This window comes from Cyrtonyx montezumae, unplaced genomic scaffold (assembly GCF_038088225.1).
Source record: "Cyrtonyx montezumae isolate F1298 unplaced genomic scaffold, pur_monq_1.0 scaffold_30, whole genome shotgun sequence".
Classification (NCBI taxonomy): domain Eukaryota; kingdom Metazoa; phylum Chordata; class Aves; order Galliformes; family Odontophoridae; genus Cyrtonyx; species Cyrtonyx montezumae.
This window is the reverse complement of record NW_027072035.1, coordinates 8,673,894-8,745,982: the sequence shown is the minus strand read 5'-3', so window position 1 is coordinate 8,745,982 and position 72,089 is coordinate 8,673,894. Positions and strand designations below refer to the sequence as shown.

At 39.4% G+C, this 72,089-nt stretch overlaps 1 protein-coding gene across 2 annotated transcripts; it reads right to left on the bottom strand.

Annotated features, from left to right (window-relative positions):
* Positions 1-23,757: 23,757 nt before the first annotated feature.
* Positions 23,758-38,346, bottom strand: SLC25A46 (solute carrier family 25 member 46). Of its 2 annotated transcripts, none has more exons than XM_065744238.1 (8): positions 38,076-38,346; positions 36,407-36,449; positions 33,478-33,535; positions 32,056-32,133; positions 31,316-31,416; positions 28,295-28,351; positions 27,835-27,892; positions 23,758-24,376 (listed from the first exon to the last, which is right to left on the bottom strand). In XM_065744238.1, exons 1-8 carry the CDS (start codon positions 38,326-38,328, stop codon positions 23,798-23,800), a joined length of 1,227 nt encoding a protein of 408 aa, XP_065600310.1. In that variant the 5' UTR covers positions 38,329-38,346; the 3' UTR covers positions 23,758-23,797. The 2 variants fall into 2 exon arrangements, with proteins under 2 accessions (XP_065600310.1, XP_065600311.1); XM_065744239.1 differs by lacking the exon at positions 38,076-38,346 and adding an exon at positions 37,808-37,919.
* Between the last annotated feature and the right edge of the window lie 33,743 nt (positions 38,347-72,089).

The window sequence follows — 72,089 nt, the reverse complement described above, 5'->3', positions numbered from 1 at the left end:
CTGCCACTGGAAAATAAGACATCAGGACTACGGACAAGATTTCGCCACAGGTTTGGAGGCTAGAAGATGTCCTAATACCATCTAAAAATGTTAGCTACCTCAGGGAGCTTGGGCAGCCGCAGCCAGAAAAAGAACAAAACCTAGGAATTTCTCAACTCATGGCATCAAGGGAGTGAGCAAGGTCCCCTGAGGATTAAGACCTTCAAAGGTAATGGGAGGTCCTATAACAAGTTGGCAATATGCTAGTCCCGGAAAAAATATACAAAGAGTAATGGCATTAGTGGACACAAGAGACATCTGTAGGCTACGGTGACCCATCAAAGCTTCCTGGTGCTTGTACCATTAAAGGAGGATATGAGGGAAAAATGATCCCTATAGTGCAGCCATGGTTTAAATTGGTTGTTGGACATCTACATCCTCAGGAGCACAACGTATCTACAGCACTAATAAAGGAATATATATTGGGTATAGATACACTGTGGGGACTGAATCTCCAAACTAATAATGAAGAGTTCATGTTACAAATTAGTGTCCAGATATTACAGTTGATTCTGTGGGGCTCTGAAAAGCACAAGCCCATTCAGGTGCCCCAGCTGTGCCGGATGATTGGTATGGTACAATATAGACTCTCAGGAGGTCAGGAAGAAATCACGTGAATTATAGAAGGAAAAGATAGGGATCAAAAGTCCAGTGCATTGGCCCAGTAATTTTCCCCCAGGAAGGCCTTTAATGTAGTCCTCCATGACATTCTTGTCTCCAGATTTGAAATAAATGGATTTGATGGGTGAACTATTTGAGGGACGTGGAACCCAGAGAGATTGTTCTCAGAGAGTAGGGGTCAATGTCTCAGCGACAAGTGAATGGCCTTGCACTTGGGTTGCTGCAATCCCCATTACTAATACATGTTGGGTGATGAAAACATAGTCCTGATGAAATGGACATGGGGATACTGGTGGATAGCAAGCTGTGTATGAGCCAGTAATGTGCCCTTGCAGCCCAGAAAATGAAACTATTTTTGGGCTGCATCAGTAGAAGAGTGGCCAGCAGGTCAAGGGTGGTGTCTTGCCTGTGTACTCTGAGCTGGTGAAACCTCACCTGGAAGACTGCGTCCAGATGTGGAGTCCTCAGTACAGGAGAGACATGGACCTGTTGGAGTGCCTCCAGAGGTAGGCCACAAAAATGATCCAAGGGATGGAGCACACCCCTACAAGGACAGGCTGAGAAACCTGAGGCTGTTCGGCCTGGGTACAAGAAGGCTCTAGGGAGACCTGATAGCAGCCTTTCAAGTATCTAAAGGGAAGCTGTGAGAAAGAAGGGGACAGACTTTTCTAACAGGGTCTGTTTTGACAGGACACGGAGAAATGTTTTCAAGTTAAAAGACAGGACATCTAAACTGGATATGCGGAAGAAGTTTTTTACAGTAAAGGTAATGAAGCACTAGAACAGGAGGTCCAGAGAGGTGGTGGATGTCCCATTCCTGGGAACATTCAAGGTCAGGCTGGATATATTTCTATGCAAACTGATCGATCTGTAGATGTTCCTGTCTGTTGCAGAGGAGTTGGACCAGATGACTTTTAAAGGTTCCTTCCAACCCTAAGGATTCTATGATTATGTGATTCTATAATGCTGAACAGTTCTATAATATGAGCACTGAGTAACAATCCTTTTTTCCACATGAGAAACACTATATCCAGAAATAAATATTAATCTGTGAAAACCTAAGACATCTTGAAAAAAAAGTGAGAACTAGAAAGGCCTATTTCTTTCAGAGCTGAAGTAGCTTGAGACTCATTCTGTGAGCCACCATCAGTCAGCTCTGCTGACCCTTTGTCAGCATAACTGCTAAGGGATGTTAAAAACTCAACAGTGTCTGTATATCTGAATTTATCAGATTGAAAAAATGCTATAATTGTATTCTCCTTCACTATCCTATTCTCTTAGTGAAATTAATTATGTGGTAACTCAATATCAGTATGCATACAGTCATGTACTGACTCATTTCTATTCATCACCAGAATTTGAAAAACAGTGTGTCATTCCTGTTTTAGGATAAGGTCACCGGAGTTAATGTTAGCATTAAGTTTAAGTCTAGACTTGTTTGTTATTTTCTGTTTGCAGTTAAAACCTATCATTATACAGCATGGCTTTTCCACTCAGCTTTGCATCTGAGATTTGTTCAGAGACTTCAAAAGTGAAAGTCCTTCAGCGATGTTTGTACACATGTACTTTAAACTCTGATTCTCAGTTCTTTGCCATAACCATTTTGCTTAAACTACCAAACTTATCTTTTTGTTTTGATATTTAGGAAAAGGTTAAGGAACCACTGAACAGGTAAAATGATTTTATGATCTCTTGAAGAGAATTTGATAATGAGACAATTTCCTGAGAAAAGACCTATGACACATTCATACTTATTGTCAGTGAATCATGTTATAGAGCAAAAATCATTGTCCACAGAACTAGACAACAGTGCTCCAGTAAATGTCTAAATATGATGAAAAAGTTCAATATACTCAGTCATGACAACATGGCTAGCTGATGACATTTGTGGGAAAGGTTCAGGAGGGTAGTTTGCCGGAATAGCAGCTGGCCTGCTAAGTACACATCTGGACACAGTAAGCCACCAGTTAAGTTCAAGCAGATTATAGCAGATAAGAAAAAGGCACTAGTAGACATAGGTAGACCGGGGCCTGGCATGAGGCACTTGTTGTTTCACAGTAGTCTACTGTGGAAACTAGATAAAAAATTGAACAACTTCAATATGTTCAAATTAGCTCATAATAAATGAAAGAAAGAAAATGTGCTTTCCAGGAAAAGACTATTTTTACACTCAAAGCATAGTATTTCTGAAAGGAAACCTGTAAGAAATATTCCTAAAAGGAGCCTGAAAAATAAAGTATAACTTATCAAACTATGATGCTTTACTTTTTTTGTTTTGCCATGTGCAAATTTTATTTACTGCTGTAGACATCCAAGGTGCAGATGTTCACTTAACCTAATCCCTGTTTTTGTCCCAGGCGCGGTATTCCTCGCCCAGATTTGTGCTTGTATCCCACAGTTCCAAGTCCTGATACATTTACTCAGGATAGCAGTGTCAGTCTGGTAATAACTACAGCTTGATTATGTATTGAAGCATGGCCTTCATAAAACAAACAAACAAAAACAAAACAAAAGAGAGAGAGAGAGAGATGGAAGGAAAGAGAAATGCTTGAAATATTAAAAACTATGGAGAATAGTGTTAGTAATAATAAAAAGTAGATTTTTCATCATTTAGTTTATGCTTCTTACAAAATAATCTAACAAATGGAGACATTCTAAAAATGCTCTGCAGTAGAACACTGTTCAAGGATAAGAAATACACAAAAATATCTCAAGACAGACTTCATTCTATGGCTGGTTATGAAAAGTCTCACAAGAATTACTATAACTGCATGAAGACCTTCTCTATCCTCACCAACCATCTTCCAGAACAGATCCCAAATGCAGTGAATCTTGCTGTTCCTCCAGTAAACACAAAGTGCTTAGTGCCAGTTGTGTGCCAATCTTCTTTATCAAGCCTATGACCTCTGTGAATTGCAGTGATTCTTAGTAGTTTACAGGATGGACACAGAGTACAGTGCTTATTTCAGTAAAGCTGTGGAAAGACCGTAACACATTTTTATTCAAAGTCATGAGCTCAGCAAGGCACATGCTTGTATGTCTTCATCCTGCTTGGCGCAGCATGGACAGGGAAAACCTCGATGTAACATATTTCAAAACATTTGGACTGGTAGATAAGTTTAGATGACAGAACAGTAACATTTAAACAAAGTAGCCCTTAAAATTCCATCCTGCCAAGTGGTGAAATTGTTTTATCCCTTGTTCTTTCCCTTGTAGAATGTGTCAACACGAAGAATCCAGTATTAGACCTTGGCAGCCTCTCTCTCTACATATTTATCAACTAATTACTAATTCATATGCATATGTATGTTAGTATATGTGTGCTCCTTTGGTAAGTAGGTTTTTCATTAGAGAAACTTACAAGGTGATACGGCAATAAAGTCATGAACAAATTACAAGTTGACTTTCAGTGAAAAATACTATTTATCTAAAGAAAAACACATTAACTGCACTGGTCTGTTTCAAGGCAGTTTTGTATATTTATTTCATTTAGAAAATTCCTGATCTTTAACTTTGCTTTTGTCAGCAGATACTTGGCGAGGTAACTTTCAGCGTTTCTTATTCTTGAACAGTGCTCTACTGTGGAACATTTTTAGGATGTCTCCCTTCATTAGGTTATTTTGTCGGAAGCATAAACCAAATGATGATAAATCTACTTTTTGTTATTACTAACAGTGCTACCTGTACTTAGCAGTGCTCTTATGGGATCAGTGCTGTGTCCAGTCCTGTTCAACATCTTCATCAATGACCTTGATGAGGGGATAGAGTCCACCCTCAGCAAGTTTGCTGGCGATACAAAGCTGGGAGGAATGGCTGACACGCCGGAAGGCTGTGCTGCCATTCAGTGAGACATGGACATGCTGGAGAGTTGGGTTGAGGGGAACTGGACGAGATTTAACAAGAGCAAGTGTGGAGTCTTGCACCTAGGGAGGAATAACCTCATGCACGAGTACAGGCTGGGGGATGACCTGCTGGAGAGGAGCTCTGAGAAGAGGCCTTACCTGGAGTACTGTGTCCAGTTCTGGGCTCCCCAGTACAAAAAAGGCAGTGACCTCCTGAGAAGATTCCATCAGAGGGACACAAAGATGACAAAAGGTGTGGAACATCCCTTTTATGAGGAGAGGCTGATAGACCTGGGTCTGTTCAGCCTTGAGAAAAGAAGACTCAGAGGGGATCTGATCCAAGTCTATAAATATCTAAGGAGCAGGAGGCAAAGGGACAGGGCCGGACTCTTCTTGGTGGTGTGTGGTGATAGGACAAGTGGTAATGGCCACAAACTGATGCATAGGAATTCTGCACAAATATGTGTGGAAACTTCTTCACAGTGAAGGTGACAAAGCACTGGCACAGCTGCACAAAGAGGTGGTGGAATCTCCTTCTCTGGAGACGTTCAAGACCCACCTGGACGCCTACCTGTGCAACCTGGGCTAGGGAGATGATTTGGCAAGGGGTTGGACTAGCTAATCTCTGGAGGTCCCTTCCAACCCCTACAATTCTGTGATTGTGTAATATTCAGATAATACCTTTAAATCAGAAAATAGTAACTATTCTATCTTATGGAGTAGAAATATCCTGGAATCAGGAATGCTGCTTTTATCTGCAGAAGAAATAAGAGAAACAAGAGAAACAAAATGGATAATGGGAAGCCAAACTGAGGTAGAAGCATGAGTTTCTTGATAGGTTTCAGAGAGCTTCTGTAGTATTACAGTTTTGTAATCAAATTGAGTTTCCAAAGTATAAGTTTAAAAATAAGTAACTGTGTATTCCCTACATTATGATCACGTTGTAAAATGTTGTACTCTGCTGTGCTGATAATTATTATAAATGTAAAGACATGCAGCTGTATGTAGACATAAAGGTACATGAATAAATTCTGTGATGAAATTTAATTTGAAGTACAGCTGTGCTGAGTGGACGTTATGAAAGGAAAGGTAAATTTGGTGAATGAAGGTTTCATGTATGTTTGCTTGTAAATTAATAGTGAAAAGGGGTAGATATGTGTTTATTACATTTAAAAAAAAAATGAAAAGCAAAAATACGCTTGGTAAACTGGGCAAAGCTAATGGGCAATTATTGATGTATACCTGAGATATATACGATTGGAGAATCAGAGGACTGCAATAAATAGATCTCAACAAATGTACCAGCAAAGCTAGGTTTTGAATGATCATCTTTTGTCAGCTAGTAATACTTGGGTTATAGAAATAAAGACAACAATAACTTACTGAATAGGAAATGCTTGGGCCACATGGTGAAAGGTATAACCAGTTTTGAAGGCTTTGTTTTCTGTCAACATCAGGTTAAGAACATTAAAAGGACTTTTATGTTGGCACGTCTGATTAGCCAACCTAATTTATCTAGAAGTAAATAGACAAAATAATACAAAAGAGCTTGAAGTAAGTTTGGGTAAAGTAAATCCAGATCATTTTTTTCACAATTAAGCAAGCATTTATATGAAGCTTATAGTTACATCTGCTCAAGAACTAGACTATTGTTCACCACTAAGTACCAAAACTACTAAGTTCCCTGATGAGTACACACACAGGAGACATGATTGCATGCAATCGTCACTTTTCTGCAGCATGTTTCGCTGACACAAAGAGGGAATCTTTAATGGATTACTTTGCACAGTTAAAGTAAACTTACAGGAGCTTAATTACTTCTCGCACATGCAAGCAGAATGTGAGGCAAATGTATTTTCTGAAACTGAAAGATGTTCTGTTTGAATTTTGTACTTCAGACTGAATCTGGAACCTTAAGAATGTTTACAGGCCTTGGGCTTTGATCCCTCACTGGCTTGATATCTGCAAGCTATGATATTACACAAAAAGCAGTGTCACAGTTCATATCTTTCTTTGGAGAAAGAGGGCACAAACCACGATGGCTGGCTTTCTCAGTGTTTACTACGGTTGGGCTCAATTTTATTTTCCTTACTTCACTTCAGTAGTGGAAGATACCACTATGGAGCTGAACTTGAAGGTAAGCTTATTCTTATGTTCTGAAATTGTGTGGCTTTTTGTTTTTATTCTGTAGAGCAACTTGGTGCAGCTCTACATTTGGTACAATCTAGTTAATTTTTGTTGAAGTTGTAAAAATGGAGTAGTATGTCTAATACTGAAGGTAAAATGTTTTTGTGAAACCCATGAGTTTTATGATTTTTTTCTCTACAGTGAGCTTTCTTATCCAGAGCAGATCTGACACCAAGTGTTGAGAGCAATGGTTGAGTGAAATGCTTTTTTTGATGAATGCAATCAAACTGAACTTGGAGCAAAAAAAAATATTGTCTGGCATTTCTCTGTGAGAAAGAATACAGGTTAGGTCAGTGATATAGAATGAATGTTACAGTAAAGCTGTCAGACTGTCTTCCTGCTGAAAGGCAGTTCTGCTGGATTTTGAACTGCTAAGTACTGTAATGCATGCTGACTAGTTCATTAAGAAATTTCACTGTTTATCTAAAATGATGATCCAAACTTTACTATTATTTTTAATAAATGGGAAAAACGCAGTACTGGACAGCATGGAACAAAACAGCATTGAAATTTTGGTAGTAGCCAGCTCTGAGGTCTTAGAGAAATCTCCTCGTGAAAAGAGTGCTGTGTGTGTTATGCCATCTAGTTGTATCTCTCTGTAGTGACACACCTGTAACCAGCAGAGAAAGATCTAGATTTTTAAAGTAGGGTGACTTAATCTTTCACAATTATCTTACTTGTTACTGTAAGTCAGATTTATTTAATGAAGAAGCATATTAACATGCTAGCAAAGAAGAAAAAAAATCAGTAGTTTTTAAGCAATCTGGTGGAATGTTCTCAGACTTTCAGCTGTTGGTTCTTAGATAAGTTTTTTTCAAGTGTGAATCATATAATGCCATGTGCATCAGTGAGCTGTCCAGAAATCGACAATTAATTAATTAACTTTGGTAAACTATTGTTCCCTATCCAATAAATAAGGATCTGAGGCAGACATTAACTGAGCTTTTAAATGAGTAACCCCAAATGAAAATATCCTTCAATAGCTGGAAGCTATAAACAGTTGATTACATCTTAACCTTAGTAGGGCAACAAGTTTACTTGCTTTCTGAATACTCCAGACTCATTTCTTCGCAATTCCACCTTTCCGGCTCACAACTGTGTAAAGGATGGTGAACTTAATCTAAAGTTCTGACCTGTTTGTAGCTTTGTTTTCTATTGAAATGAGATATTGACCTGTCAGTAAAGATAACGTAGGATTTGATAATTTATTAGGATTTGTGTGCTATGGAGTTTTGAAATCCAGAAACTGCACAAAATAATTTAAGAGAAGCCTATGGTTTTTTCTTCACATCCCTGTAAAGGTAACTGAATTCATGCTTGTTTATTTGATCTTTGTAATGCAGATATTTGTGCTGTGACTGTGACGAGCAGATTTAAGGGCCTAAGCTTACTCAAACTAAACACTATCAAAACTACATGGTTTCTGCAGCACTCTGCAGAAAGAAGAAATATGGAAATGTGTTCTACAGCAGACTCAATGCAAATCCACAGGTACCATACAACAGCATTTTTAACAGTGTAATTAACCACAGGCTTTGCAGTTTTGCTAGTGATGAGCAAAAGCTTGCACACCATGCTTTTAAAAATCTGCACCAGCAGAGATGACCACATCTCTGACCATAGAGCTGTTTCACAGCAGCTATGACTGTGTTGTTGCTAGGAAATGTTGCCCATGTAGTCCATATTGCATTAACCTGAACAGATGGAAATCAGAAGGTGCCAATCTGGATTATACTATGTGTGTGATAAGGCAGCTTGGACAAGGTTGGCAGTGTGTGGTCTTTAAACTAGCATTAGGCCTGGTGTTACTGTGTTACAAGATAGTTTGTCTTTTTTTCTGTGGCCTGACTCTGGAAGTTTGAACCTTCAGTTTAGTCAGCATGGTGATGTAGCAGTCAAAGTTGATAGCTTGTCCATGTTCTGAGAAATCCAGGAGGATCATCCCTTTCCTAAACCAAAAGACAGTGAACATCACTTTTACCGCCTGAGGGCTGCTTCTTGAAACTTCATCAATGGAGAATTCACATTGCCACTCCATGGTTGCCACATTGCCACTCCATTGACTCTGGCTCATGGTGGTGACACAACATCTCATTACTGGTAATGGTACAATTCATGGAACTGTCATCTTCTGCCTCATATTGATTAATAGGTGCAGACAAACTTACATATGGTGCTCTTTCTGTTTCTGTGTGAGCATTTGTGGGACCTACTTGGCACAAACTTTGTGATACTGCAGCATTGCAACCATTGTTTCCAACACATTGAAGCCTATATTCAACTCTGTACACAGTACCCTGGTTGTAATCTATTAATTTGTGCAGATATGCTGACGGAGGTGCTCTTCATTTTGTGGTGTGACAGCTGTGCATTCCTATCCAGAGCATGGCTGCTCTTTCCTGTCATTGTCATCACTGCTGAAACGCACCACCCACTGCCTCACTGTGCTCACATTGACTGTCAGGTTTCTGTAAATGTTTAGCAAGTGTCCATGAATGTCAGTGGGTGCCTTTGTGTGTGTGTGTGTGTGTGTGTGTGTGTGTTTGTGTGTGTGTGTGTCTAGGAATTAAATGACACACCCATGTTAGATGTCATTTTGTCAGGCTGCCCCTCTGCTGTCATCTGTCACATAGCAACAAATATTGGTGGGAAGGCTCAGCATCTACTACCAGACCACCAACATCCACGTTCGGTGTTGAGGGTCAACATAATAAAATAGAAGGCATTGGAGCAACCCTCATGCCTTGAGATGAATGTATTTTTATTCTCTTTATATAAACATGCTACCCTACTAAACTGCTCCACTAGAAATACTGTAATATGACTGTAATTTTTTTTCTTGTTGAATGAGTAGCTAACAACAACAAAAACTTATAGCTTGTCTGATCTCCAGAATTTCTTCATACTCAAAACTGTCTATCTCAAAACTTCATTTGTTTTGCTATGACTTCTATATTGTCTTCATAGGGATTTCGTTTTCTGAATTGGCTATGATAATTGAAGTCAGGAGTTCCAACTAATTGATTTTTCTGTAATGAAACAATTCTTTGATTACAGAGCAGAGGGTTGTAGAAACCATAGTAGGAATGATGTTATAAGCATTGTAGTTTTTAAAATTCTCCCTGTTTTAACTGAAATAATTAACTTTGTACGAGAAGACTTTCACAGAAAATAGGAAATGTAGGTCTTCACTTTTTAGGGGGAAGATAACCTTGTTGTGAGGATGCTGAAGCATTAAAACAGGTTACCCAGAAAGACTGCCCAGTCTCTGTCCCTGGGGCTTTTCAAGACTCTGCTGAGTTGAGTTCTGAGTGATCTGATTTGGTGTCAGTGTTGACACTGTTTGGATTGGGAGGCTGGATTAAAAGACCTTCAGGCGCCCCCAGGAAGCTGAATTATTTCATGAATCTTTTCAGTATTGAAAAGTATCAGTATACTTATCAGTATATATATCTTTAGAAATTAAAGTATTTTTGCTAAAGACAGGTTTGTACCATTTAAGTTGAAAAGTATGTGGTGTGATTTAAGATGAATGAGAATGACTAAGCACCTTTCTTGAATTCTCTGTTCTGCTAGAAACTCTCATGGTGAATTAGTCAAGTAGGATCTGAGAATTAGTAATTATTAGAAGAGCAATAATTGGTCTTTTTTCCTGGGACATGTTGAGGACAAATTAAAAAATGAAGAAGATTATGGCATTTGGCTGCGTGGAGGAAAAGGACCTAAGGGTGTTGGTTGGCAGCTGCCTGAACATGAGCCAACGGCATGCCCAAAGTCCAATAGGGGTCCAGTGACATCCTGGCTTGTATCAGAAACAGTGCAGCCAGCAGGACTGTGGAGTTGACAGTCCTTCTCCACACAGCACTGATGAGGCTTCACCTCAAATACTGTGTTTAGTTTTGGGCTCTCACTACAAAAAGTGCATTGAGGCTTTGGAGCATGCCCAGAGAAGGCTATTTCTGCTGTTGAAGAGTTCAGAACATGAGTCTTATGTGCTGTGGCTGAGGGAACTGGCATTGCTTAGTCAGGGACCTTCTTGCTCTCTGCAGTTACTTGAAAGGATGTTGTAGCAAGGGTAGGGTTCATTTCTTCCAGGTATCAGTGATAGGACAAGACTGATAATGTCAAGTTGTGTCAGGGAAAAATTTGGAAAAATTTCTTCTCTGAAAGAGTGGTCAGGCACTGGAACAGGTTGCCCATGGAAGTTGTGGAGACCCCACTCCTAAAGGTCTTCAAAAAACATGTGGGATATACAGTTGCCATGATAGTAATGAGTTGATGGTTGGACTAGTGATCTTCAAGGTCTTTTCCCACCTTAATGACTCTACAATAAATGCAGTTTGAGACTTGCCAATTAGGTGTTCAGGGTTAAATTACAGCTGTAGGTATGTTCTGTGTATATATACTTTACACAGCATATATAGAATCACCAAGACTGCCAAGTCATCTAGTCCAAACATAGGCTTACCACCAATATTTTCCCACTAAACTATGTCTCTGAAGTATAACATTTAAGTGTTTCTTGAACACCTCCAGGGACACTGACTCAACCACCTCCCTGGGCAGCCCAATCCAGCACCTGACCACTGTTTCAGAGAAGGAATTTTCCTGAATATCCAATGTGAACCTCTCCTGGAGCAACTTGTGGCCATTCCCTCTTGTCCTGTCATTAGTTATCTGGGAAACTTACCTGATGCTGAGCTGGTTACAGTATGTTTGCTCAGGCTGGCCTGTTTCCACCAAACTGACATATTTATTATTTTCCTCAGAGCTGTATGCTCTTCTGTGGAGAAACTTGGAGAGAAAGAAAAACACTCTTCTTTTTGATCTTGTCACTTCAGAATGACTACTAAAAGTGCAGTGATAGCACTGGGATGGAAAAGAGAACCTACTCCCCGCCTTAATTTCTTTTTTGTCTGTGTCCTTCTCTGCTTCCTTCTTGTGGTGGTTTATAGTATGAGGGTTCTTGTATGCATGATCAGATTTTTTAATTTGTTTGTTTTACTGTATGACTCTGACTATCAATCTTGCTTTTCTAACAGTGCAGCTTTCCTCTTGCTGTTCAGGCAACTGTGTTCCTCTGTCACTTAATAAATGAGGTGGTTGTTTGTACTACCTTCAGAAACATTATAAAGTACACTAACAAACTGAAGTGTCTGTGTCCTAAAACTATGAACTAAGTAACTTTTGAATAATTTGACTTTTTTTTTGCATGTGTTTTTGCATACTTTCCAATATTTCTTCCTTCCCTGAATGTAAAGGGATTACCTAGAAACATGGAGGATAGTTTTATATTTACCATGAGACTGTTAGAAAGCTAAATAATAACCAGCTCCTAGATGCATTTGCTAATCTTTCCAGTTGGCGTTCTCTGACCTGCAGGCATTCTCACTGCCTAATGCAATGAAGTTTTTGTATGTTTTCAACAATTATAAAAATGGTGAATGCTTTCCCTGTTTTACTTATAGGCTGATATGTTAATTATACTGATAACTCCCAGGAGGAACCTGAAGCATCTTAGATGCCTGTGCCTGGGTTGTTTTCAGGATTCTAAATCCGTATTTTAGTTAGGTGGCAGTGTTAAGCTATTTACATACACTTCTTGCTTAGCTGCTCCAAGCAAACCACTTGATTTGATGCCAACAAATTGACTAGTTGTTTATGATGAAAAAAAAAACCACAAAAAACAGGCAGCTTTTGTTTTTTGCTATTTCTCTTTACTGGGAAAGAAGGCTTGTGAAATAAATAGAACAGAATTAGAACTCTTGGAATGATTAAGGGATCAAGAAGTAGCCTGAAAACTCATAAGATATAGTTAGTGTAGAGACTTAAAGCATAATTGACAGAATGGCCAACTGATTCTTTTTCAATCTTCTGACAACTGCTGAATTTATCAGAACCGTGTATTCTGCTTTATGCACTTTAATGCTGTTTATTGAGGATTTAAAATACATTGTTTTTCCTGATAAAAGATGACTTGCTCAAGACAGCAAATAAACCACCACCACATAGAAAAACAAAACCCTGAAGTTACTGTTAGTGTGCATAATTAGCTCCTAGCATTCTAAACTGGAAGTTGGCAATTCATAAGCTGATGTTCTCTTTCTCTTCTGATAAAGGGTGTGTTCTCATGAAGACTTCCTACGTGCTGAACTGAGGCACTTACATCTACAGCCAGGGAACTGTTAAAAAGTTCCAAATGATAATATAAACTGAATAGTCTGTAGAAGAAGACAAGCACATTCTAAGCTAAGTTTGAAGCTCTGTAGGATGGATGTTGAATTTACTCAGGGTGGCCACATCAGCTTGCCATTATTACTAAAATACAGGAAAACCTAGGATCCATCAACTCCATATTTATTCTGACTTTCTGGTATGCAAGTGTTCCCTCCCATCATCCCCTTCTAGAGGGCACTCTGGAAACATAGGAGAAGTCTAGATTCTTCAACCTGGGGAAAAGCATAGAATTAGTGATAGGACTAGAGGGAATGGTCTCAAGTTGTGTCAGGGTAGGTTCAGGTTGGATATTGCCAAATACTTCTCTGAAAGAGTGGTCAGGTGCTGGGTTGGGCAGCCCAGGGAGGTGGTGGAATCACCACACATGGAACATTGAGATATTGAAATTAAGGGACGTGGTTTAGTGGGGAAAATATTGGTGGTAGGAAGATAGTTGGACTGGATGACCTTGGAGGTAGTTTCCAACCTCAGTGATTCTATGATTCCTGGACCAATTTTGTTTGACGTTGCAATAAAAAACAGAAGTATTCTGTGGGATGTTCATGAATGTAAAATTACAAGGAACCTGTTTGGTTTATGACAAAAAAAGAATGGCATATATGTTTATGATAGGTGACATTCATACTAAATACACATACAATGTAATAGATACACCGACCATAGCTACCTTGACTACATCACAGGAGTTGTTTTAAAACAACCTTAAACTTCTCTTTACCAAGCAGTAATATTTAAGAAAAGCCACAGTAATAACAATATATATATATGTTAAAGCAAAACACTGGAGGAAGACCCAACAAACGACTTTCTAAAATGGCTTAGAAAACACTATTACAAGATAACTTTGCTCTTCAGCCTTTTTTGTTTTTGAATTTTTATCTACTGAATTTTACTTAAGTCTTATCTATCTTGTTCTGTTGATAGCTTAAGGTTCAAAAGGAACTTTTGTACTTTTGTCGTATTTCAGTTCTCTTCATTGAATTAACATCAAGGACTGAAAACACCTTGGAACATCAGTCAGAAATTTTCCCAACATCTTTAACAGGCTGTTACTTTCACATGTATGAGACAGCAGTCTGTGGTACAAAATGCAACTATCGTATCTTCTAGCAGTTGTGAAACTTAGCAGTGCATTAAATAAACTGATAGTTACAAATCATCACTCTGAAAAAACGGGAGTCATGTCAGGTTTCAGCATCATTGGACATATGTTTGTTGTAGAATATGATCCCATCCTCTTAGTAGCTGTGATGGGTAAGTTGAACAACCTTTTTAAGGTAGCTGAGGGACAATCCTTAAGAGACTTGTACATGTTTTGGTTTGTGGTGAAGAGAATACTGAGATGATAAAGAACACAATTGTGAAGCACTTCAGGCTTGAAGAAATACAGACATGAAGTAAAAGCAGTTGCAGGCAAGAACCAAAAAGCACATAGGGGTCTAAAGTCAGTTGGAAGAATTGACTTGATCTGTTCATCTAAAACACATTAAAATTCCCAATGTTTTTCACTATGTGGAACTTAATAAATGATTGAAATACTCTTGTCTAATCGTTGAAGGTGACTGCAACTTTGCATTTAGATAGTGGTAGCAGAGTCATCATGGACATCTTTGTGGACATGGCCATATTTCCCGTAAGCCACCAGCCAGCACACAAGAGGAACTGGAAATGATATACATATGTGAATAAACTGTGAGCAAATCAGGGCCTTTCAATGGAAGCCAGTAAGAGAAAGTACTGTTAAAATACTTACCCCAAAGTTCTTGTAAATCACCTACATGTGAATGATAATTAGTTCTTGATCTTAAAATATTTGTGAATAATTTGCTAAACATATGATTATTATTCCATTGTGTATATAAATAAAACCTCAAATATCTAGTCTTTTTAAGTGCTGAATTTCTACCTTGTTTCACTCAAGTTATAATATTCCAATGAAAAAAAAAAACTCCGCCTCTCAATCCCTCCCCTCCAAAAAACCCCACAGCAGCAGTGAGCTGAACAGTACTGACCAAGCCACATTTTCATTCAATAATGCATAAGAGAGATGATATGGGGGCAAAATGTAGAATTGGATATGTCAAAGGGAACCGTTGCTTACAATGGGAATTTTATGCGTACATTATCTGGACAAGTATTTTCAGATGTGAATTTTGACTGCAGATGCACCTGAGACTGCACAAGTATGGACACACTGAGTATTTTTACATTTTCTTAGTGGCAAAAATACACATTTTAGTACTTGTAAACTGTAAAAGTTACTTGTAAACTGTAAATAGTTAGCTGCATTTGTGCCAGCAAAATTTTGAAGTGCCTCAGTTTCTATCTGGAATGTATTCAGAAAAATGTTGTCAAATCCTTTTGTTTAAGCATTGTTAGGTTTTATTTTTATATTTTTAAACTGTTATAGGAAACTGCTATCTCATTACAACTTGTGTATGCTGTGTTATTTCTATGTGGCTGAGTTTTAGACTTCTCAACTTAAAGAAGAAAAATGCTAAAGATTATCAGATAATAGGTGTGTGAGAACCAAATATATGAAAGCTTTATTTATTCCTTTTGGATTGCACACTGCATGTTATTAAAGCTGGTTTTGGTCTGTGTTAACAGATGCAATGTAGCCACTCTTACCAAATATTAAACTACACTGCCCAATAGTGACATCATTCAAAACTGACAGGATTGTTTTAAAGAGCAGGATAATTTCTGTGCTTGCTTTAGTTAATGCAAACCAACTTTCTCTTGTGCTAACAATGCATGTCTGTTTTATGTAGTTATGTATACTCATTTTCTCGGGTTACATGGACTCAATTGTAGATAAATGATATAGCAAAGGTTTGTAGCAAATGTGTAATCTGAGTTTCTAACTGGAGCTCTTGAAGGAAGCTCTTGAAGCAGGCAGATATAAATATACAACCCAAGAAGAGGAGCCTATGGAGTTACTTAGAGGGGAAGAAAAACCCACAATAGACTGCACAACCTTAAAGCAAAAGGCTTTCTGAGCAGCACATTCAAAAATACTAAGATTCAGAAAATAAACACTGAAATAAAGAAAAGGGCAGGAGTTCAACCTGTCTTTCAGATCTAATTTATCTTTTCCCTTCTGTTAACGTGAATTCCAGAATTGCATAGTCTCCTGGCTCATTCAGCGTCACTGTTCACATAATGGATGAGAAAACTGTTGAAAGCTGTCCATTGCTCTTAGCAAAACTACTGCTTCCGAGGATTGCAACTTTCTGCCAGTCTTCTAGTGAGGTTTTGGAAGCAATAGCATGTGTAGAATTGAATCAGTCACCCATGTAAAGTTTTTGCTTAGCAGCAAACAAGCTCTCTTTGGGGGCGGAGTCATTTTCCACCCATCATATATAACTAGTTTACCTTCTTAGCATACACCTTGGTTTCTTCCCTTCAGCGAGAGGGACCTTCTCTCCCGTGTCCTGCTCTGCAGACAGGAGCTTCCACAAGGAGTGCAGTGAAGCAAATGGGGAGGACACAGGTGGCAGAAATAGAACATATGTCTCTACACTATACTGGGAATATACAGATATAGATGCCTAAGTCCAACTATGTTTAGCTACAACAACTGAAAAGCAAAAGTGAAATGAGTAACTGCAGTTCTGTAGCTAGTCATTACCTTGCCAAGTCGTCTAAAGAAAGGTGAATAAACAGGCTGTGTGAAGGAAATAGTCAACAGGGAACAGCTGTTGGGCAGGATGAAACTTTGTTGTTCTCTTCAGCTCTGGTGAGTCAAATCAAAGGCTCAGGTTTGTCTGTTAAGATTTATGAATACAGGGCTACACATGGAAATAATGAGGAGGAGAGGCTAAGAGACCTGGGACTGCTTGGCCTGGAGAAGAAAATAGTGAGGAGGGATCTTATAAATACCTAAAGGGCAGGAGTCAAGCAGATAGGGTCAGGATCTTTCCACTGGTGCTCAGTGACAGAACAATGGGCAATAGGCACAAACTAGAAATTTCCATGTTCCATCTCAACATCAGAAAAATCTTCTCTACTTTGAGGGTGACGGAGTGCTGGCACAGACTGCCCAGAAAGGCTGTGGAGTCTCCTATTCTGGCTATGTTCAAAACCCATCTGGATGCCTTCCTGTAAGGCCTGCTGAAGGGAAAGTGCTGTAGGAAAATAACAGGTTACCTGCGAGGTGGTATTCCTTGTGGCACCAGAAAAATCACCCAGTGTGGAAACACGTTGTGGAGTGCAACTCATTGCTCAGCTATTGCTCCCTGTGCTAATGAGGAAGGACCAATACAAATCTTTCTTTTGTTTCCTCTGACAGTGCATCCTTCCCACATGAGTGCTGGAACTCAGCTTTCCAGCTAGCTGTTGACTCTACTCATGTTTCTAGAGCAAAATGTGGTTTGCTCCCCTGGGCTGTTCCTACAACAGGGATTTTCATTCATCCTACAGCTGCTAGTCATGGCTGTAAGTACCACAGGCTGTAAGGAAAGGCAAAACCCAAGTATGTATCACTCCACAACTGTTCAGTGCTGGAAAATAGACCTGTTTTGGATGCAGATAAGTGATCTTGGGGTTATGGTCAAGTGACAGCAGTCCCTGACTCCCAGAACAGGCAGGGGCTTATAATAAGGAGATGGATGGCTTTAAGAAACTGAACTCCCAACTACACTCCGAGGCTGCTGGTGTTCTGCAAACAGTAGCCACATAAAATGGCATTTAAGCAGAAAGAAAATTAAATTATCTCCCACAGTGTGGCAGTGCAAGGCAGCACTCTCAAATTCCTTTTGGATGCCAATGTCAAGACTATCTAGCAGACATGAAAGGAAGTTATAACTACAACCAGCAGCAATCTGCCCCCTCAGATAACTGCTTCAAACAGCTGAAAGCACAAATATCATGTAAATGATGACCTCAAGACAACCATATGGAAATCCATCCTTGTTCTTCATTCTGCTGTGAAGGTCACCACTCTCAACTCTTCCTACATAACACTGTGAAGTTTGAAGCCAGCCCTGACACCAATTCAAACGGTGTGTAAGGGACCAAAGAGGATGGACATGAGATGCAATTTGAGGAGACAGACAGATAAACATGACATCCCTAAAAAGTAACCGAGTTGTCAGTTCACCCACTCTGGAAGTGAGATTGAAATACACCTTTTCACTTTATAATTAAGGAAAAATGCAAAAATGACTAACCAGAGAAATCAGCACTGGAACTGTGCACTTCAAATCTAGCTGCCTATTTTAAATCATCTCATGTTGAATAATGCTGAAGGTAGCAGTGCAATTCCTCTCCCTATTCATCAGCACTGAACATGCATTCAAATCAAGATCATAAAGCAGACCCACAGTCTCCTAAAGTAGTCACTAATTTCCCAGAAAGAGACTGTTTTTCTCCAACAGGCAATCTGAGCATATTTATCAGTGCAAGGATGTTGGATAGGATTTTTGACACCCAGTTCAACTGGCAGGTTTTGTACAGACCTCTGCTGCACTGTTAAGTTAATCCTATACAAGTTAATCCTAAAATTTATGATCATAGCTGCACTTCAGTGACATTTTGGGGCATAATTCAGGACAAATATATAAGCAGCATCAGGAAAGAGTGGATACGAGAACACTGCCTCCTACATATTTCAGCTGGTGTTTTCTGAAGTTTCTTGGCAGGATTCATGTTTGACTTTTAAAAGCAGTGTATTCAGTAACTCAATTGTGTGAAGCAAAACATTTTATGCACTCTATCTTGCATTTGAACATTCTTAGAAGCTCCTAAAATAAAGCTTAGCTTGACCATGGTAAAGCAACATTGAATACTTATATATTTAAGAAACTCTGCTGATCAAAAGTCTTCCCAGTCAAGATTATATATCTATTCATGAACTTAATACAACAAAAACTTTACTAAAGATACATGAGCACTGAATTGACTGTTTTGTCTAGAAAGGAAGGTTTAAAAGAAATAAAAGCTTTCAGTTACACATATCATGCTCACAGTAACGCTCAGGATGTCAAAAAGCCCATGATCTTTGCTGCAACAAAAACCTAGTGATGGGAAGAGCTTTTCAGTGGACACAAATAAGCACCAGAAGTGCCACCAAGGGAAGCTGAGAATGTGGTGGTATTGACCCATACGTATCAGTTTTCCAAACATTACTATTTTCCCCAAGTCCACATGAGTGTGGAGAGATCTTAATATGAGAGTTAAACCACTCTGTGATAGAAGCACAAAGGCTTGTAAGGTAAGAATATATAAAAATACTATTTCATGATTTTCATGACAGGTGCTTACCCACCGTTATTCCTCAGAAAACTTCTCACTAATGCAACAATAAAGAGTGTGAAGGTGACCAAACAGCACAACATTCTTTTTCACAGTCATCCTGCTATGTTGCCAAATTTTTGCAAGAACTATACATTTCATATTATTCAATTTTACCATTGGTAATTTGTTACTAGCTACGTGACAAATCAACCACTGCGGCTAAATCACTTTTAAACCTAATTACAACCACTCATTTAAGGATTATACAGAAATAGAACTGCCAAAAAAATTAGCAGTGTAGCAGCATTACAACATCGCTCTGCTTAGCCTAATAACCTAATACGATTACATTATTGTAAACATCCTGCTAATTCTCCAGCAGTGGCTGAGCCTGGACAAAGTGCTCTGCTAATTGTCAGATATTGCTTCCGGTACTTGAAGAGTATCCAGCTGTATGCAAGGTGCTCTGCCAGATCGCCAGCAGGAAAAAGAGAAAAAAAAAACAGAAGACAAAATACTGCCCAGCAAAGCCAAGAAGACAGGTCATCTATGACCACACAGCAAGCAGCTGTAAGTCAAGAGACTCTGGACTAAGTACAAAGTCATCAAAAGATGTCCTCACAGGAAAGTCATGTAGACCTGAGAAAGCAACTGGAGACCAAGAAAACATTTAGCGTTCTGATCCCCTGACACCATGTGATAGTTGTTGGAAGGTGCAGACATACAAAAAGATAAAATAACTCTAACCCTAACCCCCCCCGCCCCCAGCCCCTTCACCTCATTTTGCATACAAGAAGTTATACCATATGTAAGGCTCTCCAGAAGTTCTGCCTGTGTTTATATTTTTTCACGGGTTTAGACTGATTACCTGTATGGATCATAAAATACATCTGTGGTCTGAATGAACACTGAAGGTATCATACAGACTTTGAATAGCACTGAATAGAGCTAGTACAAGTCAGGAGCCAACAACCAAAGCAACTGTGCATACGGGTTCTTCTGAAACATATCCTGAGGCACTTAATTCAGTACAGAACACAACCTGATTGAAAATTCCTATTGCATATATAAATTCAGGATCAAAAAACTTCAGTTAATTATACTCACTATTGCAGCGAAGCAGATTACTGCTTTTCTTGTCTGGATGGACACCAGAATCAACAGTCAGAAACATCAGTTTTAAGAACTGTAGTCCAAAAAACCACACTTGAGCAAAGATGAAAAGAAAAAAAATACCTGCCCAACATATCCTTTAGACCAGGACTCACTGTAATGAAAAATTTACTACTGAAATAGGAGCAAGACTTTGAACTTGAGATAACAGTTAAAAAACCCCTTCTAATTTTATTACACTAGCAGGCACAGGTCATCTTCCCTGCATTTCTCTCCCAAGGAGAGAATACTGATAACATCTCACCCAGATCAAATTGCCAGAAACAGTATAATGAATCCAATTAAGATTCTGAATTAAAAACAAACAAACAAAAAAAAAAAAAAAAAAAAACCCAGTAACTGCAGTATTAAGCATACATATTGTTGTACTGTATTATTTACATTCCCCGAGAGGTTGTCTTAGTTAAAAAAAAAAAGAAGATGCAGATCTCTGTTTCGTACTGAAAAAGTTCAAGTAACTGGCTTATCATCAGGTCAAAAAGGCATGTGAGGCTTAGATGCTTTGTGATTCTAACTTAAAACATAAAGGTATATAAACTTTAGTTTCATTAGTTCAGTGAAACAGCAAATATTTTCTGTCTTTAATAAGCATTTCTAGGCAATTTCTACATATAATTTTCAACACTTCTTTCCCACCCTCAAATTTTGTTCACCATCTGACAAACTGCTTGTGGAGTCAACTGCTTTCTGATGACAGTAAAGATTGTCTGAAAGTACAAAGTTCTACCTACCTCTTTAAAACCAGATCTGCTTTTAAAACAGATGACACCAGTTTTTTATTAAACAGAGATCTTGCATTCTTCTACCCTTGCTACAGGTTTGTATTTTATCTTTTAAAGCAAACCAGAGAAGTGGTTTACCGAGTTTGTTACCACCACCCTTTTCTCATACACTGCCATTATGTGCTGCTCTCCAGACTTTCATCAAAAGCCATCTAGCCCACAAAATTAGTATGTGAGCTCTCCTTTTCAGAGCTTGTTATAAAGATATGTTTTGCTGCTAGCCTCTAATTATACCAACAAAAGAATAACCATAAATACACATAACCAAGATATTTTATATTAATGCAAAGACAAGACTGATTTATGTCATCTTGTAGTAGCTGAAAGACTGCATACAGCTTAAGGATTAGCTCAGAACAAGCAGCAATAAGAGCAGTAGCTCAAATACTTTCCTTGTACTTACATTAAGCTGCTGCTAGATCCAGAAGAGCTAAAAGAAGCAAATAATTTTAAAGTCCTAAATTCCACACAGATCCATAAAATACATTCCACATCTCAAGTATTACAAATTGGACCCAGAGTTGGATCAGCTCATATGCAAAGCAAATTTCTGAAAGTAATGAATCTGAAATCTTCATGAAGAATACAGTACTTTTCCATGACCTGAAGTACTTCCATCAACATTGCTCCCGTATAGCAGGGAGCTGGAACTGGATGATCTTAAAGGTCCGTTCCAACCCAAACCACTCTATGATTAGACCTGAAAGCTCTGTTCTAACAGGGCCACAAGTCAGGTCTGATTTGAAAGCCAGTCTGTGAAACAACACAGGCAGATGATCACGATGGTTTTCCAGGTGGTGTAACCTCTGAAAGTTTCCTGCCTTTTCTATCATCAGTTACCTTACATCAACACTTGCTCCTTACAATGTATATGAAGGTAAGAAGGCAATAATTCTCCTCTAAGTGGGAACACTGAGTCATACTTCAGAAACATTCACTGACTTGAAATCAGCACTTAAAGAAAAACTATAAAAAAAGTAACTGAGATTGTATTAGTAAGAAGAGAATGCATTAGTACAAAGAGAATGCAGTTTTTCATATTCCAGAAACCTGAACTCACTTTCTACTGCAATTGTATTTTATAGTTTTCAGTGACACACTGTGCTAAAGACACTGACTGATTACACATCTGAGATAAACAACTCTGTCTGCTCTCTAAAACCTGATTTAAGATGCAAACGAAAACAGAAATACATTTACAATACCATAATGAAAAGTTTAAAAAAGATGAAAACAAAATATACCATACAAACCAGTATTCCTTTGGCTGCCTCTCCAGTGAGTTACTTCAAAATATTTACAGTGAATTCTCACTTTATTTGATTACTTCCATTCTATACACTAGATTTCCAATTAAAAATACTTCAAAATGAAACCAATTCCCAATTTCATGACACTTTCCACTTCAGCACTTAAGCATTCAAATGACATGAAAGTTACTTCAATAATAAGGTAGACTTGCAATTGATTTCAAGTCAGAGCTTATGAATGGCAATACCTTTTCATTATTTAGTCATGACTACTTTCCATAATGATAAATACTATGCAATGTTTAAAGATTATATTTGAATACTGTAAGCTGATGTTCATTTAAAGACTTGCCACAAGGAAGAGTGAAGAAGGTAATAACCTTTCATGTAATTTAAAAGTGACTCTCCACATGCTTGCTGTAGTTGCTAAAACCATCCCCTCATCCCTCCCTCCCCAAAGTCTTCATCGTATTATATGATGAAACCAAGGAGTAATTTATTTACAATGGTAAAAACTAATTTCCAGTCTTGATTTACTGGGGAAAAATGTTACATTTCAGTAGTTACTTGCACATGAACAAACTTAGATCTGCTTCACAGAAATATCTAATCCATCAGAGATCTTAAGTAAAGGTCATCAGTGCCAAAACTTTAAGTAGGTAATTTTGTATATTCTTCAATCTAACAAAAACAACTCTAAAAACACACAGTCTTATACACTTTCAATGTATTTTTAACATTGACACTTAATACATTTGCAAGCTTATTCTACTGTTAGACAAAGTAGCAGAATGAAACTTAAGTTACAAGTGGAAAGTTGACAAAGAACGGCTCTTACACATGCACACACTGGCTTCTGATTTGCTTTATTCACACACTTCAGATACTTAAGCTTCGTGAACAAACTGTAAGCTACACATTACATTCTGTGAAATTTTATCCCCAAAGAAGGTTTTGTTATTTCTATATGAAGCAAAAGATGAATCTTCTGCAACACGGCAGCAAAACAAGATGTCTACATACCTGTAATTGCAGTGATTTGCTTAAGTTACTTTTGCAGTTCTATTTTACTCATAGGTCCGTTAAAAGTGAAGCTGAAAACACTTTAAAAAGACCAGTAAAGTCATCTCTCACTTTGAAGTTCTTACAACTTAAGAAAAAAAATCCTTTAAACTGCCTAGCAGTCCATATTATCAGGTGTGATGTTTATAGAGCAGAGATTATAAACTCATTTATTCCTCACTTCAGTTAACTGGTAAGAAGGAAAGTAAATCCTCATTCCAGCCATATCTGAAATCTGATCCCCTTGTGTCTGACTGCATATTATATTTAATTGGTTTATCATTTTCAATTTAAATTGGACTTTTAAAGAGTATAACTGTATAACTGTATTGTGTCCACAGTGCCAAATCCACACCTGAACAGATTAAGAGGCATTTTGAAGCAGTGTTGAATAAATAATTTTGGTGAGTTGTAAAACAGCCACATGCAAGGTATACTGTACTACAACAGCTCCAAATCCCTTGTAAAAGCCTGGCATTCCTTCTTCACGTTTTATAGTATTAATGCAGTCTCTCATCCCCTCATACTGAGTATTGATCGGAAGCACTTCATAGCCAAGGTCTGTGTTGTCAATTATTGTGCGTGTCCCTTGAATGTGAAGGCGGTGTAAAACTGTTTCCAGTGGGTAAAGCACGACATCAGCACAAAGGCTGGCAGCAAAGCTAGCAATAAGTTCTGGAAAATACGCATCCAGCATGGTCTGCACAGAAGTGGAGCTCCCCGTTGGAAGGCTGTGGGAACTCTCTCTTTTCAGAAAAAGCAAAACAAGCTTCTGGACAACGGAACTGATGACGTAGTGAAGAACTCCATGTAGAGCAGTTGGAAAAATCAAGACCATTAGAGGAAGGAGGCGCTTGCTGTGGGGTACTCCCATGCCTACAACTCTGCCGATTCCTTCTTTCACACAGTCCAGAATGCCAGGATTATCTCGAATGATTTCACTCTACAAGCACAATGGGTTAGTTAAAACTTGTGCCATTTCAGAACCATACCGACACCTACACCTACCACTGCTGAATTTTATCTTAAGATAGATACATATTTTCATGCTATTATGTCTACACAGTTATACTGTTATTTCAAGTTGAAATACTTCAGAATACATATAAAGGCTGGATCAACAAAATAGGTAATACATTATAAACTCAGATTTCTTTTCCCCTTCAATGGCTAACTGTACTTAAATTTGTCTAACACGCCACCTACTGGCTTGATTTGTAAAAGAATAAAGCTGTAGCAACTACAATCTAACACTTACAGCTATTACAATGTAGTGTTTCTAACTGTTAATGGTACAGTTTATCAGTTAACAAAAAACTTATAGTAAAATAAATCCAGTCTCATCTTCATATCTTTTAGTTTGTAACTGTCCTCTTGCAGCACATGAATAATGTAAAATTGCCCCCTGCAGTAATGAATGCAGTATAACTGACAAATGCTAATACTAACTCTTTTGCATTTCTAGTTCAAAAATCAGTGATCATGTTTCCAAGAACTGGATAATATATTTAATACAGCACAGATACATCTATTCACTAAAATACTTAAACACAGTTGAACTGAGCCTAAAATTGTCAGATCTCAGTGGGATTATTTTACAGAGACAATCACTTGTCAAAAAGGTTGCTGGAAATACTGTTTTGGCCTTTTACTAGTTCTTGCTTGCTTAATAAGAACAGAATCATCACACAATGGCTTAGGCTGGAAGGAACCTTAAAGACAATTGAGTTCCAACGCCATGATCACAAGCAGGGCTGCCACCTGCTAGATCAAGTGCTGCAACCAACCTCGCTTTGAACATCTCTGGGGACAGGGGATCCTGAGGGCAACTTGTTTCAGTGCTTCACAACTGAGTAAAGCATTCCTCCCTAACATGTAATCAAAACCCCTCATTTCAGTTTAATCTCCCTTGTCCAATTCCTATCAGGCCACCTAAAAAGCTCTTCTACCCAGAGCCTTCTCTTCCCCAGGCTGAAGGAGCCCAACTCCCTCAACTTCTTAGCAAAGGTGCAACAGCCTCTGATAATCTTTATGAACTCCTCTGGACAAGGCTAAATAACTCTGCATCTTTTTTGTGTTGGGGGCCTCAGGGCTGGATCCAGTACTCCACACAGAGTGCCACTAAGAACAGACAGGGACAATACTCACCTTATCCCCACTTTGGTAAGGCCATGACAAAGTTGGCCTTCCAGGCTGCAAGCACACACTGCTCAGTCACGTCAGGTTTCTCATCCACCAGAACCCCCAAGCCCTTCTATCTTCAGAGGCTTTGCACAAGTCCTGGTAGATGACATCATTTGCTTTTCCTGGTCTACCAATAACATCACTACATTGTGGAAGGTCACCATATAAGTCAGGCACAATTTTCTCCTGGTGAAGCCATGCTAGTTACCTCAGATCACCTCCTTGTCTCACACGTGTCTTAACATAGGTTCCAGGAGGAGCTGTTTTATGACCTTTCTGGCCACAAACAAGGCTACCCACCCCAGAGTTTCCTGAGACTTCCTTTCTCCCTTTCTTATAAATGGGAGCAAGGTTTCCCTTTTTCTAGTCACTGGAAAAATCCATCTGACATCTATGATCTTTCCGATAAGTTGGAGAGTGGCTCAGCAACTACACCAGCCAGATCCTTCAGGACCATGGGATGCATGTTATTGGGCCCCATACATTTTTACACATTCAGTCTCATCACATCAAACTTTCACCCTCTCTTCTCTTAAAGAGAGAGGGATTTTGTTCTTCCAAAGCCTGCCTACATGTTCAGAGACATGAGATGCATGGAAAGCCAGACTGCCTGGGAAGACTGATGCAAAGAACTTGTGGAGTATCTCAGCCTTCTCCATTAAATTTGTTGCTAGCGCTCTTTTCTCATTTACCAGAGAAGGTACAATATCCCCTATTTCTTCTGACCTACAGAACCTCCTTCTTGTTTCTCACATTCCTCGCCAAAGTTTTGCCAGTTTTATCTGTGCCTTGGCTTTCCTCATTCCATCTCTGCAGGTTGAGAGCAATGCTTACTAGTAAAAGAATCTCATCAAGTGCCTGGATGACAGATTCTTACTCATGTTTTGTCTTCCAAGTACAAGGTCTTGTTCCTGGTTCACAACAATCCTCACTGAAAGGACTGAGTACAGCCCTGCCAAAAAGTACCTGGGGTTCTTGTCTATGGCAAGCCTAACACGAGCCAGCAATGTGCCCTGACAGACCAGAAATTCAACTGTATCATGAACTGCAAAAAAAGAAAGCGCAGCCAGTAGGTGAAGGGACATGGATCCTTCCACTTTACTTTGTACTGATGAGACTTCACCTGGAGTACTCTGCCCAGATGTGGAAGGCTCAGTACAGGAGAGATGTAGACCTGCTGAAATGTGTGCAGAGAAGGGACACAAAAATGATCCAAGGGATGGAGCACCCTTCTAAAAGGACAGGCTGAGAGTGCTGAAGCTGCTCAGCCTGGAGAATGCTCCAGGGAGACCCAATAGTGACCTTTCATATAAGCACATTCTGAAACTAAGAAGAAATAAAAAGCAGCCTTCCTGCCCCTTCCCCCCAGAAATCACTGTCGCAGTGATACCCAGAAACAGTTGAACTACAGGTTTAAAAAGTTGGGCCTAACTCTATCTTAGTAGTACTTATAAACTTGTCTGAATGAAAGTGATTACTTTGATGACTGAGCGACATGAATGACTAACCTGCACCACACCTTCACACAGTCAAGAGTGCTGACAGCAGCAAAAAAAGATACTTTCATAGTAAAATCAACCAACTACATGGAGACCTCAACAGAATTATCCTGTACTGCAGTTAAGCTTTGACTATTTCTCCAGAAAAAGGAATGCAACAAGTCACTGAAATAACAGTACAAAGTAATTCTTGACCCTTTTACAAGAACAAGTACCCAAAGTGACATACTCAAACTTTCCTGAAATTTGTTTTGATGATTGAAGAACTAGATAAAAATTTAGAAGGAAAAGCACTCCTGAGATAGTATTCTGACAAAATGAAGTCTAATTACTAGAAAAGCTTTGTAATCATTATAGGGAAGGTGTCAGGGGTCATAACAAGAACCTGCCTAGCAAGCCTTTCAAAAACATTTACGTGAAAAAGACTTAATTAGAATATTTCTTCTAGAATGCATAGGTGTGATTTGCTCTTACATAAATACCATGTTCCAACAATCTGTATGAAGGGTGCTTTATCATACTAGATTTCCACTTGAGACAGCACAAGCAAAATAACCATCACAATAAATACTTTCTACCTGAGTTAATAAAACATACATCCACAAGCAAAATCATTACAACTATTGCAACAAATTTGAATGCAAATCCTAAGATTCACTCCTTTAAGTAATCTAGTTTATAAAGAAGACAGTATCTTTTAAAATGATATGTACATTACCTGTACAGTTTCAATCAAGCTTGCAGAATAAAAAGGCATTGCTATCACATGTGTTAACCTGTAGAAATTAACAATGACAATTATAGTCATGATACAGTTGTTTTAATAGAATTGTAATATCTGCTTCAGTGTGCTTACCTACCAAGTTATGCATAAGGGAAAATGGTAACCTGAATATTGGCACATATTAACAAGTTAAGATGTTCAGAACTTCTGTGAAATTCTACTCCTGTAGAAGTCTGAGATGTTAAATGATTAGAAGAAACCAATCTTAAACTATTCTGTCTCCGTAAAGACACGGGGATACAGAAAAATTCTGAAACAAATAAATCAGAGCTTGAGAATTACCATAAACACCCTGTGAAGTAACAAAACTTGCAGATTATACAGCTATACATTTAGCAGCTTTATTATTAATGCCTAAATAATTAAATAAAATAATACCAAATGCCATACCTACCCTTTAAGTAGAAGGTGTCCACCTATCTGTTTGAGGTTCCATTTATGTGAAAGCTCTCTAAAAAGTAAAGCAGGATTTACTGTACTATATTTAAGAACAGTTAATTTCAAGCATTTATTTCATGGGTATCAACATCCTTATTTCATATTGGCATTCTACTCTACAGCTAGAGAAGTATGTTTCCACAATGCGAAATCCTTCAGTCACATGTGTAGTTAATACGCTGTGGTTAACTTCTAGAAAGTTATTAAGGAGACTAGGTATCTTAGAAGAAACTTCTAATTATTAAGAAGTCTCTGACAGTCATTTTCAGGAAGTAATGGAAATTCCAGCATCAGCCTTTTACTAAAATACACTCTTTATTGCATTTCAAATTGTTTACATTCTATTTCTTGAAGTTTTTTTTGTCCAATTGTTTCTTTCCTAAAATCCTACAAGATGTTCTGATACAGACAGACAAGATCAGCTGCTAATACACGTCATTAAAATAAAATTAATGTGCTGTATATTAAGGGATTTTTAGTCACCTTAAAGTTAGAATTCTCTCACTACACACTTTAAGATAGGAACAGTAAGCTAACTACAGCCTGCTTGACTAAAATCTTACACTAGCTCTACATGACATTCAATAGCTGTACATCTGGTAAATACCTACAATGTAAGGATGTTTTTATCTGACAACAGAAATATTTGAACTTTAATAAACCAAGCTGTAATGTTCAGCTTCAGTTCTCATCCAGTTGGACCTGATTATCTTAAGAGGTCTTTTCCAACTTCAGTGATTTTGTGAAATACAGAATGAGTTTGTCTAGTACAGAACAACATTCAACTTGTCACAGAAATGTTTACATTTCCAAGCCCCTTTCCTACAATGGGGGGATGCTGCAATGCAGAATTGAAGATGTTTCACTGAATCCTTCATTCAGTGAATTATATTACTTCACTTATGGTGGCACTGTTACTAAAAGCAATGACCTCCACCTCCATGCAATAGCTCAGTGATACACACTACCACTGAAATGAAGAGCATCCAGCAGAAAACCGCATAGGGTAACACAAGTACAAGAGATCATGGAAAAACAGTTGTCTTCTTCAATTCAATTGTGCCTACTTAAATTCCATAGTGACACAAGGTTGGAGGTAACACTAAGTGCTCAAAGTATATGCCTGGGAATTTCAGTTAAGAGACAGCTGAGCAAATAGCTTAAGTATAAACTGCATGCAATCTGTTTACTAATGCTCTTGATAATTGCCAGAAGCAGGAAAGACTGACTTTTACTAGTACTCAAACATATGTCATATAACAGTAGTTTGATTCAGCATGCCCACATCTCTTAAATTGAAAACTGTGTCCTTTAGGTACTAGGTTTCTGCATGTACATTAAAAATAGGAACACTCAGCTTTTTCAAAGCTAAGACAAGTCTTCAGCCCTTTGGTATCTAAGGCTGTTTAAGTCTGAATTGACAACACTAGTTTCCATTTCCTTAACACACTGTTCAAGAAAGGTCTTTATCACTTTAGCTTCACTTTGACTTTTAAGTATCACTTACTAACTTTTGGTTATATGATCATAGAATCATCAAGGTTGGAAAAGACCTCCAAAATCATCCAGTACAACCATCCACCTATCACCAATAGCTCTCACTAAACCACATCCCTCAGTACAACATCTAAACATTTCCTGAGCACCTCCAGGGTCAGTGATTCCTTCATTTCCAGCACATTCCAGCACCTGACCACTCTTTTGGAGAATTATTATTTCCTAACAACCAGACTGAATCTCCTCTGGCACAACGTGAAGCCATTCCCTCTAGTCCTATCACTAATTAGACAAGAGAAAAGGCCAGCCCCCAGCTCATTATTACTCCCCTTCAGGAAGGGGTATAAAGCCATCAGGTCTCCCCCAAGCCTCCTCTCCTCCAGACTAAACAATTCATGCTCCCTCAGCTGCTCGTCATAGGGTCTGTGCTCCAGATCCCTCACCAGTTTTGTTGTCCTTCTCTGGACATGCTCCAGGGCCTCAATGTCTTATTTACAGTGAGGGGCCGAAAACTGAACACAGCACTCAAGGTGAGGCCTCACCAGTGCTGAGTACAGAGGGACAATTACCCCTCTGTTTCAGACTCTGATACAAGCCAGGATGTTACTGGCCTTCTTGGCCACCTGGGCACACTGCTCACTTGCTCAGCCAAGCATCAATCAATATCCCCAGGTCTGTTTCCTCTACACTGTCTTCTATCCACTCTGCCCCAAGTCTGTAATGTTGCCTGGGGTTGCTGTGACCAAAGTGCAAGACTTGGCCCTGTTGAACCTCATCCCATTGGCTTTAGACCAGTAATTATCTGATACCTTCCATGCACTCAACTTTTAGTCATTTTATATAATAAAATCTCTCATGCAAAGTGCATACTGTAAAAAGATCTGTACAAAACTGACAACATGTGTTAAAACAGTTATTAGTTCTAACTGTTAAGCTCTGGACCATTAAAAAATCAGAATATCATCAGAATAAAGAATACATATTTAGATACTAGAAGACAAGAGCACAAGACAAAGCCAGTTTCCTATTTAGCACGTGTTCTCAATAATTTATTAGTGCCAGCCATTTTATTTTATCACCTACTAAAAGAAACTTGTCAGTGCTGGTTCACTAACTATGCAAGTTTTCTATGTTTAGATCAATAAAATTAAAGAAAAATCCTGGTTTCATTTTTATTTTTTTTAATTTATACATTTTTGCTCGTAACACAAAACAGGAACAACAAGTGGAACTGTACTGATGACCAATCTGCAGTGTTATTTCTATAGCTGACCAATAGGTTAAACATACATAACTGGCTTCCATAAAGTCTCTTACTATTTCATTACACGGTGAACTTTGCCCAGACAGCCTCACTGTGCTGAAGCCATCCACTCAACATCAGACCCAGTTCAAATTTTCTCAAGTAACCTTCAATTTCTAAGGCTCTGAAATCAGTAAGTCAACATTATGTTAAAAGCAATAAAAATCCATGCAATACCTTGGTAAAGGTGTGAATTCACTGACGATACCTTCTGTTCCCAGGGTTATGCCCTGAACAATGAAAGTGCTGCCCATTCCTTTCCAAAGAGCTCTTGGACCCTGTGTTTTGAAATATGCAGTTACATTCAAGCAACAGAATATTTTCACTATGTTACTCATTTGCTTAAAATCTCAGCAAATCCAAGCTGCATAGGGGCACAACTGTTCCATTAAACTTTAAGATCTTCAAATCCAGGCAGCAACTAATTTTCAACTCAAAGGAAACTCGCATCAAACAACCTTAGAGGCCTGTAACTGTGTCACAAATGTAATGCCATTTTCACTGAACAAGACACTCCCAGGATGTTAAAATACACTGAATTTTACTGCTCTCTGATTTGAGTATGAGGATTGTGATTCTCCTCCTCCAACAAGACTACACAGAAATGGAAATTCATACAATACTGTCTTCAGATGCCTTAACACTCAATCTCTCTATCCAAATAAAGCTTTTTTTTTTTTGGATCCTAATTGAAAAAAAAGTTTTGAAGGCATCTTATTTTCTAAAATATACAAGCCTTCCCACTAAATAATACACTCCATCAGAAAAATTCATTTTGAAACACTTCAGTGATCACAAACAGTCTTGCAATGACCATGTTTTGCCATCACTTGCACAAAGAAATGAAGACGCCAGTATACAAATGTGCTACAGTAACACACATTGCTCAGGTACAACTGAGGACACCAAATACTGACCTGTGTCTTATTGATGCTGTACATAATGTTGACAATAGTAAATGGAGTGAGATGATAATTCCGAGCATGATAATTAACCTGTTAAAAAATATAACTGACTGCAGTTTTATAAACATTTACAATTCTGAAGAAAAAAAGTGATCAATATATAGATATACTCTCACTGAAAGTCAGAGAAACAGGCATAACTGTATTGAAGGGGCAAACATAAATAAATGCACAGAAAATAAAATACCTGAAACAAAATATCCTGCTAGTAACCTGGGTTTGAAAGTGTAAGAGACTAATATTTTATATCATTGCCTCAAAGTTTGCTGATGAACATGTCCGAACATGTCCAAGCTAGTCCTGGGCAAGGGTTGTGAAATCCTGTGTCTAAGGGACAAGCAGATGGGCATGTCCTGGGGCAACGAGAGAGAGATAAGCTGCAGCTCAATGGCCACTGAACACTCTTTTGTGTGGTACTCACCTCCGTGGGGAGATAGCCATCTCAGGAGAAGCTTGCCTGGCAGGCTAGCAGAGGATTTGCCACGTAGGCAAGAGAAATGAAGGATAAAAGAGGGATCGACCACCATGAGATGGGTGTGGTTTTGTTGGTGTTGGTGTGTTGGTGTTCTTCCATCGGAAACCTCCTGAGCTGATCCCTGCTGCTGCACTCCCTCCTGGGCCTGCTGCCTGAGACATGCTGCTTTCTCCTGGACCTCGCCGCTCCTTTGAGGTGTTCTACCATCTGAACCCTCACGAGCTGATCACTGTTGGCTGCTTCTCCGGTGCTGACTGATGCTGTTCCTGGACTTTCCCTATGCTGCTTCTCCCGTGCTGACCCGGTGCTGCTTCTCTAGGACAACTGCTTGCTGCTCAGGGCTGCCCGTCGCTGCTGCTGTTCTCCCCACTTCTGCCACTCCTGCTCTTTTGCTTCGGGCCGTCGGAGCCTCTTGCAACCGGACCGCACCTAGGATCCTGGCTGGTGACTTTTCCCGCGTTGTACGAACCCTTGCTTCTTTCCTATCTTTCCTATCAGCTTGCCTTCCCTTCCCCATCACCCTAACAGTGTCCGCCTTCCCCATCTCCCTGGTTTATAGTGGTAATAAACTGGTCGGACCAACATTTGAACCATTGCTGCTTAATCTCACGCCGGATTATACATAATCTAAGAACCTCGTCGCCCTTCTTATAATTGGAGCGTGACAGAAAGTTGTTTCAGAAATATAGCACTGAAGTTCCCCAATATGTTTTCCATTATCCAAACTAAAAGGAATGCTCAAGTTAAATTTTAGAAAAAATGCATGCTAGAAACAGAAATATAACAATCTATATTCCAGTATTTACTTAATAGTGAAGTTTCCTTAAATACTACAGAATATAACAACAGTATCACAGTACAGAAAAGATATGACTGAAGAAATAATAGAAAAGATATACCTGACACTGACGACGCAAAACAATGCAAGGATGGGCCAACACATTTTCTGTAAAGAGGCTTAAAAAAAAAGAAGTGTATTTAAAGCTTTGGAAGCAGCTGTAAATTTATGACAAAAGGCTTGTTACTACTCTTTAACAGCATTAGACCAGTATTTGAAAAAAGTAAGCATTACCTTGCAGATGAATGAGGCACTCTGAAGGTCTACCTTGATGTAAAAAGCACAATAACACTACTTGACAGAGCAAATTCCCATCTACAAAACAGTATCTCAATATAGTCAACATCATTACAAGATGAGCTAATCAATATGCTCTTCATTTCATGGTGCAAAAGCTGTGTATGGTGGTCCAGAACACGCCTGGTCTTTCACATTGTTGTTACCACTGCCGAAATATACCACTCACTGTACTTATGTCTACTGTCTGGTCTCCATAAGCATTCAGCAAGTGTCCATGAGTATCAGTGAGCAGTTTTTTCCAGGAGGTGGGATTCAAAAGCATGTACAAAGCAAAGGTACTTTACTATATTAGGCAGCATTTTCTCAGATTGCCCCTCTGCTGTGATCTATCACACAGGAACAAAAAGTAATAGAATACTGGTAGGAAGGTTCAACTTCTACTGCCATACCACCAACATCTGCCTCCGGTGTTGCAGGTCAATATAATAAAATAGGAGGCATTACTTTTGGAGCATCCACTGTATATACATGTCTTTTTAAAGGCAAAGCAATGCACTGAAATTCTTAAACCTTCCCTCTCCAAAAGAGGAGGAAACAAAACAAGTTAGAGGCAGAACACTGGAGGGGTTACTTTCCAAATTTATATTAATTCCGCATACTACAGGATTAATCATGACCTTATTTAGCAACAGTAGAGGACTGTCATGAACAGCTACTTTAGAATTTCAGTCACATTTTTTCACCAGAAAAAAACGAAGTCCCCCAAAATAGCATTCCCCTTCACTATCCAAGAAAAAGTACTCCAAGTACTGTAAGAAGAATCTCTAAATTCTAAAATAAAATTTCTGGTCACAAGAAAACCTGCCCTCTGACAGCATTCATATGGTAAGAACACTCACCTCTCCATGTGGTTCAAATCTGATATAAAGATTAGAAAATAAAAACCTCCAGACTTTGCCTAAGCAGTCCAAGTAGCATCTCTGACCACTAACTTGACCATCTGGAGCTGATTTTTAACAGGAGGGATATTACCCTAGATAAGCAAGTATTAACTGGCAAAGAAAAACAGTAAGACTGAAGCTTCATATGCTACTGCACTAATTCATATTTTGCTGCTATTGGGATGGCAAAGCTTTCCTCACACTGCAGTTGCTACTTATTCAGACATTCTCACAGACTACTCACTAGCATGACAGAAACAATCCCTTTTCTTTGTGGGTGGTTTTTTTTTTTTAACAGGATTTCTGACATGAATCACATCACAGGGTGTCTGACAAGCACCTCATGCAGTGCAAATGCGGAAGCTGGAGGAACTGGTTTTTGCAATGGTACAGTGTTGACTAGCTCTCTTTCTCAAAGCCACAAGCCCACCTTCCAGTCCTAGAAGACCTGGTACGCAGGATGTAAAAAGCACTCTGTCATAACTGATTAATTTGAAATAACATGGCATGCTAACATGTCTATGCTGCTGAAGGAGATGAACACATTCATATGGCTCCACACTTTACTGCTCTCACCTGAGCTGATTAGTTTCAGCAGGTCAGAAGAAATTAAACAATTCTTAACATGTTTGGCAGTTTCCTCACCCTCAACTTTATTTAACAGTAAGGCTGAACAATGAGCAAGGGAAGCAGTGGAAGAAGGGGGACAGGTAATTTCATGACCTAATTCAAGCAACTCATTACTTGCCAGAAATGGTCATTCCTATTTTCTTTTCTCTATCCCTCCCCTCTCTGGTCCACTGTTGGCACTACTTCTAGGTGACTAACTGGCTCCAGCAGTCAGCTCCCAGGTAAATCAGCCTGCCTCACCAAAACAGCAAAAGGTCATCCAGCTCTTTCCCTGATTTATTTTCACTTTAAGCGACTCAAATCAGTTAAAAAGTTCTGTCAGGCATCAAGTGTGACAATAACAGGGGAAGGAGCAGATCAGGCTGGAGGGTCTCTTTTAGCAGTACATCAAAATAATCTCAGCTACCCAAAAAACTTAAAATGCAGTTTCCTATGCTGAGCTCACTGGACAACTAACACATGTACTCTGATTTTCTGAAGAAAGAAGCACTTTTCTCTTAGAAGTTTCACATGCAGGTAAAGCAATTCCCACATTCAACAAGGAATAAAACTCTTCTATTCATTCCTTTTTTTTTTTGAGGCAAGAAAGCCACCTCCCACCCTTTCACAAGATTCATAAGTACAGCAGCCAAGAAAAATCTCCTCAACTGAGTGTGGCTGAGCAAAAAATCTAAGAAAAGTCCACTTTATCACAATACCTTGACTAGACAATTTTAGGTTCTGAAACAGTATTAAAAACTTTAAATCCATTACTTTCAGAAATTTTAGCAGTAGTTAATATTACCATAATCATGAAATTAGACTAACTACTCAGGTTAATGTTACTGACTCAAGATACAATAATATTACACTTTAAGATATTTGCCTATTCTTAGGAACCATTCACATTACTGAAGTATGTTAATAGAAAGAAGCAAATAAAAAAAACCTTTTGTGCTACTTCCTCAGATTGCTATGAAAAAGTTTCAAATTCACAGCTCCTGAAGAAATTACATTTTTCTCATGATTTCTTTCACAAATAACAGAAATCTAAATGGATTTTAAGTAGCAGGTTTGTACAAGCACTTCAACTGTCTACAGGCATAACAATAGCACAGATAATGTACGTGAGGATCAATTAACAAATAAAGCTTTACTGTATCATAACTGCTTAAAAAAAAACAAACACAGAATTCTTACCTTGCAAGGCCAATACCAAAGCCTGCAAACCTGTTCAGCTGCTCTGAAAGAAATAAAAATAGATTATATAGTACAGAAGGGAGAAATACCCAGCAGATCATTAAAAAAAAGACAACCAAGAAAACAGTCACAGATTATTTTATACTGTACTTCATTCGAAAAGCTACAGCAATTAAACTGCAATATTTCTGGCAATTCAGGAAGAGAAGATACAAAAATGATTCACCCAAGAATACACGTTCTTGGGACAGCATTTGAAATTGTGCACACTTTCATAAACAAGATTTAAAACAACTACAAGAAAAAAGGGAGACAAAATGAAAAGCTGAAGTAAAATTGAACCTTTTAGTATCTAACAAGGCTAACTTCATTCACTAAATAAAATACCATTCACGACAAGCTTACAACAACTCTGAAGTATTTCAAAGTTTAGCTATTCATGGTGGAATCAAAAACCAAGAACGGAATAGGTTTGGAATAGGTAATAAAACAAGATCAAAGGTTTTCAAATCAGTCTTCTAACTCCATTCCTTTGATTAAAAAAAGTAGTCAATTAAAAAAACATTAAATGTTTTTCTAAAACTAGAATACTGGGTTCACTTACTTGCTGTTTGTTATCACACATTTGCACTTTGGAACTACTAGTTATAAGAAGAGCTTTAAGAACTATGAATGCTGAAAATACATATTTATTGTTATATATTTTATAACTGAAAATTAGTGTTCAAAATACTGGGTGAATGCAGACTGTAACCAACAGATAGTCCCAGTGCAGCAGCTCTTTTACTAAGAGCAATAAGCCACTCTCTGCTTGCAGAGGCTGGACTCAGCTGTACAGCAACCCCTGATCAGTTCTTTAACATGTAGAACCTATGTGATGACAGAGAGTAGATAGGACAGGAAAAGGTACATTCAGGGTATCAATGAAAAAGCAGTGAGTTACACAGTACTTTCAATGGTGGGGTTGCACACTGATAACCCTAAAAATCCACAGTACTGTAGGTTGAGAAAAAGATTCACTGATTAACAGTGTGAGCTTTAACTAAACCAACCATTCACAGAACTTCGACGATGAAGTGCAAATAAAACTACTCCAGATCAATACTTAATTAAAGCAGTCTATCCTCAGTAGCCTAGCCCTAGAAAGCTTCTTTCACTTCATCTCAGCCTAGCAGAAAACGATTCTGTTTCTGAAGGTCTCTACTCTTTTGTGCCAGTAAACAGAACCAGCTGTCAGCTCTACTGTTCCTTCACTACTTAGCACGACAGCGGATCTCCCTCCCAGGGCTGGTGCAACAACCCTCGTACAAGTCCAGCAAAACAATAAAGCAACCAGAACACAGTCTGGAACATCAACACTTAGCAACAATGCACTCCGTCTGACCCACAGCTACCTCCTACCCAGAGTACTTCTGCAGCATATCATTTACACGGGCACAGCGGAGCCGACCGGGCTGCGCTCGGGCGCTCTCCAACCTACACGCACGGAGCAGAGCGGTGCGGTACGCTCTCCTTCCCCGCTCCGTGCGGGTACCCCCGCTCAAGTCGCCGTCTGCCGGAGGTCAGCGAAACGCAGCGCGCCCGGGCCCGGGCCCAGGCCCAGGCCCGCCGCCTGCCCGCCCTTGCCCTCGAGGAGAGGGCCGCACCGCCGAGCCGGGCCCAACCTTACCGGCGCCGGGACCGCCCGCCCCGAGGTTGGGCTCCTCGTTGAGACCGGCGGCCCTCAGCGGCGTCCCGGCCGCGTACGGCGGCGTCTTCTCCCCCCAGTGCAGGTTGCGGCTGCCGGGGATGTCGGGCGGGGTGGTCACCCAGTGACCCATCTCCGCGGCGCCGCCGAAGGGTCTGGCACCTGGGCCCTGCTCTTCCCGGCCGCCCCCCCGGTAGCCCAGCCCGTCGAAGCCGTCGGGGCGCCGCGGGTGCATGGCGGGCCGGCACCAGCAGCAGCAATAACACCTACACCCTCCCAAACCACCACTTCCGACTGCTAGAAACCAGCGCCACTCCGCTGAGGCACAGCGCGCATCATGTGATCAATGAAGGGGCGGGAAAGGAAGCAGGGTGGCCCAATCGCATTCCTCGCTCTGCGCGGCCGGGCTTTCCTCGGGGTGCAGAGGAGCGCTGGCGCCCCCTGTCGCACGGGAGGAGCAACGTTGAGTTCGGGGAGGACGTAGAGCGCCGCGCCGGTGATGGCGTTGGGTCCGTCTCGCTTCAGCAGTGCCCAGTGACAGAACAAGGGACAGTGGAGACAAACTGTAATATAGGAAGTTCCATCTGAACATGAAGAAAAACTTATTTCCTTTGAGGGTGACAGAGTGCTGCCCAGAGAGGCTGTGGAGCCTCCTTCTCTGAAGATACCTCAAAACCTGTACAGATACGTTCCTGCATAACCTGCTCTAAGGAACCTGTGTTTGTAATTACATGATCTCCAGAGGCCCCTTTGAACCTCTACGATTTGCAGTTCTGTAAGAGCACCAACTGCCGGACCTTGGGCTGACCTACGGCTGATTCTTCTTTGTACACCAGATTAAGAGGCGTTAATCCTTTCAGGTCTAAGAATGGGATGTGCAGCAGGAGTACTCACTGTGTTACGCTGTCGTGCAGTGCTAAATCCTCTCAGCTGTGTCTGGTTACTTTCCTTCTGTCTTTAAACATGAGCTCTGCTTTACCAGAAAGCCTCAGGTGTTCTCATGACGGTGAAGTCTCAGTGTCCTTGTTTGGGTAGGGAGAAACAGGGCCTGGAGAGCTACAGCCTTTCTGTCCTGCAGCAAGAGCGGGCCTGTGTGGATTTGCTGCCTTTCTTTGGCCCATGATACTTTCCTGCTAAATGTAGGTCTGCTGCAAACATGATGCTTTGATCTTGTGGTTTCATAAGAATAGGCAGAAGACTCAACTTCCACAATAGGCAAGAGCCAAAACACTGCAATTGGGTAAGAGGTAATTTCTGTGTAAAAACAAAGTGGATTATTTTTGTGCCTAAGGCACACAAGGTTTAGCCTGGATCTGGTCAATATACATTGGGATGAGCAGGTCTTTAAGGAAAAGTGATGATCTGGTAGGAGATGGCTCAGAGAATTACAGGAATGGTGGATATCAAAGAAAATGCTGCCAGCTGTACAACAGGGTGATGTGTTATCAGTCTACAGTAGGAAAGTTGTAGATGAACAATGGAGATATCTTCCCTGTGGAAATAAAGACATCAAATGGCTTTACACATCTTTCTTTGTTATATGCTGTTAGTTCCCTGCATAGTGCTGCAGCAGGAATACAGGGGTAGATCTGTGTCTTCTGCATAACATCCCCAGAACAGCCTCTGTTATTTCTCTGATCATCCTTCCACAGCACAGGGCTTGTTTTCAAATGATTAGCAAAAGTTGGAGCTGATTTCTTTTGTTTGAAAGCAAACAAAAAGAAAACAATTAGATTTGGTTTTGCAATTATAACAAATTTGAAGCCAGTTGTGTTCTTCAAGCATTACAGTAAAACATAGAGCTCCTGTATACTAATTATCCCTTGAAATAAATTCCCACGTGACCTATTATAGGGCCTGGTGTGCCATCTCTGGACTTGGTTATTGCTCTCTCTTGTTAGCAGTTACCAACATAAAGGAAAGAAGCATGGAAAAAAGGTTGTTGAATATGACATGCAGCAAACCTTATTCACTCAGAGAATATGGAAGAAAGAGACTTATACCAAAGAAAAATGCAGTATTTTGTATCCTTTTAATCACCAAAAAAGTAGTAAACTGCATGTAGGAAATAAGACTTGTTTTTTACTAAGGCAAGATTCTTTGAGTCAGTATGTGAGAGGGAATGAAAATGTCTTGGATAAACACTATCCTTTTAAATAGACTTTTATGTGCACCTGCCAGCTACTATATCTCTGCTTCCTCATAAAAACAATTTTCTGGAAGAGTGATCTTTATTTTTCAGACACTACAAGAATATTTGAGGAAACTTCCAAGGCATTGCCTCACTTTCCTTTAGTGATGTCATAAAGGTTGAAAGCAAATGGCATCCTGTTTGCCAGAAATATGACCCCCACACTTCAAATTAAGTCACCTTCAGGCTTTTGCTTCAAGGAGGGGGAAATGTGTGTCATTGAGAATCCTGTATGCTAAATAAACAGATGCATCCCATGCAGCAGCTTATCAACTGTGTATGCTTAAGTAGCTTATTATCAGCCAATGCATTCACCAGTGATGCATACAGAATTTCTATACTTTTGGAGGCTACATGCAAAAAGCTCACTCAGTGAGAATCCACTGCTGTTTCACATGCAAGCCTTCTTTGTCTATCTAGTTCAATATGCATAAGAAAAAATTAATTAACTTTTCTATCTATACATATCTAATACTAAGTTTCTGCTGCTTATTTGTTCCAGGGTAAATGTGTGTTTTTTTTTTTTTTTTGGTGTTATGCAGAGATCACTTTCCTGCTTTTTTGCCTTTATTCCTTTCTACCTACCTGCACAAAAATTATCAAAGAATCACATAATTTTGGGGGATGGAAAGAACCATAAGGATTATTTAGTCCCAACATCTCTGCTATAGGCACAGACACTTTTGATTAGATGAGGTTGTTCAAAACTCCATCCAACCTGGCCTTTGTCACATCCTTGGTTAAGTGAAGGTGAAACAACACTCAAAGTCCAAACACAGTCATCAGTTTTAATGAGAATCTCTGAACTAAAATTATCTTTAAAATTGGCACTTTTACAGTATACCTGTTGTGGCTAAGCTATGTGACTTCATAAGAAATCAAAATAAGCCTCACATTATTGAACAACTTCAAGTGGGAAAAGAAAGAAAATTGTGTGTGTGTGTGAGAGAGAAGGGAATTGGAAAGAGAGAAAAAGAGGTCTGGGTTCCAGCGTTGGTCCAACCAAAGCATGTGGTGGGTTCTTGGTCTGTGAGAGTGCTGGCTTGGGAGTTCCAAAGTTTCAAAGTCTCGAAGTCTTGAAGTCTTCCCCAGACTTTCCTCAGACATCTTTTTATGCCTAATGTTCATCATTAGCAAGTTCAGTGTCAGTAAGTTCACTGATAACAAGTGTGCTGTCAACAGCTCTGCTTCAACAATGGTTTTGGACAAAGCAGAGAGGCACTCGAAAAGGCTCCTCAGGGAGGTAGCTGAGTCACCATTCTTGAACATGTTTAATATCCATCTGGATGTGGTGTTCAGGGACATGATTTAGTAGTGGGTTGTTAGAATTAGGGTACTATGGTTAGGTTGAGGTTGGACTTGATGATCTTGAAGGTCCTTTCCCCCCAAACCAGTTCTATGATTCTATGATCTGATCCATGACTTTTATGAGCAAAGAAGTGAGACTATCTGGCCTATAGTTCCCCAGGTTTTCTTTCTTTTTCTCTTAAAAAATGGAGCTAATGATTTCCTTTTTTCAGTCACTAGGAACTCATGTGGATCATTATGACTTTTCAAAGATGATGGATAGTGGCTTAGCAGCTTCATCCACCATCAAGACCTCTGAATGCCTCATCAGTTCCCATGAACTTGTGCATGTTATGTTTCTTTAGATTAGCTTGAACCTGATCATCTCCTACATTGGGCAGTTCTTCATTTTCCCGGTCTCTGCCTTTGTCTTCTGCAACTTGGGCAGTGTGGCTTACAAAGTTGCAAATGAAGACTGAGGCAAAAATTTCATTGAGTACATAAGCCTTCTCCATACCCACAGTAACCAGATCTCCCATTTACTTCTAGAGAGAGCTCACATTTTCCTTTTATTACTAACATACTTACAGAAGCCTTTATTTTAGCCCTTGACTTTGGCCATATTTAATTTTATCAGGGCTTTAGCTTTCCTAACTTGATCCCTGTCTGCTCAGACGTTTCTGTGTTCTCTCTGGTTTTGTCCTTGCTTCCATCACCTGTAGGCTTCCTATTTTATTTGTCCAGGAGCGACTTGTGTATACTTGCAGGCCTCTTGGCATTTTTGCCTGTTTTATTTTTTGTTGGGAAAGTTCCAAAGGCCATTCTTGAGTACTGAACAGCTTTTTGGGGCCCTTCTTCCCTCCAGTGCTTTATCCCATGACACGCTCCAAAGCAGGTCTTCAAAGAGGCCAAAGTCTGCCCTCCTGAAGTCTAGGGCTGTGTCTTGCTGTGCACCCTCCTCACCGTCCTAAGGATTTTGAACTCCACTGTTCCATGGTCACTTCTGCTCTTGTCCTTCACATTCATTTTCTGGTGAGAATGAGGATCAGCATATTCACTGATTCTTATATCACTTGGAGAAGTAAATTCAGAGAATCACAGAATCACAGAATTGTAGGGGTTGGAGGGCACAGAATTGTAGGGGTTGGATCTAGAGATCATCTGGTCCAGCCCCCTGCCGAAGCAGCTCCCTAGCCCAGGTTGCACAGGTAGGTGTCCAGGTGGGTCTTGAACGACTCCAGAGAAGGAGACTCCTCCACCTCTCTGTGCAGCTGTGCCACTGCTCCGTCACTGCACTGTGAAGAAGTTCTTATGTACATTTGTGCAAAACTTCTATGCTTCAGTTTGTGGCCATTTCCCCTGAACATATATTTCTGAGAAGAGCCTTGTCCCTTTGCCTCCTGCACCTTAGATATTTATAGACAAGGATCAGATTCCCTTTGAGTCAGAACATACCCCGGTCTCTCAGTCTTTCCTCATAAGAGAGGTGTTCCATGCCCTTTACCGTCCCTCACAGAGGTAGCCCTCTGCTGCCTGATTTCCTTATGCCCTGCTGTTTTGTCCCTTAAACACCAGTGCAGAACACAGTGGACAACCCCTCCCTATGCCTGGCGGCAGGGCTGAGCTGGGTGCACCCCAGGGTATGGTCGGCCCTTTAGACTGCTCTGATTCAGCTTGCCATCATCCAGAACCCCCAGATCCCCTTTCATGGGGCTGCTCTCTTTCCTGTTGTACCCATGCCTATAGGCACACAGAGAGCTGCTCCATTCCAGGTATGGAATATGGCTTTTACCATACTGGTTTGTGCCTACTTCTCCTGTGAAGGCCGGTACAGATTCCACTCCCAGAGCACAGCAGCTCCACCTTGTGACACTCCCCTGCCACGCTCTGCGCCCAGAGGCTGCAAACTCCTGCATCCATTAGGACGGTTGCACTGCTGCTGGATTTTGCTCTGATCGCACAGATTGCCAGTTCCCTTCCAAATCTTGCTGCTCCTGTCTACTTCTGCTTTACCACACTCCTTGTGCATTAGGAGTTAAACTAATGCATCTTCTTTCTTGCAGCTGAGAAGAAACACAGAGAAAAACAAACTCTTAAGTGTCCTCCCTGGGACAGTGCCAGGGGCGTTTTGAAGTTTGTGAAATTGTGCCAGGCTCCAGCAACAAGTGGAAAGTCTGATGTATGTGGAAACAGTGTTAGACTTCCTGTCTGTTAGTGCATGCATCCTCCTTTATATCTATCCTCCCTGAAGTGTGCCTACAGATCTCCTCCAATAACCAGTTATAACTGTAAGTACCACAAAGAAACAGTGCTCTATCAGAAAGAAAGCTGTAGGAAATGACAGAACAAAGGGCAGAGAGCTGTGAGTTAAACTTGCCCATGACAAGGTAATCAATTAGTCCAGTTTCAGGGCAAAATGCAGGAGTCCGATGTCATTGGTAGTCTCTTGGTAGTGATTTGCACTCCATGCAGAATGAAGCTAGTCCTTGTGTTTGATTGGCATCTGAGGCCAATATCATCACCAAATGAGACGAAATCGAAGATGACTGCTGACATAGTCCCTGGCACCAAAACTCTCCAGAAGATTATGTTTTCTGTCACTTTTTCTAGGATGGGCTGTGGACATGGGTAGGTAGTTTTAAACACTGTTATGAAGGGCTGCTGGGGGTGCTGCAGGGTGTCAGCTTCATCTTATCATTTCAGAAGGACACAGTTCCCGTTGTAGGTTTTGTGTTGCCCTGCGACTGGCTTATACCACCTCCTGTGTGCAGGTGACTGAGGTGTACCACCTGGGGGCAGTCCTCGCTTTGGGATTTCTGATGTATCACTATTTTGTGTCCACACCTGAAGAGCGCTTCCTTATCTCACGAAGGCCGTGGGAGCAGGAACACATGCACACAAGACACAGAGAGGCTTGGATGTGAAAGTCGACATGCTTCTGATATCCTTCACACATATATTCACAACAATATCCCATATTCACAACAATATCCTATATTCACATAAGGGATTTGATTTAGTAGTTGGGTAGGGATAGTGATAGGAGGATGGTTGGACTAGATGATCTTGTAGGTCCTTTCCAACCTTATGAACCTATGAACCTATGAACAACATTTATTTTTATTTTTGTATTTGGTAGTGTGATCCTGTGGGAGTGCTGAGGACTCCAGTCATCTCACAGACAATGAAATCCAGTAATACATGCAGGAAAGGCATCCCAGTACAGTTGACAAGGTGAGTGCAATAACTCAGAGATACTGCTTTTCCATACTACTTAGACAAGTAATTTATTTGTCTGCTTGGTCTATCAAGGCATCTTGCCATGCTTTCGGCTTTATAGCTGTTAACTAGCTATCCTTGCCACATCATGCTGAGGCTGTGTAAAGTATTTATTCCCATGTTAGGAACTGGCAAATTGGCAGAGGTTAAATCTTTTTGAAATCTCACCATGAGTCAGTGAAAGGTTTCCTGCAGTGTTAAATGAATGACTTTGTTACCTTCTGTCCCGCCTTCAGGCTCCAGATAAGCACAACTTGCCACTTCAGTAATTTCTAGTTAGCATGTGCTTTTATGTTTTTAACATGTACAGGATTGAAATATACTTAATATCAAACTACTTCACATTAAGTTACTGCTGTATGTGTCCTTTCCATAGCATTCACCAAAATCAGGTTCTAGTCTTGCCCAGAAATTTTGTCATCAATTGTGCCTATGATGTCTCCAAAATCCCGTGCTGGCCAGCTGCTCCTAAGGCAGGATGCTGGCAGTTCCTCAAAGCAAGCTGTGGGGAGGAGACATTATGTGCTGCTTGTCCTTGGTCCGTGCTCATGGCTGCCTCTTCCCACCCCTCCACCTTCAATCCCTAATGCAGCCCTCTTCCAGGTGTGTAGCCCTCTTGCTTTGGTCACTTTTTCAGGCAGCTGTTAACATTTTCAGAGACACCCAGAAAGAAAGATGCACACAACTTAAAGTATAAAGCCACTATTTATTAGATGACATAGAGAACATAGTTTATTTCATCTAGCTATTAACAAGTTACTTTAGGAAGCTTTTGTAACCACCTGGTAGATGTGGTACGGATAAGCTCACCTCAAGCAGAACTGGAGGACTATGTTGAAAAACTTCCTGGGTGTAGGAGTTGGTCTTTCATCAAAAGGAGATTTCCACAGAAAAAGAAGAGATCAATAGTAGTGACTGTACATTTCTGAAACTTGTATTTTATTGAAACATATGCTCCATGCTCTGTAGGATTTTTTTTTTCCTGGTTTTGTCTTCTTACTGTGTATGTATACCTCCCAGGGGCAGTATGGCATACAAAATCCACTATCTCCTTTCTGAGACCTGTCCATTCATTGCATCTCATGCTTCAACTCCTTGATACCCACTAGACTTCCTGAAGCATATCTGTCAAGGGAGTTGTTATCATAGAGGCAGGAAATTTTACTTTGGACCATGGAAGAACATGGAGAACCTGGTATTTTCAACCCATCAATAAAAAGATTCATCCTCTGTGAAATAATGATTCTTCATATTTCTTTGCCTTTTACCAAGATTCCTTCCAGCAAGTACTAGGATGTGAATTCTGGTCTCCAGAACTCAGGAAGCTCTGAGTAATGTTTGAGTGTAGTAACATAGCCTCAGTTTGTTCTTTAAAGGGTGTGTTAACCAGTTTTGCCTATGGAGGATTTTATATCCTCTGTGAAAGACAACCTTGGCAAGATTATATATCAATTTAGGGCTTGCCTTTACAGGACATGATGGTCACAGTCTCACAGATGTCTCTGTTGCACATAAGACCAAGAACTCTTGCTATGACAGGAGAGTTATTTGGGGTTATATCTGAGCTCTGATCACAAAACTTCACTTCTTATTTCCTGTCTTTTCAAGAGCATTGGCTAATACTCCAGTAAGCACAACCATGGATATTTGTCAAACAGCTATTTTCAAAGTAAGTGAAGAAAATCTGTCCATGTGAAGTGCAGGTTTTAGATGACTCTCATGCAATTGTTTGAAGAATTCATTCTTTTCCAGGGTTTCCTTCTTTCTTTTGTGGCTTAAATGTGATAGTTAAGAATTGCTTTGTTCTGACTGGCAGTGGAAGCTGTCACTTAAGTTGGTATGGCTCTGGAGTTGGTGCTTTGGGAAGGTGTTGAGTAGCTGTGTTCTCCATTTTGTTACTCATAACTGAGGTCAGAAGTGGTGATACCAATACAACTTCTTCTCATAATAGTCAGAGGCAACCAGGAAGCAAGATAGCTCATTGATTTGAATGGTGAATGGGTTGACTGATAAGAAGAATTTGATTAAAATAGATGAAACAAGTATGTGTGGGATAAGTGACATCCCTGAGAATCTCCAAACTTGGTTCCCCACAGAAATAATTGGAAATGACAATGTTTGCCTGCCTCATTTAGGGCTTTTTTTTTTTTTTTTTTTCAGAGTATTTTGTTTTTATGAATATTCTGGAGGAAAGTAATCATTGCCAAGCAGAGTATGCAGACAGAATGGGCAGATTACTGGAAACAGGGGAGGGAATCATCTTCAGTGAACTGCATACCATTAAAAGTTAGCTTTTAACAAGAATACTGGATGATCACTGATTTAGATGGATTAGCTGTCATAGTCTGAAAAAAATGTATTATTTGAAGTGGCACTTTCTATGTTACTTAGACCAATAATATTATTAAGAAACTGAAATTCAGGGTGCGAATTTGTATTACGTTATTATTTCTGCTTGGTGGCAGCACTGACGTAAGGTCTAGCCTGCTTCCCCAGTCCCCAGCCACTCATTTCTGTCTCCAGACTCAGGCATGATTTATGCTGCATCTCAGCTGCTTGTATATATCGGTATAACTGCTTCTGTGACTGTAGTTTGAACGTAATTTGAAATAGAGGAGTCGTGAATTTTGGTGATAACACTGAAGGCACAAATACAGCTTTTTAGCATGGCTGAATACAAACGTGCTGTATAGATGAGTAATAGAAGTGCCACTAAAGGATTCAGGCATTGTCTTTGAACCCATATGAACTCCAGTTTTCCAAAATATTATTTTGGAAGCTTCAAGCATAGTGAAAAAAACCATTTTCTCCAAATTCAAAGTAAAAAAAGAAGAAATCTGGATAACTTGTGTGACAAAGCTGTTTGCACTCTGCTAGTTTCTCCATTTTCCAGCATCTAGTTAATGAGAAACATTCTAAAGCTGCACAGTATTTCAGGTTTATTTACAGTGAGGTCTGCACTGATTCGTATAGACTTTTGAATTCAGTCAACAGAATGCTAAAACTGTGCACAAGAAAAATGCCTTTTGCTTCAGTTTAATAGCATTTCTTGTGGAGAAAAATCAATGCCAAACAAAGAAACTGTGAGTGTCAGCCTTATCTAAATTTGTTTGATCATGCTGTAACATATATTTGAAAAGTACTTTCAAGTTGTAGGAGAATAAAGGTTAAGTATCAACAGTAATGGGCAAAATCAGCTGGTAATGTTATACATAGTTAACAATATTATATGGATGCCATGCTCTTCTGAAGTTATTACTGCAGTTTTGTCTTTGAAACAACATGGTGAATTTGTGATTGGCTTGACACCAAATGTCACTAAAAATGAACAAGACGAATTACAGTTCAGAATGTGATGACAGAAGTGCTTGGAGCCTATTACTGTCCCTCCAGATGAATAAAAGGAAGAAAATGGTAGGTTTTTGCTGGCTTTTTTTCTTTCTGAATTAGTCACAGGCAAGCCTGTGGCTTGGAAAAACAAAACAAAACCCACAAGAATACAAACATGCGAAAAATAGCACATTGAAATAAAAGGAAATGTGCTAAGAACAGTCTTAGAGAGACTGGAAACATGGGAAGTTGTGAAATATCAGCTCTCTGCTGTTGTGGTCATAATGCTGAGATGATAGATTTGGACAAGCTTTTTCTGGTCCAGATGAGAACACTGAAGGCAAAGTGAAGTTAGCTGATTAATACACCTGGTGTCATTGTCATTACCTCTTGTCACGGCAAAAACAAAACTGCTGTAGGAATCTTTGATTCATACATGATTTGAGATTCGTTTTTTACTTTAGGTACCTTTCAGATTTTCAGTCTGCAATGAAACTATCATGGGTAATGAGAGGTAGAATGTAAGTCTCTATGGAAAGAGACCTCCGTATTCCTTCCCTGAAGATGGTTTCCCATCCAGGAGGTGAAAGAGAAGTCCTTTCAAACACCTATCCAGCCTCGTTCTCAGTTTTTGTATCATTCTGCAGGTCTCAGAAGAGCTCCCAACTACTACAATGGACACACTAAGGAAGGAGGTCCCACCTGGTGCCTTGCAGGGGGAAAACCCATAAGAAGCAGAGTAATCACAGGCACGAAGGAGCGCCCGGCAGAATTTGCTGCTGCCTTCATCTTTCCAGCCTTTTTCTCAATGCTTAATTGCCGCTTACCCCAACTCCATGTTTTCTCACATCCATGCCATGCTCAACTATCCTCCAGCATGGCAGTATTTCTGGGTGCCCCACCACCATGGAGGGCTTTGCTTCCCTGAGAGCGTCAGTCATTGTGATGAGACCAATAGCTCATGTGCAGGGGAGGTGGGGACACACTGGCTGGGGGTCTCTTGCAGATGCTTGCTTCCTCACTTTGGCAGTGTTTAGTGGAATATAGCATGGAGTAGCACAGAGACACATATTAAACAGAACAGTGATATCCATGACAACAGCTTCAGCACCACTGGCTGCTTTTGTGATCATCCATGTCCCCAAAGAAGGCAGTCAGGACGGGGACCTCCTTGCAGCATGGTGAAGATAAAGTCTAGACCATGACCCTCTTGCTTCCCATTTTGTTCAGAGTCTGGGTTTGGTATTCAGGTTTTCTCATCTTACTCCTCCTGACTTTGCTCCCCAACAGATAATGCTTGCACTAGTCATCATCCAGTTCCCTTTCCATATCTTAGCAGAAGTAGGCAGCTTCTGACTTTCTCATGCTGTCTCCTTTTGGTATCTGCAGTTGAGTAGCAGGAACCCATCCATTTGCTTTCATCGTCTTCAATATCCTGCTAAGCACACCTGAAACTTGAGCTGCACATTATGCCTCTGATCCCTACGTGGTGTTTAAGGATGATTACCTCTAATTTTCCTACCTTAACAGTCTGATTATCCTTATCAGTTTAGAACTGAACATTATTTGCTTTATGTGTTAAATAGGTTTGGCATTCTATTATCATAGTAAAAAAAACTACTTCTATTGACTAAGGGAAATAAAGTCCACTGTCTGCTTGTATTACTCGCTATTGCTAACTCCAGTTATTTTTATCTCATTATCATTACTTTAAATAATACCACAGCTATCATGAGAAGATATTTGCTAGCTATTATAGAATGGCTTCAGAAAGAAACTGCAGACTTCATTAATACTCCCATCTGACAACTCTCCAGTCTTGTCTAATCACTTACAATGCTCTATAAATTCAACTTGTCATCACTCTATGCCTCTGCTTAACACCAGACACCTGAATGCTTGCAGTAGTTTCTTCAGAGTCAATGTAGAACAAACTTGTGGTCTGCCTTTTTTCATAGACTTCTGATCCTGTGTAAATATGTATTAGCATAGCTTTACACAGGCTTGTAGTCTTACTGAAACCTAAGCCTAAGTAATTCTCCCTTTATAAATATTTATGAGTGTGTGACTGTTTGTGGTCAGAGGAATTCAATCTAGTCTGAAAAAGGTGAGTTATTCCATTTAATCTAACTTCGTGAAGTCCTTCAGGATAACAGATTGAGCCATCTGTAAGCCTGCATTCTTTTGTAATTACCTTAAGAAATAATTAGTTTTAAGAGAGAAAACCTCTTGGAATTAATGGAATTGTTCAGAATCATAAAATAAATATATTCCCATAAGGTCCTGTAGGTAAATTTATAATACTTATATGAGTTTATTGAGCAAGATTGCTGTCTTGCCCTTTAAATTATTTTGTTTTCTGATATAATAGATTTTTACAGTAAAATGATTGAAATCAAAGAGGAGAAATATAGCACAATATTATGTGAAACTATTATTAATCTTTTTGCAATGAAGAATTTACACTTATAGAGTGCCTTTAGTTTATCAGCTTGTAAATACTGATTTGCCTTAGGAATATGCTTATTTGCAAATTTATATTACATACAACTATAATTGATTATAAGATCAAAATTTGTTTTATTTTTTTTTCTAAAAAATATTATCTACACGTTTTAAAGTTACTTCTCCTTACATCAAAGGGTCTCATTGCACTTAAGAATGAGCTATCTGAGAAGCTTTCTGTAAACTTCATTAGTAGAGCTGGATGTAAATGTAAATAACTCTTATTTCACTAACACTGCTTGCTATGAACTTTGGGCAATTTAGACTATTTTAGTCTTGATCATTCTACAGCTTTATTTACACTGCACCAGCAGTTATCTGAATTTCTTTGATGTAGCCTATTGTAACATTATATTAATTCTCACTATTCTCTCTCTTTGGGTTGTTCTTGATAACTGAACCTACAATTTTGCTGGCACTGCTCTTCCAGGAATGAGATTGCAATCAGTGATTAGTTTTTAGAGAACTGAAGGCATGAATGGTATTTGGGAGGAATTTTTAGAGATCAGTACTTCTCAGGGAGCAAAATTGCTCTTCCTTTTTCCACTGGGACAGTTTTCTCTCTCCTTCCTCCAAAAGCAGAAGTTGTAGAGACAAGTTTTATGTGCTTTCTTTAACTTTCCCTTGTTGTATTTTTGTTTTTATTGTTTTGGTCGCTTTTTTTCTTTTTAAAAAACTGGAAACAAAGTAGTGTCCCTGAGAAATTTTAAAAGGAACATACAAACTGGAATATATACAGTATGAATATATACATAGTACAGAATATATATAGTACAGAATATATACAGAATCCTAAGATGACTGAAAAAATTAAACAACTTATATTGTAGCTGTCTTCTAAGACATATTATGGCTTTCTTTTCCCTCTCCTTCTTGTTTTCTTGCTTGTTTCCTTGCTTTTACCTCATTGTGACAATGAAACTTCTAAGTCTATTCATCCACGTGTTTATACACTTAATTAAATCCTACAGATTAAAGACAAATTTTTGAATAAGGAAAAAAAAAGTGTATTTATTTTGTTCAATTTAGATTGATGGTTCCTGCACTGAAACAAAGCATCTCTCATATTTTGCAAGATAAAAACATGTTTAAATACCTTTCCCTTTTAGCATGGGATTTTTTATTTATTTATTAATTTGTCTTTTTGTTTAAGCTGACTCTGATTTCTCACCAGGACAATGACAAAATCCAGACTAAATATATTTCCTACGGTAATATTATTTTTCCTCCTTGCATCCAAGTAAGTTTGTCTTTTGTAACTCAAAATTTTCTGCACTTCAGTGTATTTAAATTGGATCTAATAGCAGTAACTCCTGTGAACTGGTACAGCTGCTCATAGCTAACTAGTGCTGCAGTTCTGCATGCTACAGTGCATCTGTCAGCACTCTCTCTCATTTTGCCCCAATTATTTATGTTTTGATTTGCTTCCTGATACAAAGTCAAGTAGGAAGTAAAATGTTTGTATAAGATAGATGCATTTGACCAGAGAACTTTGAAATGAAATATATATGTCTGAATCACTTTCTTCTCACCTGGCATATAAAATTTTGACTGTGATGCTCTTTAGCTCCATTATTCCTTTTAGGCCTTTCTATTCACTTTCTAACTTCAACCTTCTGATGATAACTTTTATGTTTTCCTGTCTAAATTCTTTCAGTCATTTCCACTCACTTTGTATATCAGTGATCAAGTTATTTTTGTAAGCTACATAAATAACCATCACTAGTTGAATGCATCTTTCCTTATTCCCACTGAATATTATGAAGTCCTAATTGTTGAGCCTACCAGAGGAGGTGTCCATCTAGACCTGCTGTTCACAAACAGAGACAGACTAGTGGGAGATGTGGAGTTCTGTTTGGGGCAGGGCAACCATGAAATGTTAGAGTTCTCAATTCTTGGTCAAGTCAGGAGAGAGGTCAACAAAACTGCTACCCTGGATTTCTAGAGGGCAGACTTTGAACAGTTCAGGACACTGGTAGGGAGGGTCTTTTGGGGATTTAGTCCTAACAGTTGAAGGGGTCCAGGAAGGCTGGTTGCTCATCAAAAAAGAAAGTCTAAGAGGAGCAAGTGTAGGCTGTCCCTGTGTGTGGTAAGAAGAACAGTGGGAAAGAAGACTGGCATGGATGAACAGAGAATTTTTATGAAGATCTAGGAGAAAAAGAGATTCTGTTTCCTGTGGAAGAAGGAACAGGCAACTCAGGGGAAGTACAAAGAAGTTGTTGGGGTACACAGGGAGAAAATTAGAAACTCAACCTAGCCACTGTAGTAGAAAAGAACAAAAGATTTGTTTACGAATATGATAACAGTAAGAGGAGGGCTAAGGAGAATCTCGGTCCTTTTCACTCCATGTGTTGGGGAATGTGACCAGTGAGGATGAAGAAAAGGCTGATTGAGGATCTCAATGCCTTCTTTACATCTGTCCTTAAAAGTCAGACCAGTTATCCTGAGGGTACTATACACCTTGATGTGGAAGTCTGGGATAAGGAGCAGAATAAACTCCCCCATGATGACAGCTAGAGATCCACTACTCCACCTGGACTGTCACAAGTCCATGGGACCAGGTGGGAGCTGGCAGAGGTGATTGCCAAACTGTTTTCTGCCATCTGTCAACAGTCCTGGTCAGGCCCAGTCAGCATGAGTTCATGAAATGCAGGTCCTGCTTGACCAATCTGAGGTCCTTCTATGATCAAATGATCCACCTGGTGGATGAGGGAAAGTCTGTTGATGTAGTCTACCTGGACTTCAGTAAAGTCCTTGACACAATCTCTCACACTTTTCTCCTAGAGAAGCAGGCAGCCTGTAGTCTGGACAGGTACACTCTACTGGATAAAGAACAGGCTGGAGTGCCATGTCCAGAGGGTTTTAGTGAATGGAGTTAAATTCAGCTGGTGACTGGTTGTATAAGCATAGAATCATAGAATCACAAAGTTGGAAAGGACCTACAAAATCAACTAGTCCAAATGTCCACCAATTTACCATTGCTACCACAAACTACTAATCCATATATTGTAGCTCCTTATCCAGATGCCTCTTGAATGCTGCCAGGGACAGCAACTCCACCACAGAATCACAGAATTGTGGGGGTTGGAAGGAACCTCTAGAGGTCACGGAGTCCACCCTCCTGCCAAAGGAGCTCCCTAGACCAGGTTGCACAGGTTAGTGTCCAGGTGGGTCTTGAACGTCTCCAGAGAAGGAGACACTTTCTCTTTGATCTACCAGAAATTCCTGCCTTGTCTTCATTAGGAGAGATCCCGAGCAGGAATTTTGCTGAAACACCAAATAAAAACTGGATTGCCAGCAGCATCATTTATGTTGAAGGAAATAATCATTGGCTACTTGCGTATCTGCCAACATCTGACCTCCCTGGGAAGGCCATTTCAATGCCTGACTATCTCTGAGAGAAAAAGTTCTTCCTTATGTCCAATCTATTCTTCCTTTGGTACCACTTGTGGCCATTTCCTTCAGTCCTGTTTGTTGCCTGGGAGAAGAGGCCAAACCCCTCCTCATTACAACCTCCCTTCAGGAAGTTGTAGAAGCAGTGAGGTCTCCCTTGAGCCTCCTCTTCTCATGAGTGGTATTCCTCAGGGGTTGGTACTGGGGCTTGTCCTGTTTCATATCTTTATTGATGATCTGGACTAAGGGGATTGAGTGCACCCTCAGTAAATTTGTAGATGACATCAAGTTGGCAGGAATTGCCGATCTGCATTGGGGTAGGAAGGCTCTTCTGAGAGATCTGGACAGGCTGGATTGCTGGGGTGGGGCAATGGGATGAAGTTCCACAGGACCAAGTGTTAGTTTCTGCACTTTGGCTGCATCTACCCCAGGCAATGCTACAGGCTTGGGGCAGAGAGTGACTGAAGGCTTCTTGGAAGAAATGGATTTGAGTGAATTGATCGACATTCTGTTAAATGTGAGCCAGCAGTGCTTAGGTAGGCAGTGTGTCTAGGTTGCCAAGAAGGACAATGACATCTTGGCTTTTATCAGAAATAGTGTCGCCAGCAGGATCAAGGAAGTGATTGTCCCCCTGTACTCAGCTCTGGTGAAGCTCAGGTACTTTTTCCAGTCTGGGGTCCCTCACTACAAGAAGGGCACTGAGGCTCTGACGCGTATTCAGAGAAGGGGTGAGAGATCTGAAGCACAGATCCTATGGGGAGCAGCTGAGGGAAGTGAGATTATTGAGGCTGGAGAAGAAGAGGCTTGAAGGAAACTTTATTGGTCCCTACAAGTGTCTGAAAGGAGGCTGTGGGAAGATGGGGTCAGCCTCTTTTCCTGCATAACTAGTGATCAGACTAGAGGGAATGGCCTCAAATTGTGCCAAGGGAGATTCAGCTTGGATATTAGGAATAATTTATTCTCTGAAAGAGTGGTCAGGCACTAGAATGGACTGCCCAGGGAAGTGATAGATTCACTGTCCTTGGAAGTGTTCAGGAAGCATCTTGATATTATACTAAGGGACATGGTTTGGTGGGGAAGTACTGGTGATAGGCAGGCAGTTGGATTAGATGATCTTGGAGGTCTTTTCCAACCTTGTTGATTCTATGATTCTGTGATTCTGTGTTTTCCCCTGTGGAGCTACCATCTTATTGTTTTAGCCATTATAATACAATTCAGAATGTTCAAAAGCATCTTTTTTTTCTTTTTCTTTTTTAACCTTGCAAAACACAGAGTTTGTTTAAAAATATGTATCAAATGTAGTATGAATCTGTATAGGCTGTCTCTTTGAATCGCTGATTTTGTCTTCCAGCAATGAGAAACTTCCAACTGATTTCTTGTACCATCTATTCCAAAGAAGTCTTGTTTTATTAAGCAGAATCCCAGAATAAAAAAAACGTATTTGCTGCAGCATTAATTGATGACCACTGGCTGCCTGGAGATGCTCCTCATGTCAGTGAAAATGCTCATGATTGCAGGTGTAGTTGTCAACAGCACACAATGCAGAATTGTGCATTGTCTTCTCCTAGCATGCTCATTGCAGCAACTTGTCATCATTGTTGAATATGGATGGACAAATCCCTTTTCCCACAGCTGGCTGCACCAGCTTCTGTAATCTGAAGTAGTTCAATTTTTTTAACTGCTAAAAGCCTACATGATGGCTATTTTATGTTCCTATCTATTTCTGTTTATCTTCTTTTGAAAGAGTGGTGTTAGTACACTGTCAGTGTCTTGATACTGTAAAGAGTTGTATTGACATTATGTACCTTTATAGTTGGTCATAGTATGTTGCCTTGCAAAATGTGAACTGATAGATTCTCTGGATTCCTGCAATTCTCATGCAGTGCCATCCATGTGTTTTAAGATACAACAGTTCTGAAAAGAGCACATGCCAACAGAAGCTGAGACTGCACTTTTAGTACAGTAACTGAAATATTTACCCAAATATTGTCATAGCTGTTGTCAAAAAGAAGGTCAAAATACTGAAAAGGGCTATGTTAAATGTCCATAAATACTAAATTAAAAAAAAAGTCAAACTTTGAAAAATGCCTCAAATACTTTTCCATTTGATAAAAAATAACCTTATAATGTAGCTAAGCGGTAGTGCTCAAGCACGGCATTTTAGGGACAAGAGAAAGTGAAATACCTGCCCCATTCCTCTCACAGACAGTGCCTGATGTGCCACATGCCTCCTTGCAAGCCCAGGCAAGCAGTTGGTGAGTGTTCTGCCTTCTCCACAGCAACACTTTTCTTAGCACTATTGTGTATTTTTATTGGAAAGGCTGTTTTCCTTGTTTTTTTTTTTTTTTTTTTCACATGACTTGAGTGAAACAAAGATAACAGATAGCCTGCAAGTTTATGTGAATGCAGATCAGACATGTCTGTCTTTGTCCATGAAAATACCATGGAGGTAAGTGTAGGAGCCAGAAAGACATTCCTTGTAATTGTTTATTTTTGAACTTCTACTAATGTAGAGTTCCTGTTTTACTCCAGTATTTCATAAGGAAATAATTGTGATTATATGTATTCTAGTTGCTAAGATAAGTTCAATTACAACATGTTCTTAATGTATAGAACTGTATTTTTCACATCTAATGTAAAGAATTCTTAGTACTCATAATTATTTAAAAGCCTAATTAAGGAACATTGACCTCTCTGGATCCTCCTTCTCAACGCCATTAAAATAACTTTGTTTTTCACAAAAAAGAATTATGAAGAGTGGAGAGAAGTGAATTGCTCAAAGTCTCCTATGTGTGTTCATTATGTTTTTTCTGCAGTTTTATCCTATAAATTTAATAGGAATAGTACAGCATATAGGCATTTTAAGGTGCCAGCTGTGACTGGAAATTTCACATGGTGTTGTGAATATGGGGTTGTTCTCGCCCAGATGCAAGGTACCAGTGTAGGCTGGGGATTGACCTGCTGAAGAACAGGGAGGGAAAAGGAGAACAGTAGGGGAAAAGGACCTGGGGGTCCTGGTGGATGGCAAGATGACTATGAGCCAGCAATGTACCTGTTGAGGCCAAGAAGGCCATTGGCATCCTGGGGTGTATTAGAAGGGGTGCGATTAGTAGGTTAAGAGAGGTTCTCCTACCCCTTTACTTTGCTATGCTTAGACCACGTCTGGAGTATTGTGTCCAGTTCTGGCCCCTCAGTTCAAGAAAGACAGAGAACTAACTGCTTGAGAGAGTTCAGTACAGAAGTACAAAGATGATTAAGGGAGTCGAGCATCTCCCTTACAAAGAAAGTCTAAGGGACTTGGGTGTCTAGCTTGGAGTAGAGAAGATTGAGAGGTGACCTCATTAATGTTTATAAATATGTAAAGAGTGAGTGGTAGGAGTGTGAAGCCAGGCTCTTCTCAGTGACATCCAGTGATAGGACAAGGGGCAGCTGGTGCAAGCTGGAACGTAGGAGGTTCCTCATAAATACTAGAAAAACTTCTCTGTGTGGGTAACAGATCATTGGAACTGGCTGCCCACAGAGGTTGTGGGATCTCCTTCTTGGAAGACATTCAAAACCTACCTGGATTCATTCCTGTGTGATCTAATCTAGGTGTTTCTGCTCCAGCAAGGGCATTGGACAGGGTGATCTTTAGAGGTCCCTTCAAATCCCTGACTTCCTGTGATTCTGTATCAGGATACATTTCAGATAAACAATTCACAGGTCTGTGAATTAATCTGTATGTGTATTTTTTCTTTTTATTTTTTTTATTAACTGGAGTGTCAAAACATGCATAAATTTCTAGTGAAGAACAGATATGCGGTAAGGCTTAATAAGCAATATGAAGGAATACAGAAATTTTTTTGAAGAATATATTTGAAATTCATTACACAAAATCAAGAAATGGAGGCCTAAGTATGAGAAATATAAATAAATCAATGCAAAATCATTTTAGGAAATATGGAAAACAGCATGCCCTTTATATTTCTGTTCACATAAACCACTTCCTTAAAAGAGCTTCTGATTTAACTAGCACATTAGCTACTAAATGACTGTACGATGTGGTTAAGACTCAAAAAAACCCAAAACACTTTCTCGCTGAAAGCAAAACTCAGCTATCTGCAAAGTACAAAATGGAGGGATTACCAAGGATGTTTGCTCCCAGTGATTCTTTTCTCCTCCTCTGTATTTCTGGAGAGTTTAGAGAAATGGTTATAAAAACCTGGAATAAAAACTCTGCCAGAAATGGCATATTGAATAAAATGATAAAAGATTGTAATCTTACATCAATTTTGAAGATCTAGTACATTTTATTAGTTCACTGCATATATGATGTCTAGTATTCAAAAGTATTATGTAGGAATGCATGTATGACTTTTCAGAAAGAACATTTGTTCCTCCGAATCCTAAAGCCAACGAACTACTATAAAACTCCTGCTATTTAATCATTCTAAGTTTCAAATGGCTTCAGATGATTTATAGTTATCCTTCAAGATTTTTGAATTATAAGAGTCTTCTACCTATTTCAGTAGACTATTTTTCCTTTTCCTGATTTTGTCATTTCAGGATCAGCAGATCTTTTATTTTGATCTGAACTCTTCACTCAGCAGTTCTCTTGCTCCAGTGAAGCCAATATCTCAGCAGTGTAAAATCTTAGATTATATAGACATCCAAAACTATAGAGGGTACAATCCCATCAGACATACAATGGAACTCAAATAACTAGAGGGAGCTGATAAATTATGTACAGAACCTCCCCCAGATCTGCCAGTCTATTGGTCTAAATCATTCTTCTTTTTATCAACACATAATCAAACAGAGCGATCGTTTTTGCACAGAATTGATAGTAAAATGATGTACTTTTATTTTTCCTTTCATCATGTATATGGTCATAGGAAGACTCTTCATAGCAATTCTATCTCAAAAATGAACAAATTATGACCATGGCTACTTGGGAACATATGGACCAGACAGCAGGATTCCTCCTGTAGTAAATTTGCTGCCCAAAGGACAATTGCCTCTGGTAGTTAACTTGGAAGTGGAATAGTACAAGTCTCCAGAAAAGGGCTGTATCTGGGATGACATCAATTACTCTCCTGAGCTGAATTTACGTTTGAAGCATTTTGTATAGAGTCATGCCATTATGACTCCAACTCTGTGGGAAAAATGTCCCACAGATAAATCAGATAATTGCTGCTCTGCTTCTCTGTGGCTTAGTCTGCAGGTAGTATATATAGTAGAAAGTGGAAACTCTATAGTTACAATTTTGGACAGAGTGACTGAGGTCTTACGGAAAATTCTTGTTATGTTTTCATCTTGCATGACAATCATCCAAAAATTCCTGAAATATTACAAAAGAATAATTAGAAATACAGATGAATCTCAGTAGAACTAATACAGATTTTCATGACAGTTAAATAATGTATAGAGTAATATATGTTGATATTATATATAGTAATAGATACTAAAGTGCATGATGTAAATTTATTTTCAAAAATAATTTCTCAAACTATATATATTTCAAACAATAATGAAATATGAAATAAAATTGCTTAACCATTCCTACCTCTGTTGAGAAAAACTATACCTTTGCTGTGTCAAATAACTATTTTTGAACCATCCGTTGGTGAATGGAGAACTACCACCTGTAGTCTGTGACTCAGTAACCTTCGACAAATTCACTGACAACATCATATACTGGAAACCAAATAATCGTGGAATCAGAAATGTCCTGATTAAGCAGTTGGCTAAGAGATAGTTTCTAGATTGCTCTCAGTATTGTGGAAGTCATTCTGTGGATAGAAGAAGTGTTGCCTAATGCTTTTAATAATTATTGGGTAAAAGCATATGAATGGTGAGAAAAGAGATTTTGGAGATAATACATGTGTTTACTGATTAGGTAAAATCAAAGAAAATGGAGAAGCAACTCAGAAAGACCCATTGGACTTAGATGAGGAAATAAGGTATTGTGGTAAAAGAAATAATTCTGAGAACAATAATCTAAAATAATACAGAGCATACTAAAATGATAATTGGAAAAAAAGTTATATTTAAATATAGTTTATATACATATGTAGTTTAAAATACTTCACTGTTCAAAAGAAATATCCTTATAAAATCAGAATATAAATTAGTTCTAAAAATCTTCTGTAGCTTCAAAGATTTAAATTAATTTAATCTATGGAAAAAAAACAAACAAACAAACCAACCCACAAAAAACAACAAGGTATTTATGGATGATTCAGTACAAATATCCCCTCTGTATGTAGCAGAATATACTGAAAAAATATATATTTTTATCTGTAATGCTGTGCTTGGTTCTGACAATCATTTCTTCAAGCTATAACATGATAAGAATAGCTGTAGAAAAGGAATTGGTTGGATAATCATAGCCAGAGTTGTAGTGGCTCTGTGTCCAGGTGGCAGTCAGTGATAAGTGGTATCTCCTAGGGGTCTGTCTTGGGACTGATGCCCTTCAACATCTTTATCAATGGCCTGGGTAGCAGAATTGAGTGTACTCTCAGCAAGTTTTCTGACAGCACCAAGCTGAGTGGTACAGTTGATATGACAAAAGGAAGGCATGCCATCCAAAGGGGTCTGGGAAGGGTTGACAGATAGACCTACCAGAATGTAGTGAGGTTCAACAAGGCCAACTGCAAGGTGTTGCACTTAGGTAGGTCCAGTCCCAGATATATGTACAGACTGGGAGAAGAACTCAGTGAAAGCAGACCTAGGGAGAAGGACTTGTGGGTCCTGGTGGACAAAAAGCTGGACATGAGCCAGCTTGCAGCCCAGAAGGCCATCTGTACTCTAATCTGCATCAAAAGAGGAGCCAGAAGAGGTGATTGTCCACCTCTACTCTGAGGTGATTGAGAGCAGGTGATTGTCCACCTCTACTCTGAGGTGATTGAGAGCAGGTGATTGTCCACCTCTACTCTGCCCATATGAGACCTCATCTGGAGTAGTGCCTCTATTCCATAGACATAAAGCTATTGAAGCAGAGCCAGAGATGCACCACAAAGATGATCCCAGGGCTGGAGCACCTCTCCTATGAGGAATGTCTGAGAGCCAGATTTGTTCAGCCTGGAGAAGACTAGGGAGACCTAATTGTTGCCTCCTAGTTCTTGAGAAGAAACAGGAGAGGTACCAGCTTTTTACACATATAGGCATAGGACAAGGGAGAATGTTTTTAAACTAAAATAGGGGAGATTTGGATTAGATATTAGAAATAAATTGTTTAAAGAGGGTGTTGAAACACTGGAACAGGCTGCCCAGAGAAGCTATGGATGCCCTATTCCTGAAGGTACTGTAGACCAGGTTGGGTGAGGTACTGGGCAGCCCGGTCTTGTGACTGGCAGACCTGTAGATGGCAGGGGGGGTGAAACTAGATGATCCAACTCTCTTCATGTCTGTTGTTGCCAGTTCTCACTTCTCTTTTACCAGAAGATAACTCTCCTTAGCTTTTTTCTTCTGACCAATGTCTTAGTAGATTCCCTTCCCATTTTTTCACATTCCTTGCAAAGCTCATTTCCATCTGTGACTTGGCTTTCTGGATCCTGTCTCTATGTGTCTGGACAGCATCTCTGTATTTTTCTTAAGCTACATAGGACACATAGCTTCCACTGCCTTTGCATTTTACTTCTATTCCTCAGTTAGCCTTTGTACAGCATTGATGAGTTTCCTGTTCTTCTTCTCAATTTCTTACACTGGGGGATGGGCAGCTCTTGTGCTCTCTGTAAGGTATCGTTTAAGTGTTGCTAGATCTCCTCCATTTCTTTGACTATAAGGACAGCTTACCAGAAGATCTCATCCAGTTATTACTTAAGAAGATGGAACTTCACTCTTCCAAAGTTCAGGGTCTTTATTTTTCTCTTTGCATTAGATTCATCCATTGTATCTTTCAAAGGGCAAGTGAGTGACTTAAAGTAACCGATGCTCATTGGGATGTTTGGGAAAATTAGATTGTAGTTGATACAGAAGAAGCAGATGCTCTGTGTATGAGGTGTAAAAAAAATGTCTGTACACACACTGACAGAAATCTTCCCATCTCTCCTGCACCTCACCTCCTTCTGAATGAGCTGCAGAATATCTGTCCAGCTGAATAATGGTATCTAGACTTATGGAATCCCATTTTTTCTGCAGTCTTGAACTTTTCAATTGCATGCTCTTCCAGGCCTGTGCTGAAAAGAGCAGCAGTCTTTGTTAGCATATGAAAACTCAGAGAGGGAATGAAAAGGAGGTCTAGGAAATTTGGTAAGAAGAGCGAATATGAAGAAAAGAAAATCAAGTGATAATGATATAGAAGATTTTAGTGGTTCTAATTGTGCAACATGACTATTCTTCAAGCAAATGCACAGCTAAACAAATACTGTGATGGAATATGTTCAATAACTGTAACATGATCATAAGGCTGGGTCATAAATATGATGTGATTCTTAGTAATTAATCTAAAATTGTACTATTATACACTTTTTTTAAAATTGGGTAAACATTAACATATATGTGACTGGTACTCATGAAAAAAATTTTTTATCAGTAGTCATAGATTACTTGCCTTGATTTGTAGGTGTTTTCTGGGTTGTTCAGTTTTGTGACATTTTTGGTTACAGTTCAGTGGTTTAGATCCAAATGCCTGCATTTGTGAGGCTTTCCAAAAAAAAAAAAAAATCTTATTTTTTGCAGTAGTCAGCTATTTCTTAAAAATAACCACATTATGTTGTCATTAAATATTCATTAAACTGAGTTGCGGCAGCTTGTGAGATGCATCCAATTAAGCAGTTCACTTTCTACATATAAGGCTACAAATGAGTAGCATTTTCAATAATGCATCACAGGCTGCAGTTAGTATCTGTAAAATGATTGATAAGGCACAAGTTATTTGTAAAGTACATACTAGAAATAGAAGAGTGGATTAGAGAGGATGAGTTTGCTTTGGGACCTTCCTCTGGCAGTTGGAGAGGTACAGCATGCTTTGATTTAATTTTTTATGTAGTCTGAGGAATGCAGAAATGCTACATCTAATCATTCAGTATTTTCTATTTCTGATATGTATTATTAAATTTAAAAACCATAGAAGGAAAACACACCACAGACTAACCACCCTGAGGCCATTATAGGCAGTAAGTACAGCTTGATCATGGAAAGGGCTGAGTGGCTCTTTGGATTGATCTTATTTCATTGCTGGCACATTGAGACACCTAAGACTTGCTAGAAGGGCACATACATACTGAGGTATGAGGCTCCAGTCCGTTTAGGAATGGCTGAGCCATCCTAGTCAGAAGGATCAGTGGTGGCCTGGGCTTCAGCGTGGGATCAGATGCCTTCCTGATTTGCCAAACCAAACTCACTCTGCTGACTTGGCACTAGCACCCTACTTGCTGTTTCTAATCGTGGATGTACCTGGTGTCCATTTGCTTCTTAGCCTGCTGTGCAGACATGCCTCGGGCCACATGCTGTTTCATGTAGAGTGGCGAGGAGGGTAACAAGGAATCACTTGAGCCAAGAAGACCACACAGCCGAATGCAGGGCAGCGGTAGGAAGAGAGCATAAGGACAGCCTGTATTTAAGCCAGGACACTCTGTCCCAAGTTATTTCTCTCATACACCTCTTTCCTACTGATTCCAGCTTCAGTTTTGTATTGTAGGTGCCTTGCCCTCTGCCACTTCCTCATAATTTCTTGTCCTTCATTAATTGATGTTCATTTTAATTCATCACTTTATTTAATTGCTGATTCCAGTGTGCTGCTTCAAAGCACACCTCTTGGTTATTATCAAAGCCCTGTATGCAAGCTGGGCTCCATGGGATACTGGTTCAGCAGGCTGGAAATTGCTTGTCCATTTCATCTACATTTTGAATGTAGGCTTTAATTGAATTACACGTGAAGGAGAGCCCTTCAGGCTGCATAGCACAGAGCAGCACCCTGACAAGTGAGGAGCCTTCCAGCAGTGCGTCTCTGGGTGTGTGGGAATGACTCCAGCTACAGGCTAACTTTCTATTAATTTTCTGGCTTGTTTTTGAAGCAAAACATTCTGTGAAGGTAAACTTTCAGTACAATTTCATTGTGAAAGATGTATCTCAATTAAAATTTTATTTAACAATATAATAATAGTGATACTTCCTGTAGCATTATTGTAAAGTGTGTTAATTTAGTAAGAAATTAAAAGTAGAGCTGTGATTTCTAGTATCTTTCCATATGCTCTGTGCTTTCCCAGGTACTCTTTGGAAATAACAGATAAATTCATTCAGGAGTGCTATCCAGCAGGGAGTCCAGTCAAAAAAGAACACTTCCTAGATACAAAAATGCTTGCCAGATGCATGATATGTACTGAGAGGAAACCAACTTCCCTGAAATCTACATATATATATAGGAATAAGCAAATAAAATACATTGTTTATTCATTTTCCCCTGTGGTCTCCACATCCATCATCTCTTTCTACTGAAGTAAAAACAAAAGTTTAGTTTTAATAATTAAAATACTGAGAGAGCAATAGCAGTGCCAATGACTTAAACTAAATCAGGTCAGGCTGTGATTTTTCTTTCAGGCAGTGACATTGTTTCTCAAAGGAGACTTTTAACAGTTTTATTTGTGAGGCATGCTATTGTTGTACTGGGATACGAGAGGGAACCTTCCTACCAGACAATTGTCAGCTTTTGAAATTTATCTTGGTATTTAGAAGGATCATCTAAAGCCCAACCAAATCAATTGAATATATCTCTGCTGTGCAAAACAGAAGAGCTCTAAGCAATGAGTGGCTTGGTGCTGAGTGAGCTGCATTTTGCAGAGCCATGCAAGAGATATTGAGCACAGGGTAGGAAGCAGTGTGACCATGCAACAACAGAGCAGCCCTATTTCTGGAGACAGCTCATTGTCAGCTAGTGTATTATCTTCGTACAGCAGTACAATGCATGGCACAGACAAAACCCTATTGTACTGGGAAGGTACTGTGTAGTTTGGCCTCAAAATGAAACAAATTTCAGGCAGTGCCTGGTAACCAGGCACCTGTATGTTTTATGTATTCCTTTTCATATTATTTATCCAGCAATCTGAAATAATCTAACATCAGTAGCAAGCAGAGGTTGATTTAGAGTACAGCCCACTGACTTTTTGCTAAGCTTTCAGGTAGTGCACAAGTGTGATCAAGGCAGAGCACTTCTTCACCATCAAACAGAATGAGAATGAATGCAGCAGGGATAGGAATTCACCCCAGATCCTGAAGGCCATAAGTTTTTCCTTGGCTGCTTTGTATGCAGTTGCAGGGCAGCATTATTGGGCAGGTACAGTTAGTCCCTCTATTCTCTCTGCAACCTTTCACCATTCTTTGCAGGAACACCTTTACCTGGAGAGGAATAACTGCATGTACTGGGAAAGGTTAAGTCTGATCTGCTGAAAAGAAGATCTGAAGAGAAGGACCTGGGTGTCCTGATTGACCATGAGGCAGCAGTGTGCCCATGTGACTAAGAATGTCAGTGGCATCCTCGGGTGCATTACAAAGACAGTGGCCAGCATGTTGAGGCCTCGATGAGGCCACATCTGGAGTGCTGTGTCCAGTTCTGGGCTCCTTAGTTCAAGAAGGACAGAAATCTCCTAGAGGGCACCCAGTGGAGGATGACATTGTTACGGTTCTGAAGTACCTCCTGTATGAGAAAAGGCTGAGAGACCTGGGACTGTTCAGCCTGGACAAGAAAAGGCTGAGAGATCTTATCAGTGCATATAAATATTTAAAGAGCAGGAGTCAATTGGATGGGGGTAGAATCTTTTTGGTGGTGTACAGCAATAGAACAAGAGGCAATGGTCAGAAACAATAACACGGGACATTTCATACTAGCATAAGGAAATACGTATTTACTATCAGAGTGACGGAGCAGTGGCACAGGCTGCCTAAAAAGACTGTGTATTCTTCCTCTCTAGAGATATCAGAAATTGACCTGTGCACTTTCCTGTGCAACCTACTAGAGGGAACCTGCTTTAGCAAGGGGCTGGACTCAGTAATCTCTAGAGGCCTCTTCTAACACCTACAGTTTTGTGATTCTGTGACCATGTGTTGAATGTGTATATATTGTTGAAACTACGAGAAATGTTTTTATTTTTATTTTATTTTATTTTATTTTATTTTATTTTATTTTATTTTATTTTATTTTATTTTATTTTATTTTATTTTATTTTATTTTATTTTATTTTATTTTATTTTATTTTATTTTATTTTATTTTATTTTATTTTATTTTATTTTATTTTTTATTTTCATTTTGTAGAGATAATTTTAAAAAACATGTGCTACTTGAAGAGATTTACCATGCAGTCACACATGCTCAGTGCTCTGGTACTACTGGGAACCTTTTAAAAGCATAATATTTTATAAATGTGACTTACTTAAACTGCTGTGAACCCACTGCCTGAATGGATGCTTGCAAAAAACATGAGGTTTTTCGGTCTTATTCTTGTTGATTATTGGATATGACAGAGACTACTGGAAAGTATAAGTTTAATTTAATGGTATTTATCTTATATGGCATAGCAGTAGAATGTCAAATTAGTAAACATCTTACATGTAATCAAGTGATTGATTTTTTTATCTAAGGCTCAAGTCCTAATGTTTCCATTTTACTTTAAAGTATAGTGGAAAATTTACCTGTTTTAACTAGCTTATGGAATATAAATCTATATTTGTACAAGAGAATTTCAACAGTATTATGAGGAGTACTTTAGCTATAACACCGCTTTGATGAATTTTGTATTTTATTTTATTCTCTCCATTAAAATCTGCAGCTGTTTGAAAGGAGAAAACAGTAAGCACTATACTCTGAGACCTGAAATGATTCCTTGTGAGCTTCTTAATCCAAAAATAGGTAATGTGCAGGAACAGAGTAGTCATTCAAATTGGAAAGATATTATGATAATGGTACATTTGACATCTAATAAGCTCAAAGATGAGGTTATGGTGTTAATATAATGTCCTACATTCTAAACAGAAAATGTAGGCATTATGAAGCACATTTAAGGTCCTATATGGAAATCATGGACATTCATTCTGATGTTTATCTTTTGGGCTTCACTTCTTAAAATTGACAGAAAAAGAACATTTGCTAAAAGAGGTCAAATCTTTTTGTAATTTGCACTCCAAAATGAGTATTTCCATTAAGTGTGGCTACTTTTAGGCTTGAGTTGAATGATCAGTTTTTGTCCACGTTAAGTCAATATCAGAATTATTTACAAAATATTCAGCAATAAAGAGGCAGCTTCCATTAATTGACAAAAATATACACGTGAAAATATGTCTTAGCCCAGCATATTACCGACCATGTTAATTCTGCAGTCTACAGTTGGAATAGGCTTGCACCCACTCATCAGTGTAGCCAAAAGTGAATTTTGTTGCCTTAGGGATGTGAATAAAACAGGTAAGCTCTGGGTAACTGTGCTTCATGTTAATGTTTATGGACTTGGGAATAAGGTGTGCTGCAGCTGTGAACTACCAGCAAACACCCAAAATCCACAGAGTCAGATCTCTTTCTTAGGACCATCAAGAAAAGGTATTGGAGGCTCTGTGGTACACAAGTTAGTAAATCCTCATGTGCCCTTTTTTTGGGTGATTTCACCTCTAGCTATCACTGTTGTGGTAGACAACTACCTAATTTTTCTAGCTCTGGAACTGGTCCTGTCTTTTCTTTCCAAAGCTGGTGCCATCTCATTAACAACACCAAAGCTGAGGGAGAAGGCTTATTTTAATTCCTTAGCAGTGTAATTACTAGTTCATGAAACTAGCTGATGGCATCCGTCTGCAGTAACAATGCCAGAGTGGCTGTAATAGAAGAAAGCTAAGAGTGTTCTGATGATTCTGTGTTCCACAGGAATCATTAAATGTATCCAAATGTTAACAAATCTAATTATTAGGTATTTTCCTTATTTAATGATGAAATATGCACCAATATTTTGGCTGCTAAAGACTCTGTGTAGTTATGAAATGCTTATAAGTGGGTGTGTAGTGAGAAAAACATGTTTTGATCTACAAAAATGTGAGCAACAAAGCCCTTAAGTAATACTGGAAAATGTATTTTCAGGTTTTCCAGAGATTTTATTACTACATAGTTTGTCATAGTAGTATCCTTGAACTACCTTGGCTGGTGTCACAGATCTGTTAGCTGCAGGGGTAAATGATTGTTTTTGTTTGTAATTGCTTAAAATGGGTAATAAGACTAATTATATGCATGAGTGTCTCTTCTTACTTAAGTGCTAAGTCTAGTAGCTTAACACTGATGCCTCATTAATTACTACTCAGAATTTTGCATCAGCAAGTCCATTTATTCTTGTCTCAAAAATATGCGCTTTTTTTTTAATAAATAAAGATGTGGGATTTTTTTGCTCATAAGAAGGATGCATAATCAGCTAAATGTACTCCCCAGATTTTAAACTTCTCTTTACCCTCTTCCTTCCAAATGAAGAAAATTTAGTCTCAGTGATTCTAGATTCTGAGGAAAACACGAATCTTCCAAGAGCCTGGAATAAAGCAATTACACAGTCTCAGTGCAAATGTGATATTCAAGGTGTAATTTTCTTAAATTATGTTTCTGTTAATTACTTTGAATCTTCCTAAGTAAGCTATGAAGGCTAACTTGATTGCTCTCAACTGTGAAATCGGAAATAAAGCCAAGAGGAAAAATGCTTTTATTTCCTACTTGAAGAATAAAACTTCAGAAAAATATACTGGCATTACAATTAATCAGCTTCATTTTGTGTTCAAATCTTTTCTTTTTGAACTTAATTTGTTAAATTCTAAAATCATTTCTGTTTAAGTACCATTTTTCTTTGTAGTTTCTAAGCAACATTTAATGACTTATTTCAAAAATAACCAAGAATATTATCAAAACAGAATTTAGTAATCTGAACTATCTATCACCTACACAAGGTTGACTGTGTAGGACAAAGCACTCACTTGTATTTTTGTTTTGTAAGAGAAATAGTTTTCTATGCTATTTCAGAGATGTTTTGGGATGACATAAGTGACTGGAGTACAAACTAAGCTGAAAAGAAGACAGTCTGGGAAGGTGAGGAGGAGTTGCTGCCCTTCATATCAAAAGTAACAGGAGTACATGGAGTTCTGCCTGCAAATGGAAGTGTAGCCAATTGATAGTTGATGTGTTAAGATTAGAGGGAATACAGATAAAGGTGACATTATAGTAGGGGTCTGATGTGGCCAGGAAAACAAGCAGATGTAATCCTCTGCAGAGAGGTAGAAGTAGCTTCACAGTCAATAGCCCTGGTTTTCATGGAGGACTTCAGCCACTTCAATATCTATTGAAGGGGCAACACAGTAGGGCACAAGCAATCCAGGATGTTGATGACTTCCTTTTCCAAGTGACAGAGGAGATAGCAAGAGGAAGCACTCTGCTGAACCTTACACTAACAAACAAGAGGGGCATGTGAGGAATGTAAATATGAAAGGAAGCTTTGGCTACACTGACCATGCCGTGGTGGATTTCAGAATCCTTAGGGAAAATAGGAGTGTGGAAAACAATGAAGAATCATTCCTACCAAGCTGAAGACATGTCACTCCTAGCAGAGAGCAAGATAGACAAAATGCCAGGTTCTGTGTTCACACAAGGAACTCCTGGTCAAATTGAAAGCGTACAGAGGATGTAGACAAGGACAGGATACTTGAATGAATACAGAGGCATTATCTGGTCATTGAGGGATGAGGTTGGGGAAGTCAAAACCCAGTTGGCATTGAATCTGGTCAGAGATAACACAGGCAGCAAGGAGGGCTTCTGAAGCATATTGATGGCAAAATGAAGGCTAGGAAAAATGTGGGCATGCTGATGAAGAAGATGGAGACTAGGTGGCAGAGGACATAAAAAAGGGCAGGGTATTGGATGCCTTCTTCACCTCAGCGTGTAATAGCAAGACAGGCCTTCAGAAATCCCAGGCACCAAAGGTCTTGAAAAAAGACTAATGCAGGGAAAATGTACCGATGGATGAAGAGGATTAGGTCAGGGAGTACCTAAGTAACTAGACATACGTAAGTACTTGGGCCCTGGTGGGATGCACCCATAAGTACTGAGGGAGCTGACAGGCTTCTATAGACAGGCTGAAGGTGTATGAGTTGGATTGGCGGTGAGGTGGATTTAAAACAGGGTGAACTGGCAAGCCAAGAGACAGGTGATCAGTTACATAGTCTGGTGGTCCAGTGATCACTACTAGTACTGTTTAATATCTTCATTAATCATCGAATCATAGAATCATAGGGGCTGGAAGGGACCTCAAGAGATCATCGAGTCCAACCCCCTGCCAAAGCAGGTTCCCTACAACAGGTCACACAGGTAGGCGTCCAGGCGGGTCTTGAATGTCTCCAGAGAAGGAGATTCCACAACCCCCCATGGGCAGCCTCAATGTCAACGATGTAGCAGAATGTATCTTCAGCAAATTTGTTCATGACACAAAACAGGGAGGAGAGCCTGATATAACAGAGTGATGTGCTACCAACTAGATGTTCACAACAGTCTGAAAAAATGAGCTGCTTCATAAAGTTCAGCGAAGAAAACTGTGAAGTCCTGAACTTGAGGAGGAACACCAGCATTTGTTTGGGAGCAGTCATCTGGAAAGTAATTCTGCACAAGAGGTCCTGGGTATCCTAGCATACATTAAGTTGAAAATGAGTCTCTTGCCACAGAAGGTCCTGGTCTGCATTAGGCAAAACACTGATAGCAGATTGAGAGAGTTGATCCTCTCCCTCTACTCACCATGGATGAGGCCGTATCTAGAATACTATGACCAGGTCTGGGCTCCCCAGTACAGGAGAGACCTGAACATGCTGGAGAGAGTCCACTGAAGAACCACAAAGATGATGAAAGTACCTCTTCTATGAGGGGAGGATGAGAATACAGGGACTGTACAGTCTGGAGAAGAGAAATATCAGGGGGAGTCTTTCCAGTGTGTTCAAATAACTAAAAATGGGCACAAAAAGAATAGAGCAAGTGTATACTTCTACGTAGTATACCATGCCAGGACAAGGGACAATGGGCATATACTGGCATACAGGAAAATCCATCTAAATGTGAGGAAAATATTCATTACTTTAAAGTTGACAGAGCACTGGCGCAGGCTACGCAGAGAGATTGTAGAGTCTCCTTCTCTGGGGATCTTCCAGGCCAACCTATTCCTAAGCAACCTGCTCTAGGTGTTCCTGCATAAGCAAGAGTTTTGGACCAGATGACCTCTGGATTTCCCAACCTCACCCATTTGGAGATTTTGTGGAAATGAAACTTCAAAGAAGTCTGTGTTACTGAAGTTGACTACTGTAAAACATGAGAAAATGAGCTGCCAGTTCAACAAAGCTTGTGTTATTGTTAGATTATCTGTTGATCTGTAAAAACAAAACAAAACAAAACTTACATATTTTAGAGATTTATTTTTACTTAACATTCCACTGGAATATTGGTAGAAGTTCTTGAATATTTTTGTGGTATTGCGAAAGAGACTTATTTAAAATCTCATTAAGTTGGACTGAAGTATTACTTTGAGCATAAAAGCTCCTGGTTCCTGCAAGGCCAATTATTTTCTCTTTTAAAATCAAAGTAATTTTCAAAACAAACTAAAGATTAGGTGCTGCCATCTTCTGACTATCATGCCTTAGTCATTTCAATAATAAACATATTGCAGCATGGCTTCACTAGACCATCAATCCCTATTTTATCCACTCATTAACTGAGTGTGAACTGTATGAATGTCTTTAAGGCTGCATGACTTAGAAGGAACATTATAAAAATTCATATATATAAAAAAATATATAATATATATACAAATATATATAAATATATGTAAATCTTATAAAAAGATTTGCTCAACAGGTTTGGAAAGTGCTTACTTTTGTCTTCTTTTGTCTTGTAGGATAAAAAAACCTTAATACTCATTTCAGTGGCTGTGGAAAGGGGAATCTTTAGAAAAAGTTCGGATAGCAAAGATGACTTCAACCTGATCACAAGAGATACAGAGAAAGCTGAGGTGTTTAATGACTTCTTTGCTTCAGTCTTCACTGTCAAGGA

Bases quoted from the DNA above. Each gene is read 5' to 3' on its own strand.
- SLC25A46 (XM_065744238.1), bottom strand. From the start codon at position 38,328: ATGCACCCGCGGCGCCCCGACGGCTTCGACGGGCTGGGCTACCGGGGG. The intron at 33,536-36,406 runs GTAAGAATTCTG...TTTTTTTTTAAG, and splicing joins TTTGGTATTGGCCTTGCAAG to CCTCTTTACAGAAAATGTGT. The intron at 28,352-31,315 runs GTATTGCATGGA...TTTACTTTTTAG, and splicing joins GAATTCACACCTTTACCAAG to AGAGCTTTCACATAAATGGA.